This window comes from Amblyomma americanum, chromosome 7 (genome assembly GCF_052857255.1).
Source record: "Amblyomma americanum isolate KBUSLIRL-KWMA chromosome 7, ASM5285725v1, whole genome shotgun sequence".
NCBI classification, from domain to species: domain Eukaryota; kingdom Metazoa; phylum Arthropoda; class Arachnida; order Ixodida; family Ixodidae; genus Amblyomma; species Amblyomma americanum.
In genome coordinates this window covers 86,476,207-86,547,517 of record NC_135503.1, presented here as the reverse complement: position 1 = coordinate 86,547,517, position 71,311 = coordinate 86,476,207, and the positions used below count along the sequence as shown (strand labels likewise).

The 71,311-nt window shown below is 47.1% G+C and overlaps 3 protein-coding genes across 5 annotated transcripts in view; 1 reads left to right on the top strand and 2 right to left on the bottom strand.

Moving 5' to 3' along the window:
• LOC144097310 (uncharacterized) overlaps positions 1-11,525 on the bottom strand; it is a 29,158-nt gene extending 17,633 nt beyond the window's left edge. The window contains exons 1-5 of the mRNA XM_077630052.1: positions 11,440-11,525; positions 10,133-10,264; positions 6,747-6,899; positions 3,086-3,327; positions 191-306 (exon numbers count right to left, since the gene is read on the bottom strand). Of these exons, the coding sequence (XP_077486178.1) occupies positions 191-306; positions 3,086-3,327; positions 6,747-6,899; positions 10,133-10,250 (629 nt within the window). The 5' untranslated portion in view covers positions 10,251-10,264; positions 11,440-11,525. The remainder of the gene's footprint in view (positions 1-190; positions 307-3,085; positions 3,328-6,746; positions 6,900-10,132; positions 10,265-11,439) is intronic.
• A 14,638-nt stretch (positions 11,526-26,163) lies between these two features.
• Positions 26,164-46,815, bottom strand: LOC144099377 (galactosylgalactosylxylosylprotein 3-beta-glucuronosyltransferase S-like). Of its 3 annotated transcripts, none has more exons than XM_077632619.1 (6): positions 45,984-46,811; positions 39,159-39,248; positions 36,207-36,430; positions 33,358-33,561; positions 31,252-31,545; positions 26,164-26,324 (listed from the first exon to the last, which is right to left on the bottom strand). In XM_077632619.1, exons 2-6 carry the CDS (start codon positions 39,244-39,246, stop codon positions 26,202-26,204), a joined length of 933 nt encoding a protein of 310 aa, XP_077488745.1. In that variant the 5' UTR covers positions 39,247-39,248; positions 45,984-46,811; the 3' UTR covers positions 26,164-26,201. The 3 variants fall into 3 exon arrangements, with proteins under 3 accessions (XP_077488745.1, XP_077488747.1, XP_077488746.1); XM_077632620.1 differs by lacking the exon at positions 26,164-26,324 and adding an exon at positions 28,419-28,600 and having other exon boundaries at positions 45,984-46,815; XM_077632621.1 differs by lacking the exon at positions 39,159-39,248 and having other exon boundaries at positions 45,984-46,812.
• Positions 46,816-60,185: 13,370 nt separating this feature from the next.
• Positions 60,186-71,311, top strand: part of LOC144097905 (neprilysin-1-like) — an 11,243-nt gene continuing 117 nt past the window's right edge. Inside the window, exons 1-4 of the mRNA XM_077630509.1 lie at positions 60,186-60,404; positions 61,268-61,421; positions 64,663-64,951; positions 67,385-71,311. The exon at positions 67,385-71,311 is cut by the window's right edge and continues 117 nt beyond it. Of these exons, the coding sequence (XP_077486635.1) occupies positions 60,186-60,404; positions 61,268-61,421; positions 64,663-64,951; positions 67,385-69,071 (2,349 nt within the window). The 3' untranslated portion in view covers positions 69,072-71,311. The remainder of the gene's footprint in view (positions 60,405-61,267; positions 61,422-64,662; positions 64,952-67,384) is intronic.

The following is a 71,311-nucleotide window of genomic DNA, read 5'->3' as shown; positions in this document are numbered from 1 at the left end:
GCCCTCTTTGCTCCTATTTGGGCTCCTATCCGTGTTTAGACTACGTACTTCCGTAGCCGATGATAGCGGGGCGCCTTCCTGTCCTGCATTCAATCTGCTATGTCGTGTGCCAGCAGGCGCTGCGACAAGAGGTCATCAGTCCACGAATGGCGACAACAGGCAGCCCATCATAAATAAATGCGGCGCTTGCCTGGACACGGCCTGGACCAGCTCGTTGAGGCGGTCCTGGCGCTTCTCCGGGTCGATGACGAAGCGGATGCCCATGAAGACGACCAGCTCTTCGTTTTCCTGGATGTGCCGCAGCTTCTGAAAACCAGAGCCACAGGTATTCGTGCTCAGAGTTATGTTCAGTACGCATGTCAGAGATTCTTTTAGGGCATGATTTAAAATTTGCATTTCTTTGCACTTTTAAAACCTGATACATGATTCATCCAGCAGTTATTGCGCTTTCATGCACGTAAGATGAGGTCGGCTGTGACGTGAGCTCGACGCTTCAGAGAGCCTCAAAGACGATAAGCGAGGCGCCTGGCCACTCTGACTGACCTGAGAGTAAACGTATGAAAACGTGAGAATAGCGCCGGTCACCTGGCAGCAGAACTGTTCAACTTCGCAGGCATTGTTCCTCTCTTAGCAAAACAAGTAAAACTACCGAATTGAAATGGCGTGACCTGAAGACACATTCTCTTATCATTACTTTCCTGTCTAATTTTTCCGCCTCTTTGTTTTCAGTGAGCCCCACCGCTAGAGCCTGAGTCTTACAGGAGCGGACATAAGTTAACGGGTCACGCTATTTCTGTCGAAGTGCAATCCCGCCTTCCCTATCTGAAATAAAGAAACGTTGTTCGTCCATGAGAAAGCGCAGCAGCATCCACTACCAGCATGCGCATACCACAGCTGGCAAAATAATTAAGTAAAGCATGAAAAATGCTCAAAGGCAACAACGTTGCACTTTTGACCGAACCTGAACATCTCTGAGTAAAGCCGTTAAGTCATTGGCGAAAGCGACCAATCATGAAGCAGGGGACTAATTCCCCTGAAAGGGAAACGTCACAACATGTGCCTCCCGGTACTATTGTTTTCTTGCAGCAAACATCTCTACGTTCATTGCAGGAAGTATCAGCATGTTGTTATGTTTGGAAAAGATTAAATTGGTCTAAGAGACGAAAATACTCCTAGCTATAAGCACTCTTGTGAAGCGATTGTGCAATACGGCAGCCTTCGGCATCCACTGCGTTGCGTGATAGCGTGAAAAGTACCATACTAAGCAGATGCAGTTTCCGCTCGTAGAAGTAAGAACACGTGCCCAGAGTCGCGTGCTACAAGCCATCTCCTCCGCTTTTACACGCTTCACAGCGTATCAACTCACCATTATCACCACTTCACCATTATCAACTCATTTTCCAACCGTGGTCAGCCAGTTCGCTACTAAGCCCTCTACAGTTGCAGCAAAACTCTTTCAATCACGTGTAACCACTGATGCTTGCTGTTCCTAACCATGTGTGCATGATTGCTTTCAGCTGTTCGAGCTAAACACTAACGAAAGGCACTGTGTGTTCTAGAATCAAGACATGCGTATATGTGGCTTTAACGTGACGTCACCGGCGCCATAATCATGGGCTATACACAGCTTCCACAGTGCACAGTGGAGCAGGCCGCGATTAACGAATAAGACGAGAATGCAGAAACAGGAGCCGCCTAAACCAAGTTAAGTTTTCGCAATGCTCTCGGGTAGCCCGAAATGAATAGTGACGTCGGGGCTACTGGAAATGAAGTACCTGTCCACTCAAGAGCCGGAAGATTTTTAGCTGTGTCTTCATCAAGCAGACTGTGGAAAATGCTGTCCTTTGGACACAGTCAGTGTGCGAGATGTTTGGACTCAAAGAAAATAAAATAAGCTGTACAGGAAGCCCATCGTACAAACACGAGAGGGAATGTGCTCCAATAAGAAAAGAGATAGAAAGAAGGTGGCGTCCTTTGAAAAGGAAGCAATGAAAATGAATGAAAAGGAAGCAAGCTGTTCTCTAGTGCACTCCATTTAAGGGGCGGGGTATGCTGCCTTAGCCCTAGGTTACATTTCTATCACTATAAATATGGAATCCATACGGTTGTCAAAGGAAACAAATTCTCTGTTTAAAACGTGTGAAGTTCGAACATTTTCGAAGATTTTAAGCGAGACTTCAGTCTCCTCTGTTTTCTAACAACAAGACCTCCTGTACCGCCTTTAAAAGCCTCCTCCCATCGCTAATTGAATCAAGTTTCTATGCTTTTCAGTGGTAATATACCGCCGTCACCAGGAGTAAGCGTTCCGTAAAGTTAATGATCGAAATCTACTCAGGAACTTGCACAGAATACCATACCCTTAGAAAGGAGTGCGCCATAGGACAGCTTACTCCCTTTTTACTCCCATATAGGTGTATACATGTTTGGAGAGTAATCTATATATAGCGCCACACTAGCCATCTGCTGTTTTTACTTTTCTTTATCCGACGCATATTTCACAACTCCACATTCTCTTTCGAAAGCGGTGCAACTTGCACGATCTTCTATTTCAGCCGTGTGTTAACCCAGCCGTGAGTGTCCCGTCAGTTCATTCTTGTATAGGTTAGTCTCAACTGTCACTAGAGAACACTGTCGCCTCGGAAAAAAACAATGGCTCTGGTGGTGTGGAGTATAAAATGGTTTTCAGTACCGGCGTAGCACATTCCACAGGCTGAGCCTTGTTACAAGGCAAGGTGTCATCTCGGCTAAAAACGGTCATCCGTAGGCAGCGTCGCTAAGGCGGAAAAGTGCAGTGCTCTCACTGTTTAAAACAGGTTCTGCGCCGCGCCCAACGATGGCACTATTGCTCGGCACGAGACCACGCGTATAGTGCCCAGTTTATTCTAGGCAATATACCACGGGTGCGCGGATAGCGCAGCCCGTGCGGCGCTCTCGGTGATGGTTATACGGGAGCCAAACGGCGCAACCGTAACCCTAAACGTGTTCATCGAAGTAACCGAGCTCGCATGTCGCTAGGACAGCGACAGTACGGCCTTAACGACTCGCATTGTTTCAGCTTCGGATGCACTCCGTTTTTGTGACGCACCGCGAGCAGCGCGTGGAGTTTCTTCAGCTGCTTCCGGTCGGCGTCCGCGTCCCGGACGACGTAGCGCGCGAAGCCGTAGCCTCGAATGTGCCCCGAGCGGTAGCGTTCCAGGAGCCTTGCGGCATGGCCCTCGTTCTCCATCTGATCTGCGAAGTATTCGCTGTCCCGCTCGAGAACCGACAGCAGGAAGTGGGTGGCCGAGCTCTTCGAGGCAGCCTTCAGGAAGTGCTGGAACGCACCTTCTGCGTGCGCCACGATCGAACAAGCCAATAAGCACTCGGATAACTCCCTAAAAAGTACTTATGGCTGACGGTTGAGCTGTCAAGCTGTGCTCACTTCCCTCACTCCTCCTGTAAAGTGTTAATGATAGAAGTTATGCTTCGTAGATTAATTAGCGGGTTCAAATTGTAACGATCCTATTTTCTCTAAGAAAGGAACTTTTATGACCTTAAAATTTTATTCATAAAATGAAAAATGATTAAAAAGCCTGCCGAAGAAACATCAGTAAAGCCAGAAAGAGTCGTAGAATCGATTTTTACTCAATCGAAAAATGCATGGACTTGTCATCGAACTCCCTGTGAAGTTTTCTGTCTCTCTTACCCACATAATGGTGGGCGAAAGCCGTTAATTCGCTTGGCAGCATTTGATTCTTGCCCTGCAACCTTTCATTCAGGTAACCCGGTTATCGAATACGTCTTTTTCTAAACGTAATCAAACAAAGCGGTTTGTTTCTTTGCGGCATAGCGGAGCACTTCATGCACTCCTTAAGCTCTAAATATGTGTAGGTTGAGGAGAGCTGTTGTCCTCCCGTTTAGAGACGTTTTGTTCTTCAGGCATGCTATACGCCTGACAACCAAATTCCACTTTTTCGTCACATTTGGCAAAGACTGTAGAAATCCGTGGGCATACTGCATCCTACTAAGATTCATCTGTGCATTTATATTTCTTTTTCATCCTCAAAACCATACGCGTTTACACAGGAAAGTGAGGCACAGCGTGAGGAGGATCTACAAGTAGCAATAATAACAGTAATACCCAGTTAGGAAGCAGACAGGAAACAGCCGAGAAGGACAGTTGCTAGTCACGAACGCGAATCTTCAGCGTTAGCTGACGCAAGGGAAGGAAAGAATTCCAGAGAGAAAATAAACAACGAGGTACAGTTTTGGGAGGCTTATCTTCAAGGCGATGTACTGCAAGGGTACGGCACGGGGTGGGGCCATTCTTGCTAGGATGGCTTGGTTTCGTTTACGGGGGTTTAACGTCACAAAGTGACTCAGGCTATGAGGCACGCCGTACAGAAGGTCTCCAGAAATTTCGGCCACTTGGTGTTCTTTGACAATCGTCTACAGACATCGCACAGTAGACGGGCCTCTGGAATTTTGCCTCCATCGAAATTAGGCTGCCGCAGCCGGGACCGAACCCGCGTATTTTGGGTCAGCAGCCGAGCGGTTTAACCACTGAGCCCCCACGGCGGTTTTGTAGCAAGAATGGAGCGGTATGTTTATCTGCGGACGACCTACACCGTAAAGCAGGGATGAGAGCTTATAATAGCTGAAGTTAAAAGAACTGTTGATTGCATTTCGGAATGAGATGACAGCTTCCAGTTCCACACTGTCATGTTCGCAGCGTCTGATTTCATCTAAACTTTAATAGTTGCGGGCTTGACGCAGAAGGTCCGATAAATGGACTAGCTGTGGTAAGGTTAGCCACGTGAGGTCAGATATCTCGTTCCTATTGTAGATTGTGCACTTAGCGGTCGTCAGTTTACGCAAAAGCGAAAAGAAAGTGTAGAAGGCATTTACTCTGCCAGTTTTTTTTTTACGCATGTTTGCAAAGGTACTGCTCAGAAGGCCATGAAATTAAAAATTGGATACCAGAGAATATTTCTTGTTACTCCATGTTTGTACATTACATCTTTTATCCCCATCTTTTTTATCTCCGTGTCTTTTGAAGCGTAATCTTTGTTGTAGGCTATAAGCGTTCTCCATTGCTATCAAGGCGCACTGTGGAGGAGGTTGCGAAGGCCTTTACCATTTTGGAGCAGTTCTGTTTCGACAGTCCCGGCTGTGTGCGCTCAGTAGAGAATTTAACAGAACAGCGAAAAATCATCATTGCGCGCAGTTTGCAGCAAAGGGGAAGCCTCCTCAAAGTGGAGCCTCTTCACAAGTTACGTCGTCGCAAGCAGCGCTAACCGCGAACAGCACGATACGAGCGCGCAATATCAGCGCACTGAAACACGGGAGTAACCAGGCGAACGCAAGCCTTTAAGAAAAATATATGGAAGGCCAGTAGCGCCCCAACGCCCTAGCCAGCTTTATTATGTACCCAAGAATTTTCCTTACAATACTCTATAGCGCCTGGTTCGGCTCAATCACCGATGCGCGACCGATAGCCGCCATGCCGCGGGCATGCGCGAAGCTCAGGGAATCCTTATCGTGAGTGACGCATGTGCCATGCATGGCGCGACCGTTCGTCATGCTTGCCTAGGTTAAGAAATGCGCCTTGTTTGCCACGCCCCCCTTCAGCTATAAAAGCGCATGCTCTCTGCAATAAACGTCTCTTGTTCACTGACCGGTCTCGACTGCTAAAGAGTCGAAACCGAAACTATGCGGCGTGTTTTTTTAACGACGGGACCCGCCAATAGTCGTCACGCCTGCCGTTGTGCGTAGGTTATCATAGTTTCCAGGGAAACACTGCACCTCATAAATCAGGCTACAGAACGGTTATCTGGACGATCACTTGCTATGCCGGTCGCACCTTGACACGTCCTCCTGTAATCAATACCTGCCCTCGTTTCGCGACGGGGATTAGGTGTCGAGAGAGGAAGTTGGTGTGGCGCTAAGCGCGGTCTAATAATAATAATTGGTTTTGGGGGGAAAGGAAATGGCGCAGTATCTGTCTCATATATCGTTGGACACCTGAACCGCGCCGTAAGGGAAGGGATAAAGGATGGAGTGAAAGAAGAAAGGAAGATAGAGGTGCCGTGGTGGACGGCTCCGGAATAATTTCGACCACCTGGGGTTCTTTAACGTGCACTGACATCGCACAGCACACGGGCTCCTTAGCGTTTTTCCTCCATAAAAACGCAGCCGCCGCGGTCGGGTTCGAACCCGGGAACTCCGGATCAGTAGTCGAGCGCCCTAACCACTGAGCCACCGCGGCGGGGCAAGCGCGGTCTGATCAAGCTGTGGTTTGACATACCCCGTGCGCATACGTTGAGCTGGTACTAAAATGAAGTGGTGCAACCCGATTGTGATGTTGGCAGCCAAATTCATATCGGACAGTACGCAACATCAAAAATGCAATTTCCCGCCGTTCAAAAGTTGCAAATATGGGTCCTGTGCCGATCACCTGGCAAACCTCGCTTTCAACTCAAGCCGGCGTCAAAACCAGCCGAATCCGCTTCGCTCTGGAGTGGTACGAGCGGGCCTCAAAACAGGAAAACTAACCGTAGTCTGGCAGGTGTTCGTCCTTTTGAGGGTTAAAATGTTGATAGCAGCCGATATGATAGAAGAAAAAAAAACGGACTGCATTTATTTTGGTTCATAAAATATTTTCTCTTTGTTTAACAACAGATGCAAGTCAACGCAACCCTGTCCTAGCTTACGTCTGATCAGCGAATTACGATCAAACGTTTTCTGCTAATTCGCGCCGCGCGTACCGTTGGAGCCTGCGGACACGAAGTGGTTGTTGGACTCGTCCAAGGTCACGTGTGCGAAGATCAAGAAATCGCACACGCCATCCGGAGGCACCGCGACGTCATTGGTGTTCTCACCAGTCACGCACACCACAGGCATCAAGTCGACGCTGCCGGCTGCGAGAAATTCAATTCACACGTACTTCTCGCATATGGTACCTTTAATCCGCCACCCAATAGCAATGTTCCATACAGGCACGGCTTTCATTACCTGAAGTCTATTCAGTATTACTGACATCATTCTTATTTTGTACGGCACTCTTTCGTTTGAAATGATGCCATGGGTGACACAGTGTCAAACAAAGTTGCCTGCATGAATTTATCTTTCCCATGCTTCGGTTTCGCTTTCAACCGCCGAACGTGTCTATGACGCCAAGCTTAAGTTCAGGTCGGAAGAGCAAACGAAGCTCTAGGATACAATCCTCCCTTGTCTCTTTAATTCGCTACAAATCTTATGTTAACTTGTCTCAAGCATAAGGATGACACAAGGAGAGTAAAAGCAGGTATAAAATTGCTTTTTGTGTGTCGCATCAGCTGAACTACACTCTGACCTCAAAGCCACCGTTTAGCATAGCACTCCAAATCTAAACAACATGAACACGACAACAAAAGCTCGACTGCATTTTTTTTTTTTACTCCGTGCAGCCGTATTCAACTATTTATGACTGCCAATGTCTTGCCCTTTATTACAAAAAGTGAACAAGCGACCAAAATTTGGCCTCTGTACTCCTTTAAACCTCGCGTACACAAGAGTCAAAACAATGTCCAATAATGTGAACGCTACTAACATGAAACAGAATCAGAAAAATATTGTGTAGAACCATCTGGAGCCAGGCGTGATTAACAACCCCGAAAAATTGTTTTAAAACGGATATTTGGGCGCTTTTCGGCAGCTATGGCATGGCCCAGGTCACTCTTTTTACTTGCTTCTTTTGCAAGCATGAGCATTAAAATTGCTAAAATGCGTGCTTATTTGCTTCCGTAACGCTTGCTGAAGAGGGGAGTGGGTCAAAGGAAGTATAATTGAGCCCCTGAAAGCACTATTGAGCCATCATGTGTACACGTAAGCTCCCGGCAGAGATTACATAATTCATCATTGGGAAGGATGAATATTTCCTCTAAAAAATATTCGCGCGCTGGTTATAAAAATATGACACATCTGAAATTTTATACCACTGAATAATAATTAAAGCTTGAAAGGGATGTTTGCAGCAAACGGTTAACAATGCATGATAATACTCACGAGTCCAGAGATGTTAAATTGTTCACTGTCTGATATAAACAGTATTATCACGTGACGAATATAGTGGAAACGCATGATTTCAGTCGCCTTGACTATTTTACATTTTTTTGCATGTAATACCACTAAGAGCGAGAAGCATTCACCCTCTAAAACAAAACTATCAAACCTTGCTTGACGCAAAGTGAGCGTGAGCTTATTATAGGAAGAAAAAATCCGGAAGAACTAGCTGATTCCGCAAAGAGCTCCATGGCACCTGTGAGAAGCCTTTTACATTGCTACACCGAACCAAAGTTCGAGACGAAGATCCCATGTACACGAATTGAACATTCGTACGATCAAGTCAGAAGAAACCATATCCGGGATGCCAGGAGTCCCATGAGATGTCGAGTTATTTCCCCGCCAAGCCGTTTTTCTTTCTGTTCTTATGAGCGTGCTATGTGGAAATAAAGAAGCAAGTTGTGTGTGTGTGTGTGTGTGTGTGTGTGTGTGTGTGTGTGTGTGTGTGTGTGTGTGTGTGTGTGTGTGTGTGTGTGTGTGTGTGTGTGTGTGTGTGTGTGTGTGTGTGTGTGTGTGTGTGTGTGTGTGTGTGTGTGTGTGTGTGTGTGTGTGTGTGTGCGTGCGTGCGTGCGTGCGTGCGTGCGTGCGTGCGTGCGTGCGTGTGTGTGTGTGTGTGTGTGTGTGTGTGTGTGTGTGTGTGTGTGTGTGTGTGTGTGTGTGTGTGTGTGTGTGTGTGTGTGTGTGTGTGTGTGTGTGTGTGTGTGTGTGTGTGTGTGTGTGTGTGTGTGTGTGTGTGTGTGTGTGTGTGTGTGTGTGTGTGTGTGTGTGTGTGTGTGTGTGTGTGTGTGTGTGTGTGTGTGTGTGTGTGTGTGTGTGTGTGAGAGAGAGAGAGAGAGAGAGAGAGAGGGAGAGAGAGAAGGATGAGTTACAAGAAAAAGGTTTCTAAACAACAGCTCTTCTTGTGAAAGCCTCGACACCATAGGCACCGCTTCAAATAGCGAAACAGAAAAATGGCTGGCGGTTTAGCTCTGCTAAGCGCGAAATATTGTGGTGAAGCACGATTTCTTGCAGGTGCACATCAGCGCCTGTGTTGTACGTTTTTCTCTTCGTCCTGTGTTTTCGCAGTTCCCTTTTAAGGAACGCTAGAGGTGTCCACTGACCCAGAGAGCCAGTTATGCGCCTTCTATTTCCTTAAAATCAACGGAGCCTAAGACGTTGTCAACGCCACTGAATCCAATGAACGCCTGTGGCCTATAGCTCCATTTCTGCCACAACGTCGTCTGGAAATATTTTTTATTTATGCTATGCTTTGGCACAAGCCCACAGACATCGCAAGGTCTTGCTCGCGGTTTACCCATCGGAATAATGTTTTCGCACTAAAACATTTGCGGGACCGAGGCTGCACTCATTTAAGTAGACCACAAAAGGTGCGTTCTGTTTGCGGACAAAATTAAAGCGTCTTAGCATTCCTGGTGTCGCGTACACAGTTACCGTATACCTGACAACGGTAACAGCGTTATTGGTAGCGCTACGCTAAAAGGATGTACTATTTCGAACCTCTGAAACCACAAGTTCGCAATTTTTTTTGTTTTACTGGAAAAAACTACCTGAGCAAGTGTTTCCGAGCTCGTGTCTTGCTTGAGGATTGACTGAGGTTGCTGGGCTCACTTAATTCTCAAGCCTTCAAGTGACCACGTGAAAAGGCCCACACACTGGAGTGCACTTCATGGTGCACCATCTGCGTTTTCCTCTATTTATTCACGATTAAAGGCTAAAAACGCCATCTCCATCATTTCCTACGGCCAAATCTACAAATCTAACCGTATGAGAATTACACTTATGATCAGGTAACATGGTTCAACCAGGTGATTGTTGTCTTACTACGGGCCATTTGGAGCGTGGGCGAGTTGCAAATTTCCGTTTCACTTTTCACGTTACTTATTGCGTTCAAGAGAAGGGCAAATGGTCATAATTGGTTACGAGAAACCAAAATGTTGCATCAGAGTCTACAACATTTCATATGTCGATTAGCCCTACTACTTGTTGCTGTTACTACTTAAATCACGGCTTTTATCACTTCTGGTGCGCTCTAAACAAGGCTACCGCTTACCTTGCTTGCGATTCGCCTTTGCAGGGGTGGTCTCAGCGGCCGGTCCCGGCTTCGGCTCAGGCTCCTGAGCCACCCCGGCCTGCGGCTTGGGCCCCTCGTGTTTTTCGTCAAACACCATGTTGCTCAGCCAAGCTGCGTTCAAGACAATGGACTGAGTGCGCTTTCAGAAGCACTCGGGCATCACCAGCAGTACGCCGTCCAGGCAGTGCTTTCATCGACCGACTGGAGACGGAATTTTTCTTTTGTTACTTTGTGGTCATTGCCTCTTTGTTATGAAACTGCTCACAATAAGTCATAAGAAGTTTCTTTTAACGTCCACGAAAATTTAACTCGGGCTGACCTGTATCATAGTCCAAGAAGCCGTGCTGTTTCCAACATATCGCTTACTATGCAAAGAGTGTTACGAACTGTGGGTGTCATATTTCCACAGAGAATTAATTTAATTTCGAAATTCTATTGCTTATATCTTCGGGTTACTCATAGTCATTATATCTTAAGGCTACAGATTGCTTTCATACTTGCGTGAAAACGGAAAGGCACCAACGTAGGATGCAACTGCAGAATCGTTGTTCCTTTTTCGCCATCTTTTCTCTTTAGGCGACGCACTCATAAGCGCGTTCTTAAGCCCTCGATTACTAGGCAGCTGGCCACTGGGAGAGTTTTACTTTTACTGGTGCCCCCCCCCCCCCCTAATGAAAACGCCAGGTTAGCTTATTTATTCATGGTGCCCTGTGTGAAGCATTGTGATAGCAGGGTTCAGAAATATGCTAACAAAGAAATAGTAGGAAGGAAAAGAAAGACTGCAAGTTTACATCATAATGTATATCAACAACAAATTTCAACGAAACGAGAAAATAACAGATCACAAAGACTATGAAAAAATTAAGACTTCGTGATTGAGAACGCGCAGAGCAGGATTAATTGCTATCAGCAGGAATGACGTTCGCGTCGAACACGAAGATGGGAGATGCTGATGAATAGAGAGAAATGAAGATGAGGTTCAGGAACAGTGCTTACACAGCAAACAAAGTACATTTGAAAACAGCGCTGAAATATACAGAAAAAAACTCCATGAACCAAGAAGACATCGCAGAAATTGAACGCAATCAATTAACCATAAATGCAATGTCATGGAAGCTATAGAAATTTCTGAATAAATAAAACTATAACACTGAAAGCGCAACCATGCACGGGCCGTTCGGGGACCTAATAAAATGCAATGCCAGGCTCGTCGCATAGAGCGCATGCACCACGACAGGTTGCAGGACGGGCTAACACTCGAGCACGCGGTTCACCTGTCATCTCACCTTTATTGGAGCCAACGGCCAGGAAGAGGATCACGCAGGTCAGCACCGCCAGCAGGAAGACCGCGCAAAACGCGTAGTGCTTGACGTTTGACCTGCGCCACGTTTTGACGCATCGCTCTCTGCCCCGTGCTTTGTAATGCACGCTTCTTCAAACTACCAAATCCAGATTCTGCTGTGCTTGAGCTAGCACTTGTTGGTCTTACTCAGCGTAAGAAGCCGAGGTTCTCGAAGTGGTGCCGCGAAAGCATGTTAATATCACTTTTTAAGAGGATTGTTTCACTTATTTTCCTACCAGCTGCTGCATGATGCAAGCAACTAAAAAAATGCAATGGTAGTACACCTTCATCTGTGAGTTACCGCTTTAGGCAGCTTCGCTGCGGAACGACGAATGCAAAACGCGTGGGTCCATTGGCCTACAACCCTGCAACGCGACATGGGGAGAGTATGTCCTGTCCTGAGAATGTAAGTTCTGGACACTTTTCTTTTTTACTTGGAGAACACGCAGTTCTGACGAATGGAAAGCTCAGTCATTGAGCTGTTTGTAGCCATTTGAAAAAAGAAAACTCTTTGAGCAGCAGTACATTCTTTCCGATTCACGATTTTGTCACAAAAAACAATTCTTTACTTTCGCCGCTTCCACATATTCGCATTTACATGCTTTAAGGACATGTGTACAACGAGGCATCAAGAGGCCGCCGCCTTTTGTGTCTGTGAGAGATCAACATTAACCAAAATTCAGTGGAAGAGTCCAGTCTGTTTTCTGTACGGTTAGTAAGTGCAGAAGCGCGGCTTTTCCACCTCGAGTCCCATGGAGCGCAATGCTTACAGACGCACTGGCTAGGATAATAATAATAATAATAATAATAATAATAATAATAATAATAATAATAATAATAATAATAATAATAATAATAATAATAATAATAATAATAATTGGTTTTGGGGAAAGTAAATGGCGTAGTATCTCTCTCATTATCGGTGTACACCTGAACCGCGCCGTAAGGGAAGGGGTAAAGGAGGGAGTGAAGGAAGAAAGGAAGAAAGAAGTGCCATAGTGGAGGGCTCCGGAATAATTTCGACCACCTGGGGATCTTTAACGTGCACTGACATCGCACAGTATACGGGCGCCTTTGCGTTTTCGCCTCCATCGAAACGCGGCCGCCGCGGTCGGGTTCCAACCCGGGAACTCCGGATCAGTAGCCGAGCGCCCTAACCACTGAGCCACCACGTACGGCGGGTGCACTGGCTAGGAGCTGTCTCAATTTCTGGTAAAGACAGCAATGAGATTCACGTCGCAAGTGTATCATACATGCCTATCAAAATGCTGCGTGAGGTTTGCTAGGTTGTCTTTACGCGAATGAGCGATCTGCCTTTTGACTACTTTGTCATTTTGGTGAAAGGAAGAGAGCCCTATGTGGACGTCCCCTCGATATCCTGTCTCTTATCTCTCCTCCAAAGCTCTTCTGTGTATTCTGCACGGACGCGTATTCTGAATTCTTTTTCCTCTGATCCTCGAACATAAATTAAGCTGTAAGAAGTGCGATTTAAATTCCTATTAGAAAGATTGAAGCACTCACTAAAGCGTTGTGTCAAAGCTGTAGCCGCCCACCCCTGACGGCATGCCCCAGAAGGGACATTTAATGTATCAATAAAAAATAAATCGACTTCAGAACTGAAGGAAGCATGGAGAGAAGATTTACTTACGCCACTGCTGCAAGAGAAAGAGAAAAGACGCAATATTTGTTAGTTCTTGGCCTTGCAAACACTTGCTGCGCTATGGAACATAACGCATACCCAATAGCCCGAACCATAATCTTGTTGAGTGAAGTTTATAGACAAATCGGCGCCTGCGGAACGTGCGTAGATATCTGTGAGCCGAAACGGAGACTAGCGGATGACAGCAACGCCTGTGAAAAATATTACTCGCTATCTACTTCAGTGCGGGGGTTGAAGACAAAAGGTGCAAGGGAAAAGCTGTTGAAATGCTGAATTTTTCTTCGCTTGGCTTGCCCAAAAAGGTCCGGCTGTTTTTCTGACAGTACAAAAGTACACCGTCTGATATAGAAACGGAACGGCTGCAGCAGAACCACTCGAGAAAAAAATTCATGGAGGCACTTAAGTCTCCTTATGTGCGGTAATGCGAAAGCATTTGCGCTTGCATTATGGCGCCATCTGCTGGGCTAGCGTCGTACATTGGGAGGGGCTTTTCCGTGGGTGCCGCATGATGGCGCTATGACACGCCATGCAAGAAGTAAATTCACCGGAAACGAACTTTTGTACTCGGTAAATTGCGACATGTGCAATTTATATGCTCATTGTTACTCGTGTTCACTTCTAAGATTGGCTTGTTAGATTATGGTTTGGCTTGTTAGATGGCTATGGATTGGATTGTGATTTGGCTATCGATTGGTGAAAGCGTAACACACCCTGTCCACGCCACTCATGAGCATAGAAGGCTTTCGCCTTAAAAATTGCTGAACGTATGCCCTACCTTCTGAATTAGCGCTGGCTGACAGCGACGTTGTCTCCGCTTCCTGTATGAGGCTAGAAAATGACTGCATGCTGTCAGCGTCTGAAAAGGAGCCAAACGTCATGCGTTCATCAATGATAAAAAAGCGAAAAAGAAGGAATGTAGGGTAACTCTATTACTCTTGACAAGGAAAGGTAAGACAGCCTCAACTCGCCAAAATAATTATTCAACCCAAACGCACTGATGTAAACCTGGAGCGTTAATATAATATTGACAATTATACCAGGAAAATCGTAAAGTCTACCGCGGCGCTTTTTGAGCATGCCTGTTCGATCCAACGTAAGTCTTCCAGCAAAACGGTAAAAGCGTTACTTTATCGCTTCGCGTCGCTTCTAAAGTTTTATTTATTTTTTGTTGAAAGCACATCAGCAGTAATCTTGGAACATTATTTCTGCTTTAGCACGAGGTGAAGCTTCCAGGCGATTCGGTGAAAAATTGCATTGTGCCTGGCAGCACTGGACACCTAGGCTAAAGCTATTCTAGAGCTTCTAGAGCCCTTCTAGAGCCCTCGCGGTCCACATGTTCATTAATTCGTTAATTCTAACTAGACGTTTTTGAGAACTGAAGTTCCGAGCCCGTCAGCACAGAATGTATTAAAGAGGCTCCACTTCATTTCAACCGCTCATAATTCGAAGAAATTATTGGTTCACCCCAGAGTCCACTTACTACAAACATAATTCTTTTTTTCTTAGTTTCTGCCGTGCCACTCTAAGGATGTAGCGGCTCCCTGTCAGCGCGTCATGACTGACAATGACTGCGCTGCACAGCAGTGCACACTGTCAAGCCTTTGCGAGAGTTTAGGCGCTCGTACGCGTTCGCATCTGCTCCAGATGGTGCTCTTGACACACGTACCTTGGTAGCGTTGGTTCCGCCTGAACATTCCCGTCGACAGGTTTGCTGTGACGATTAGCCCGCAGGCAACGGATTACGCTTCCTCTTCCTCTTCCGCTTCCTGTTCTGTGGCGCGTGCACACAAAGGCGCCAGCAGCCGCACATTGAATGATTACCTTCTTTTTGCTTTGGATGGGTTAGTTTACGGCGGCTTTACAGTGCTATACCTTTCATTAGTGCAAAATCCGCACGGAAGTTCGTAAGGCGGAGAGCACGCGTACAGTGCTGCCGTCGTCGAAGCACCGGCTGACTTCGCACTGCTTGCATGTCTTTTTAGTTTATAATCGGGAAATAAAGAAGAAAAGGAAGAAGACGGCGAATTGCAGAGTAGATAGACCTTCCTTCCTTCCTAGATAGAAAACATTCCTCTGTTTCTTTCTCTTGCTTTCTTTCTTTTACTCACTCCCTCGCATAAATTTAAGCTTGTTGGACCCCTTACCCCCATCAACAACCTCTGCCACGGAAACCGACTTGCCCAAATTTTTTAGACCGTCCCATGTTTGCCGAATGCAGTTTGCAATACAGACTTAGTCACCGCCTGGTTATGGCCAATCCCCGTTGTGGATATGCTCCATTTTTTTTAGGCCAACAACAAGAACAGCGCGGGATTCGAGGGAAGAAATCTGGATGATTCACCCTCCTTTCAACGAGAAAGGAGTACCTCAGGCGCCGCACATGTGCTCTCATCCCTCCGTGTGCGGTAACCCCCCTTGTTCTTAACCGTGCAGAGGAGGTTGCGCTTCGGAGAATCCGGGTCGGAGTTCCCCTCACTCCTGCCGGGACTGGAAAGTGACCTCAATTTCGAGACTGATATCCCCGCCCCGTGTGCCCAGTGTGAAAATCCCGGAATGCCAAAGCCGAAAGCTACCACCTGCGGTAGGTTCGCCTTGCGCTGAAGCCGACGAAAGTCAGGCACCTGGTGGCAAGTGGTCTTACACCCAATAGTTCTTCATAATATACCTCTTCTTCGCAGGGACCGTATTACCGCTCACTCCTCGACATCATTCGATCGTCCAACCTTTTCCCACTCTTTTAACCATCTTTTTCTTTCAACCGTCATTACATGCACTGTAATGAAGCTTGCTTTTGGGCTAGTTTGTGCATAACTTAGGTGGGAAACAGCGCACAAAAAACGACCACGGCAAGTGGCACCTTCTTCCCCTCCTCGTTTTTTGTGCGCTATTCCCCCCTAAATCATTACATGCTCTATTTATGCCCTGAGACAAAAACATTGCTAAAAAAAACTTCCCCATGAATGAGACGGCGAACGGCTCGTCTCTCTTTAATGATCCCGCTTTGAATTTTCGTCTGTTTTTTTCCTTCTTAACAGGCATCTACTTCAGAACGTTGCTAGAGCTGATGAACGCCATGTCTTTCACCATTACGCCTGTGTGAATGAATCAATGAATGAATTAGCGGTTTATTTGGAAAGGGAGGCTCAAGGCTGTTTGTTGGGGAATTGGGTTCTTAAGGAAGGGAAAAGTAGGGGTCTATTGATACATGAAGAGACGGCAAGGGCAAGCCTGGGTTTGTCGCCTCATGGATATTACCTCTGAATCCCAGTAGGCTTCACTGTTGCGAATTCGGTGAAGAGGAATCCTTAGGCTCTGAAGGGTGCCGCAGTCCCAGCTTATGCCACCAAAATGGCTTGGCGTTGCTCCCGAATGACCCAACCAAATCCCTTTGGATTTATCTAAAGAGCCGCACCGGATACCTCACAAAACTGTTCAGTCAAATGTAACGCCTAAAGCACAATCTTTTTGTCAGGCGAAAAGAGGGCGACATCATCTGCATAGGCTAAAATCTTAATTTCACACTGCGCCAGAGAGAAACCACGGATAGTTGCGCTGTTAATAATACTGAGGCAAAGAGGTTCAATGTATAAGGCAAACAACAAAGGCGATAATTGACAGCCTTGGCGAACAGATAATTTAAATGGAATAGGTTGGTTAGCTCTTGCTTAAAAATTAGCTTTGTATAGGACTCCTTATAGCACATTCTTATGCCCCTTAGCAAAACATCTCCAATATTAGCATGCTCTAAGACCGCGAACAAGTAATCGTGACGAACGTTATCAAATGCCTTGGCAAGGTCAATCTTAATTTGAGCTACTTGTCCGGTCCCATCTGATATTGTCTCCAATACTGAACGTACTGCAGCTGGAGCGTGCTGTAGTAGAGGGGCCTATGACTTTGGACGAAATTAAATCTGCCATTTCTGACCTGACAGCTCAGAAATCTCCGGGGCCAGATGGTATTACTAGCGAGTTCCATAAAACATTTCCCAGTTGCCTAACACCTGTCTTGATTGAGGTTTTCCGGGCTTCTTACGATGTTGGTTTTTTGCCCCCCACTTTCTATTCTGGGCATACTATATTAATTCCAAAAAGCACAGATACAAATCGGTTGAAAACAGTGGAGAGATATGGTCCAATTTCCCTCTGCAATGTAGATTACAAACTTTTTGCAAAGGTTCTTTGCAATCGTCTGCAGCTAGTTGTCGCTCACTTAATAGGCACACACCAGGTCTGCGGTGTAAGAGGCCGCAGCATCCAAATCCGCCGCAACACTTCGAGGTTTGAAGCCGAATAAAGGCGCGTTTGGGTAATGCACCGTTCTTAAAAACGTATTTTCGAGATATGTACAGGGGCTTACGTGATTAATTATAAGCATGTTAATTACACAAATCCCAATGAAGGGAGTAAGAAATTTCCTCCGTTTCCGGTAAATTTCCTCTGTGCTTGGCGTGCAGTCGTAGTGTCATCATGCGGCACCCACTGAAAACCTCATCGCAATATACGGTGCTGGCCCAGCAGATGGCGAAGGTGGCGGCAAGCACACAGCTTTCGCATTTCCGCACGTAAGGAGACTTAAGTGCACTTTATAATTTTTTCAGTGCTCAGACGAGAATCTCGACCAATGCTTCTTGTACAGTGATGCAGGAAGCGACTTGCCTCCTATGCCCGAGGGTGAGCTATATGATGCGGATGACAAACGGCCTGTTTCGATGATACAGTTTCAAGACTCCTACACACATGCAATTATATTTTTCTTGTCTATCTTCCAGATGTGCCCTTGTGCGGTTCTCAAGTAAGCTCGAAGAACTAACCTACCTCTGGCATAAATTGAGATAGTGCTTCTAGTACCAAGACAAGCGCATTGTTGCTATTTTTTCGTGTGATGGTGCAGCATATCAGCTACGAGTAACACTCACGTCCCAGCCGCACCGTATAAGTAAGAGAAGGCCTGTGTGCAAGATACAGGTCAGGAGGTACTGTAAGTGCATACTTCACTTTAGTCTTATTTTATCATATACTCTGCACAGGAACAAACGTCACTTTATGAAGGTAAGCCATAAAGGGAAAATGTTCAGAACTAGACTTGCTTTAAATGCAGTGCATTTGGCACTGCGCTCGACTCACTTCATGGCTCACTGTGTTTATGCAGTCTGAGTTTTTCTCAAGGCCAGAAACTTTGGCGAGTCGGTAACGGTGATCCATGGTAGCGCCTGTGTTGCGCAGGTCTTTCTTTGTCCCTTGTCCCGTTTTGCGCTACACTAACATACCATGAGTTTTTCTATTGTTAACTTTCGGGAGTTATTTATTGTTTCTATCCTAAACGAATTTTCTTCAGCTTTAAGAATATATGCAGGCCTAAATACCGCCAAATCTTTAGTTTTCCAGCAGCACACACTAATCATTAGTTTTTTGGTCACAAACAATTTTTTTGCGAACTGTCAGAACATTAGAAAATTGTAAAATTAAAACAAATGATTTCTTAAATTATCGCCCTAGAGATCAGAGTGATTCTCATTCTTAAGGGTGCATGTGGCGCTAGAAATTATAAAATATTCTATTTCAGTACTGGTGGAAACATCTTGGCGCAAGAAAATGGCGGATAACATGCTCTAGCACCCCTTTTTTTAGCAATACTATTCGCTTGTTAGCCAGCTGGTATCAAAAGGTATTCTATTTGCAGTATGATGGATGCTAAATTCGCCTGAAACAAACATAAGAGTGTTACGTAGAGTACACTCTTAGAAACAGCTGCATGTTCGTAATACACACAATTGTGTACAAAAAAGAGCAGGGTGCCAAGTTCGGGTGGCTCCTTGAGTTTACTGGCAACGATTGCACTGTCCGCAGATAGCACTAACAATGAAATCATATACATCGATAATTTATTCTCGTATCTTTAGCCTGCGCAGGACGGCGAAAACTTTTTGCGCGCATGTCGCCTCCTGACGCAAGTCTCACTTGCTTCTGACTCCCATAGGAAGCCATTCCAGGCGCATCTGAGAGTGTGTTTGGTTCACTTCACATTTTGTGATTCTGCAGTCTGGTGAACAGTCTGGTGAATAATTTTTTTCTTTCAACATGAAACAACTCGCCCAAACTAGAGTTTTACTTGACCATAATTTCCACATATTACCTCCTCTGGTTGGTGCCTTCCTTGCAGAACTTGATTTTGGGAGCGCCCGTCGGGTTGTGCTGTTTGCCGTCTACTTCAGAGCAAATTGCTTCAGAGCAAATTTAAATGATTACTTTGAAGTAACACTAAGGACAACTTCATTCAATTTTGGATCTCAGTAAATATTAATTTTCTGGCTCGTTCTGGGTACGTTAACGTTCGTCCGCCAGCAAAAGACACCTTTATGTCTGATAAAAATGTTTCGCCACTCCATTCAGTCTACACCAAATTGGCCAGTTCGCCTTCGCTCGGAAGTGAATAGCGGTGTGAAACCGTGTTTTGACGCATGCATTTTACCCGCGAAGTCGGCCGGTGATTGTGACGCTCGTATTTCGTTCTTTAACTTTTCCAGCTGATAAAAGCTCTGTGTTCGGGTGGAGTGTGGTCTCATCGTAGTAAGAACAGGGGACCTTATCGATACAGGCCTGCTGCAGTTCATCTTCAGTGTCCTTTTAATGGCAGCCAACATTCAAGAGGATTAACCGGTTGTCCTCTTAAGCTGCCATAATGCCTGGACAAGATTCATACTCCCCGTCCTAACACCTTCCTCCTCTCATCGGGCCTTCCTCCTCGGAGTGAAGGCCCTACTTAAAAGCCACCAATGAGGAACACCTTGCCCAGACACAGACAAGCCCTCGTGTCTAAACGATGGTAAGCACCCTGAGACTTTCCGCACTTTTGTTTACTTTGTTTGTGCCAAACAAAACATCTGCTTATCCTCTCTCTACCATGCATACCATACCATGCCACACTACACCATATCATACAATACCATACTGTGCTGTACCGCACCGTACCGTACCATACCATACCATACCATATCATACCATGCCATATCTCACCATACAATACCTTACCTTAACCCATCACACCGCACCGTAATATGCCACACCATACTGTACCTTAACTTACCACGCCATAACATAGCATACTATACATTGACAGCGCTAAAAGTAGTTCGTTTGGCACGGTAGCCTCCGCAGTGCCTCGGTGGTTATCGTGCTAGGCTGCTGACGCGAAAGGCGCGGTTCGATCCCAGTCGCGGCGGTCGCATTTCGATGAAGGCGAATGCTAGAAAATGCGTTTGGGAAGAAATGGGCTTGTGCAAGGCATGTAATGTGAACGCAAGGCAACCGCTGGTCCTTAAGGGTAACGGAGTGGGTTCCAAGAAAAGGCAAGCGTAGAAGGGGGCGGCAGAAGATTAGGTGGGCGGATGAGATGAGGAAGTTTTCAGGCATAGGGTGGGAGCAGCTGGCAAAGGAGAGTGTTAATTGGAGAGACATGGGAGAGGCCTTTGCCCCCCAGTGGGTACAGTCAGGATGATGATGATGATGATGACGATGATGAATGCTAGAGGCCCGTGTACTGTGCAATGTCAGTGCACCTTAGAACTCCAAGTGGTTGAAATTATTCTGAGCCCTCTACTACAGCGTCTCTTATAATTGCCTATGTCGCTTTGAGACGTTAAATTCAATAAAATCAAACTAAACCAATCATTTCGCTCTTCCAAGTCCTACGGGTGAGTTTATCGCTGCGGTTTTTCAGCCACTAGACAGAGTCATTAGGAGGTTTCTTTTCAGCATCAAATGAGAGAAAAGATGTGTGTTCCATACTTTACGCTTAGATTCTTCACAGTGCGGAACGCTGTGTAAGCTCAAGCTACGCTTGGAAAAATTGCATCAAGAGCCACTCGCCGCCATCTCACGGTGCATAATCTTGTCGAGCATTCAGATCATATATTCGTCGTTGAAAGAAAGCGTCGTTGAAAGACACCCCACAGGTACTGCGGTGCTGCTTACCCAGTAATATTAAAAGCGGATAAAACGCATTTCAACTAAAAAGGGAGGCGTGTGAAACAGTAAATGCTCCTATCTTGCATTTGAGTTTTTACAGCCTGTTCGTCGAATTTCACTATCTTACTTTTCCAACAACATTAACTCTGATGGTTTTTTGCGCGGTAGAACATCCCCGCCAAGAAATTTGGATTTTGTAACTGTTTCACCAGTAATAACATATAACCGATCTTGGCAGCAAGAAATGGGTACTGACTTTGGCGCCTGTAGTTAACAAAATGTACCGCCAAGAAACAAGCGGCCTACTATCTATGAAAATGGAGAGGTGTCAGGTAAGAAAATGTGCCAAAAGTAAAAAAAAAAAACAACGACTATACAAGTCCCGTCTCAGAAAAAGATACGAAGGATTCCTCTCTCATTGTACAAATAATTACACTTCACAGAAGGTTTCTTATTTATTATGTCAATCCTCTGAAGGCGATGAACAGTATCGAGTCACAAAAACATCGAGCAAGGAGAATCCATAATCGGACTGCCTAATCTGCATAATCTGACACCAGGCGCGTCATCAGCCTATCCCACCAGTGGCTGCATCACTCTAAGCAAAGCCTCACTCTACAGTTTTTTCGTCTGTAATAGTGTCCTCCGTTCGCTATAACTGCCATGAGCTTGTACGATTTCACCTTTTCCTTTTAAATTGGCGCAGATGACTAGCGGCTGCTTGGCGTTCTGGACGCGCCAAAAATATCAAGCAGCATTCCGCCTCTTCTACCAAGCGTTCGATCCACCTGAAGGTTCAAGATGGCCGGGATGTCGATGTTCAGGCCTGTACCGCCGATGCCCCTGGACAGCTTGAGGTTGAATTTTTCCGGTATCTTAATGTCCACATCTCGTCTGGACCGCAGTGTGAACGCTGCTCCCTTTGCCAGTCCCTCGTTGTCCTCCAGGACAGGAGCCGCCAGAAGGGTTTCCAAGGCGAGCAGCAAAATACTCACGTAGACCCAGACCATCCTCGTCGAGGACATTTCGGCTGACGTTTTATGAACAGCACTGTTTCCTCACAAACACAAAACTGACAGCACACGACGCACCTGGAAGTTTTAGTATAGGAGCAGGGTGTAATCGACAGCGCAGGGGTGCTTCTGCGATGTATGGAATTCCGGAGAACAGTTCAAGGCAGATATGACGTGATGACAGGTGACCTTGCAGCGTGCCTGAGTTCCTCCTTGTGATATATTCGAAAGGTGCCCAAGATCTGGATCGAGGCTAAAACTTCAGCCACACTCAGTCCTGTCAAGGCCTGGTGCTGTGGATGCTTGGACGCTTCTTCACTTTTTCGAACGCGATTATTACCGATGTGGTGGCGTGGCCACGAATTTGGTCCTTACTGCGCAGCTGAGTTTCTTCGGCCGCCTTTTATACATGTCACAATGCCGTGAGGCGAAGCGAGGCTGTCCTTTTCAAGGGCCGGTAGTTATTTCTACTTCCTCGACAGATGCGCATCCGGGCGTAGCTGATGCTGTCGGGGCGGTAGACTTCCTCGAAATTGATTGCGCATAGTTTCACCACGCGCGGTTGGGGACGCGGCGCGTGGAAAGAACCAGTGATGCGGCTCGAAAACCATATGCGTGATTTCGTCATTCAACGTGCTGAAAGGCGTTTCCACATGAGCAGGACTGATTGCGCGCCATTTACTCTTTTTTGAATCATCTGCGCCAGCCGGGTGAGCAGATTACTGTCTTCTGAATGTAGGAAATGTCCACGCAATATCCTCATCTCAGCCTTTCCGTACCCCTCATGGGTACCACACAACAGAGACGCAATAGCGCTCATTTAATCGGCTGTGCCGGAGTGAGAAGAGACGCATAATAATGAATACACTTATAGCTTTAAGGTGGCCCATAGGCAAGCTTACGCCACTGATTTCAAGGTGTTACGACATGCCCACAACTGGTATATCACCAAGGTATGTTTGATATCGTGAAGCACATAACCAATAAAATGGAAGACTGGATGAACATGACATAAACAATAGAAAAATAATGTGTTAATCATGCATTTTTCATAGCCGAAGTAGTAGTCATCAGCATCATATGGCCCGTGAACGTGAACTTTGTCCGTGATCGTGATCAGGTTTGGTAAGTAGGAACGGGGTTTCGACTGCTTTGAGACCGTATTCAGATTGAGAGCGCTCCATAATTTGGCTCGAGGACAACAAAACGCAAACACGAAAATAATTTCGGCTTGAGAGGATTCACGGGCGGCTTCAGTAACCCTTGTGTAGTCCACTACCTCCGTCACATGTCTTTTGCGCTTTTCCGTCCCTATTATGAGTTTCCAACTCTCCTCCAGATGTGTACTTTCCTTCTGAAGATTGGTGTTCACGCGCTGAAAGTGAAAATCAACTGCTCTGGTACTCAGTTTCCTTCAGCTCAATTCTTCTTACTTTGCTATTCACGTTTCGATAGCGCTTCGTTTGACGAACACAGCAGAAAGGATAAATATACCTCGATAAATATGTTTTTAGCATATGAAGCTTTGCAATGCTCCTAGGTGTCCGCTCTGCCATTTTTATAGATCACCAGTCACCGTATATGCTTTCTACGTATTCTACTTAATTATACTAAAGCCTACTAAAAGGGTACACATCTAACATGAAGACATTTTAAAAATAAAATATTTGAAGGCGTAATTTAGTAGCTTGAACTGATACTGCTTTGTCGTTGACTACAGTTCAATTAAAGTCAGTCAATCGCATCCTATAAGCGATGACCTCAGAAGAATGATAGATTATCGGATAGGGCAACGTGTAGCAGACATTGGCTCGTGATCCCTTTGTAAACATCTAGATGCTCAGATGTGCTCAGACATGCTTAGATGGTTCTCAGATGCTGAACACAAGGTCGGTGGTTCGATTCCGGCCGGGGCGACTGCATTTCAATGTACGCAAAATGTGACGTCACCCGCGTAGTGATATTCTAATGCGCTTTAACCCATGCGTGCTTACTGCCCTACGTATATAACACCGCTTTCAGTGAAATAAGCCTAAAAGTTTATTGTATAAAAGCTTGCGCCCACTAGCGTAGGTTCCAGAGCCTCTAAACCTTTGCTGTGCAAACGTTTAGTTGGGCTTGTTCAGTTTGTGCATCGTTTGTGCAAACGCAGCCACCGTGGTCGGCTGCTTTTTTATGGAGGCAAAGCGCTAAGGCGCCCGTGTGCTGTGCGATGTCAGTGCACTTTAAAGATTCCCAGGTGGTCGAAACTATTCCGGAGCCCTCCACTACGGCACCCCTTTCTTCCTTTCTTCTTTCACTCCCTCCTTTATCCCTCCCTTACGGCGCGGTTCAGGTGTCCAACGATATATGAGACAGTAACTGCGCCATTTCCTTACCCTAAAACCAATTATTATTGTTACGCCTGTCTTCTGGGGTTGTTCTAGCCCTTGGTTGGTGGTGGTGGTAAACTTTAATAAATATTGAGCCATATTTTAAACTATTCTTGGGTTGGCCCTTGGTCGCGTGAAGTGGCCGGCAGTCGGTGACGTCCGGCGACTTCCACAGCCCAGCCCACCCGCTGCTTCTGGACAGCTGGGTCGTAGCTGGACACCGCGACCTCCCATCGCTCGAGGTCAGTGAGTTGCCACTCTGATGGCGGCTGGAACTCACAGCATATGTATAGTATGTGATGTAAATCAGCTTCAGGGCAGATGCAGCTGCTAGAGGTGAAAGATTGTGGCCAATTGCGGACTTAGACATACCACATGCTCGGACATACCACTGGGAATGTTTGACATGCCGTTCAAAACTTTCTTCTGGAAAGCTTTCGTAATGCCCCTTTTGCCCATTATTTTAGTATTTCCTTTTTGGTATTCTTATATGCATTTTTACTTTTTTGTAGCGGAAGCTACATTGGCCACGAACTCGCAGTTTCGCCATGCTCGCGCTCCCACCGTACCATGTGACAAACCACGTGACTGGTCACATGAACCGCGTGACGAACCTAGTGACCAGCCACGGCGCCGCGCCGCCGGCAGCTGCTCGGCACCACGTGACCGACCATGTGACCAACCACGTAGTCGGTAGCGGGAGCCACTGAAACCCCCGCACACTCTCTGAATAAAAAAAAAACCTTGTCTCGGGGCTGGGAATCGAGCCAGGGCCTTCGGCGTTTCAGGCGGAGCCACTACCACTCCGCCACGACGGCTCAAAGTATAATCGCGAATAAAGGAGCACCGAGTGAATGCACGGGCTTGATATATTAACTCTTCCGAACCAGATGTCGCCGCGCTTTCGCTACGTATATCCTCGCCTAACAGAGCTAGGCCATCATCAATTTTGTTCTTTTACTAACTATACTTCTCTCAAATTTAAGCGTATTTGGCCCCCATACCGACCTCAACCACCTCAGTCACGGAAACTGAGTTGCTCAAATTTTTAAGATCATCCCATGTTTGCCGTATGCAACTTGCAATACACCTGGTTATGGCCAGTCACCCTTGTGGGTATGTGCCATTTTATGAGGCCAACAACAACACAAGTGAGGTGATGTTTACAACAGTCGGCGTATTCAAAATTCTTTATTTCAATACCGCAGGCTCGATCAGACCAGTGTAGTGATAACCTGGTGAGAACACTTGTTTTCTTCTTGTGGTCGTTCATGCAGCAGTAGTAGAAATATTAAGAGTAGTAGCAGTAGTACTTGTAGCAGTAGTTGCTGTTATAGCAGTATTAGATGCAGCAAACAGCGGCGTAGTCGTAGCGGTACTAGTAGCAATAATGGTTGTGTAAAAAGTAGTACTGGTAGTAGCATTACCAGTGGTGTTTGCTGTTCTAGCAGGAGAAGTAGTAGTAATATTACTTGTTGTATTACTAGTTCAGCGTCGCCACAGCGACTGAGCCCCAATGCATCGCGCACTACTGCTTACTGGGCGTATTTAAGTAGCAAAATTGGTGTTGGGCCCCATTCAATGTTTCCTCTGGAAGGAATGTTTTTACCTGAACACGTCGGCGATTTGAAAGAGATCACTCGAGATAAGCATCAGTTGTCCTGCTCATGCTTATGGGTTCTTGCCTTATTTGTTTACACGCCTAAGGCGCTCTTGTACAACTTCGGTATGTTGGTGTTCACCAATTCCTTCTTGTCTCGAATTGATTTCATAGAAGGAAAAATCCCATTGACAGTCTTCGTGTGCCAGACGAGAACCTGTGAAAGAAAGTGGACATTGTGGCTATTAGAGAGGTGCTAGTGACGACTTCGCAGTCATTCACCACAGCGAGCCTGAAATATCAACTGACAGTAATAATCAGTTTTCAGTGCCTGATCGCGGCTCCAAGCACTGTCTGTATCATGAAGGCATGCACTTAACGTCCCTATACCGCTCAGGGAAGTCCGAAGGTCACTCGCGAAAAATGTCGCCCCGATGATACGAAAAACAATATGGGATATCATCGCGAAGTGGTGACTGCGGTCCGGAAAGCAGAAAGCCTTCGAAAATAGTGTCTAAACAGAGCTCTTTATTTGGGCTGACATGCGCCCGCAGTGCACTGAATCATTCGGCGGCGGCGTAGCAACAAGCGTGCTCGGCGGTCGTGGAACAGAATGCCCGCCGCTGTCGGCCGTGCTCAATTTAAAGCTGATTGCGAACTTTCGAGATAAAGCGCGCAAAGTTACTAGAACACTCTGGAACAACGTACAATCAGCTCTGCCTGGATGCGATCAATCGAGATAAATCTGGTCGCGTCTCTCGTCGCAAACAAAGCGATAAAGAGGCGTACCGGCAGCTTTGGAGTATGAACAAACACTGCAGAGATTCGCGGCAATATAAAAAATTGGCACATAAAACAGCATGTAAGAAGTTTCCAACTGTATGCGTTTCGAGGATACACCCACAGAATTTAGAGACCTATGGGGAGCTTGCGCTGAAGCTTGCGGTGCCGATTGCAGCGCCATAGCTCACTGCCTAGCGAGAAGAGCAAAGCAGTTTTGGGTAGTACTATTAGTACTTTTCCGCGCCACCTTAAGGCGCTTAGTGGTGGTTAAACAACGCAACAGCGCACACAGACCAAGTAGGAGACGAGACACACTTAGGCGCTTATTGGCGTGAGCCTCCGCGCTCTGACGAAGGCGCACGTGTCGTGCGTCAGCTATCTGGCCTACGCCGAGAGCAGCTAGGCAATGTATGCTGTCAGCCAAACGCGGGTATCTAATAGCGCAGAATGTGTTCTCGCGTTTGCAGCGGCCCAAGCGGCTGACAAAAGCAGTTTTGAGTCACCGAATGGAACAATTGCAGTGCCACCTTGGCAGCGCTGGTTCCCCATGGGTCACTGAAACTCCCGTATACGCTTGACTATGGCCCTCTGTTTCCAGTTACGCGCTACACCAAATACAGGTAAAATAACACTGCAGATGGCGAAACAGTCGCTGTTTCGCGCTTCGTGCTCGCATCAAGTTTCGTCGCTTCGTCGGGCTTTGGCGCTGCCGTCCGTGGACGCCCGCAGTTGTATTACGAAGCAGCTCCCTGCATCGGAACGATAGCTGGCATGCGATGCGCTGATGACGTCACTGTTCAGACGGTTATATAAGCCTCCTTTTCGTACTCTGGCCTCGAGTATCTCTTGTATGGTCTCCAGGTGGCCGGCAGAATGAGGCGAGAGCGAGCGAGGACGACCGAGGCAGAGAAGTTGGCGCGGAAACGAAGGTCAAATTGTTTCATCAAACAGTGAAACTCATGACGCGTGTTCTTGGTGAATCAGCTGAGCAGAGGGCACTTGCGAAAATGAAAAGAGCGCTGCAGGCAGTACGGAAAGAGCTCGCTACCGGAACACCCTGAAGACTGCCAGGCCCTATAGAACTGCTCCACAAGTGACTGACCTAAGTTATTGTCTGAGCGTCCCATGAATAAAGCGATTTGCGGCAGCATTATGCGATGTTATTCTCACCTGTAGCTCGTAACAAGTTAAACCTCACAGCCCGACAAGTCGGACCGCAGCCAGCCGATTGCCAGCCGATGTGCGCGGTAGTCGCCAACCGTTAAATGCGCACATGCATTGTTCCTGGCCGTCGATATATCGGCAGTGAGTGCAGCTCTTCCTTTTAATGGCCCGTTTGCTCACATGACTACCCCCCTTCCTCCTCCGCCCCTCCCCTGTACTGTCCACGTCACGCTTGTGTAGATCGCTCGAGCGGCACACTCATCTGCGTAAAAACCGACAGTTGTTGCAGTTTTTACAGTTTCTAGGCAAAGCTTACGCTCAAGTAAAGCCCCGTACACTTTCAAGCAAGGTGATCACGACCATAAAGAGAGAGAAAACAACTTTATTGCCATAGAATGTCGAGATTTAGGGCAGGTGAGCTTGATGTGGCCCTCAGGTGGGGCAACTTCCTGAGCCCACGAAGCGAGTGCCAGTTAGATGGTCTTGTTCGGCCTTCTGAGGAGTTGGTTCCATGTATCTTTGGAGGGAGCTGGCAGTATTCCCCGTCTGCGATGAGTAATAGCCTAGAATGGCTAAAGATCGATTGTGCCTGCAGCCTGCGGAGCATATTTGGAAAAAACAGCACACCGTAACACAAGGACTGAGAAAGATAGAACGACACAGTGCTCTGTCGTCCTATCGTTCTCAGTCCTTGTCTTAGGATGCGCTGTTTTTTTTTTTTTCAAATATGAATTACCAACTAGCCCGTACGACAACCCTGCGGAGCATGGCGGCTTGCGTTCGATTTAAGTCGGTGTGGGGAGGCGCGAATTGGCGTCTCGCCTGTCTGTAGAGGTTGGTAATTTCGGCAAAGACCTTGGGAGCCTCGGCAAGATTGTTTGGGTCAGTGGGGCCGGCCGCCCGGTTGGTTAGGCCTCGTGCTAGTTGGTCGACCTCTTCGTATCCAGATATCCCGCGTGGCCGGGTACCCAGAGTGGGTTGATCTTATGGTCGGGAGTGCAGCCACGGATGATGCGCGCAGCGGGTGGGAGGAGGATAATTTTGTATAACTCCTTCGGAGTCGTTTACGGCTGTGCGCGTACGTGAGTCAGCGATGGCCAACGGGATGGCAGTTTTTTCCGCCGCGGTGGGGAAGCAGGCTGGTACTGTGGCGGTGGTGACGAGAGTGGATCGTGACGTGGTTGCAAAAGCCACGTATGTGGTTGCATTTTGCTGAGCCGCGTCCACGGATATTGCATGCTCGTCGGCAAGGTATGTGTCATCCAGTGGTTGGGCTTTGAGCTGGCGGCGCGCATCATGGCGGCCAGGTAGCTTGTTTTGAGGGATTGGTTTGATGACAAGACGTCTACGGACCCCTATCGGAATGGGGGCCCATGGGGTGGACGTCGCCTACGGGGTTGACGTCGAAACGGTCAAGTATGAGCCGGCCGTGTTTGGTACGGGAGAGGCGGTGGATTTGAGCGGTCCTGTGTGCCTCTATGACCAGTTTGCTCGGAAACCATGGACTGCGTTCTAAATTTAAGTTTGACTGCGTGGAGCACACTACTCGAGCGCTCTACATCAGGTTTCACGTGCGTAGCATAACCTTTGTCGTCGTCGGCTTTTACTCGCGCTAACCCCTTACCTCCTGACTACGCGCTGCTTTCTCGCTCCGATCGTGTCATAAGAGCGTACACGCAGTCCGTACCACACTCATCGTGCAACCATCGTCGTCGTCCTGTGGGGTCCGCGATAGTAAAAAGCTTCAACATTCCTCTCGGACGCTCTGTGAGCGTCTGTGCGGGAGTCATAAAGGTTATAAGGGAAGGCCGGGCAGTAGCCATACACATTGTGGACGCCTGGACCGTCTCATGCAGGGACTAAGGAAGAGTTGGAAGAGGCACGGTTAAGACACTTGGTAATGCGCAGTTAGAGCGCGCCTGTTTTGACCTCACAGGACTATTACAATTTATAGGTAAACGCGACCTTAAACGTGTCGCCTCCGCAGAAGCGTAGCGCTGACGCCGTTAAGATCCGGCTGTATAAGAGTGGATTTTAAGCGCACTTACCAAACTTGTTCTAACAAACCGAGACCTCTCTTTCAAGCGATAGAATCACAACAGCGGTGGGAGACTGCTCTACGCAGCTCACAGCCGGAGCTGCAGCTTCGCACCGTGGGCTGGACTTTGAAGCCTGCCGCGGCCCAACAGTACCTGGTCATCTAGAGCGGCCCGATGGTCCTTCGCCGTTCTGCTCAACCCCCTCCCCCTTCATCCACCCTCACCTGATGCACAGAAGTGGCTTAAATAAAGTTGGTACCGACCAACCAGAAGTGCAGCGCCGATGTTGGCAGTATCCAGCTTTAACAGCCGATTTATTACTTTAGCTTAATTGAAATCATATTAGGGGTAGTCTGTAAGTGAATTACATATCTGCTTGCAATTCTGATTAACTCAGTTGGTAAAGCTACTGTATTGGACACGCTGTGGTCTCGGGCTTGGTTCCGGACCGGGAAGAATTTTTCGTCAACTGCTAATCTTCTGAGAAATCTGTATAGATTTCGTCTGTAGCTGTCAGCCTACGTTTATGTTCATGCTACTTAGTAACTACTCCTCAGCTGAATACTTAAACTTGCACAAAAAAACATAAATAACAGCAGAACTGCAATCAAACGCAGAAATCACCCAGGGCAAGTGCATTGTGATAAAGCATTACCGTGCATCGTAATCGTGCCGAGAGTTTTTCTTAATCAGTCGCTGCTGGATTTAAATGTGTCTGCATGTTTTGAAGAAAGCACGCACCTCTGTACACTGTACACAGGCAGTATGTGTACGTCCTGCTGTCAAAGATAAGGTGTCATCACGAGCCAATTTCTCGTACAATACGCAACATAGTAACCTGGCTGAGCCCAGCCCAGAATAGACATCTGCACCGCGTCAACTGCAGCATGTCAGCTGTTACAAGTTTGAATACACTTGACATTAGTGCCCACATTATTTGCAATGCCTTATTGTGTCTTTCCGAGAAACAAAGTTCACAGCTCTCGTTGCGCGAAGGCAGTGGAAAGTCGTAAAGCACGGCCCGTGTCAGACGCGCTTCTGATGCAGCCGTAAGCATCGCCAGCAGTGTTTAAAGATGAGCATTTAAGATGTCGCTCCGTGAAGGCAATTGCATAAACCATGGAATAACGATCAGCATGGGGCGCAAGGGAATCGTACCTCAGTGCAGTTGCTGGCGAGCGGCTCAAGTTCATCGCGATCCACGCCGAGGCTGGTGAGAAAGTCGCTCTCCAGCATGCCCTGCTTGTGGGGCATCCGGAGATCATCAGCTGCCAGCACGAGCTGAATGTTGACGGCGAACCCGGCCATGTCCACGGGAAAGCGGCGACGGGTCGGGAGGTAAGCGTCGTGGAATGCAACCACACGACCTTCAGGCGACACCACGGGGGAGCTGATACCAAAGGCGCTTATCAATCCCACCGGAAACACACCCACGGCTTGAACCCGCGCCATCTGCAGCAGAAAGCGTTTCCTGCACGTGTTAGAGCGCTCGGACAGTTGGATTCGGGCGCGTGGACTGTTCCTAATTCTCACAACTAAACATAAAGCCTTACTAAGCGTAGGTGGCAGGTCTCTAGTCAGGGACCGGCTACATGTTTTCACGTTTCCAGGGGAAGAAACGCGCCCAAAAAGTGGCTGGGGTTCAACGTGGCACCCGCCGCGGTGGCTCGGTGGTTAGGGCGCTCGACTACTGATCCGGAGTTCCCGGGTTCGAACCCGACCGCGGCGGCTGCGTTTTTATGGGGGAAAAACGCTAAGGCGCCAGTGTGCTGTGCGATGTCAGTGCACGTTAAAGATCCCCAGGTGGTCGAAATTATTCCGGAGCCCTCCACTACGGCACCTATCACTTCCTTTCTTCTTTCACTCCCTCTATTCCTTCTCTTACGGCGCGGTTCAGGTGTCCAACGATACATGAGACAGATACTGCGCCATTTACTTTCCCCAAAAACCAATCATTATTATTATTATTCAACGTGGCTTGAACATAGTTATACGAGCAAAAGCACTGTTAACCATGGTCTCCACTGTCTGAAATCAAATGTCAAGGGTCAATGTCAAGGTCAAAGGTCAGGTACCCAACGGACATAGCCTTATGATCACGTGGTCATACTACCATAGCTTGGGCCATCTCATCACGCAGTTAAATTCGGTTTGACCTTGTGAGAGGCACTGAAGGTCATTAGGTCATTGTCTCATCCACTTCGAAATCGGAAGTTTTACTCCGAGGAGTAGAGCTCTTGCTGTAAAAAGAGTGGATGCCACGGACGCCGGGGGATGAAAGGCGGTCATGAAAGGAAATTTGGCGACGGTGCATGAAAGTTCAAAATTTTAAAGCCTTTAAATATTTATCGTTGTTGAACCAGCGCAAAAAGACAACGAACAAGCAGAAGAAGAAAAACGTGGAGGGAAGCGCTGAAGTAACAACTATTATTTCGGAGGAAACGGGAACAACACATTTATACAGATTCCAGTCTAGTAGGAAGCTAGGCAAAAACGATTTTGGTCTTGAAAACATCGTGCTTCTGCTACTTGTCCGTTATCTTTCTGCGCCGGTTCATTAAAGGTCATGGAAGACCAATTAGGCCTACATCATGCGTTAAAAATTGTCTTCTCTTAACGCTATCCTTTTCTGGAAGGTCACGGACACCGCGTCCTGAATCATCTATCCTTTTCCTCTGCCTATTTATCTTTCACGCTCGAAATATGATCCAGAAAGTTTTACATCTTGCATATTGTACACATACCGTGCTGGAAAATAATCGAAGAGATTACGTTATTCTGCCACACTGCAGCCTTATAAACAACATGTCACTGAGAGGTAATCGGTACCCGCAAGGTAGGTCGCGTGGACTAAATATGGATAAGGACATCTTTCATGCAAGAGCTTAGCATAACATTGCCGCGAATGGTATGCGTACACATCACCCCGGTCAGAAATCAATGAACTGGTGTATTTGATGGATTTCGAAAGACACCAACCGACGGGCAGGCAACACGATTGTTGAAAAGAAAACATTGAAATATGTAGCATGCCGTTTTTGTTCACAACGAAAGCCATAAACGAAAACCCGCAACTCCCTTGGAATCGGGCCGCAGTGCGCGGAAAACTTCAGCACACGTCATCTCTCCATTCAGCGAAAGAACCGGAGCCATCAGGTAGTCGCAGGCGTGCTTTTCCGGGCCGCTGTCCTTACCGTTAAGAGCCCGAGACACACGCTACAAGCGAGGCAACAGAATGTGGCGGATGTTCAGCTGTAAGCTCACCTGGGAGAATATGCTGTGGTCATAGGCATTATCGTCGTCGGCGAAGTACACAACCCCGGGGAGCGTGGCGTTGGCACGCAGCCAGGCAAGCGCCTTCATCCGCTGGGTGACACCCCGGCCTTTGTGGTGTAACCGATACTCGGCTGGAGTTCTCGCCACGAGTTGGACGCCGGGCAAGCCAGTGCGGCGCATTATGCCACGAACCTGCAAGTTACGTTCGCATATTCGCCTGCAGTTCGTGCGCGCGTTCCTGTTTCTTTTTTAGTAGAAAATTTCAATATTAGAATATTGTAAGGTATTTTTATGGATGTATTGAAGGTAATGGATCATTCTTCCGATGTGCAGCAAAATCTTCCTTTTAGAGCGTTTCTATAACTCGCATCGAGCAGTTAAGGCTGGCATAGAAAACCAATGGGGAACGCTTTTGACGACAGCAAGAACGTTATTAGCGCAAAAATACAAGGCTACTGAGGGGAGATCTGAGGATATATTTATGGTTTTAGTGAAATCTTACAATATCTGAAAAAAATAACGTTCATAAACTGGTTCCTGTTTAAAAATGCTTTTGTCCAGCATTGCTGCGTATGACTGTGCAAGGGAACCCAATGATGCGAATACAGGATGGGAATGCTAAACACAGAGGCAGTTCAATTTATTTTTTTATTTATTCATTTATTTATTCAACTATTTTTGTTTGTTTGTTTGTTTCTTTGTTTTTGTTTGTTTACTCACTTGATCGAGAGCACCCGACCGCACCACTCCCCGCTAACCAGAGCGATTTCGTGAAAATCGTTCGCAAGAACAGGTGTCATTACATAGTATTGTCACTTCACTCCTTTTTTTTTGTGACCTAATGACTCATTCTCTTCACGCATACAGCGTTCACTCGCCGCTGTGACACAGTGGCTTCGTCGTTCTGCCGCTGATCCCAAAGTCGCGGGTTCGATTCCAGGCGTGGCAGCCGTATTTCTTTGAGACGAAGAGCAAAAACTCCTGCGTGCTGTGCGATGTCAGCGCGCGTTAAGAACACCAGGTGGTCTGAATTAACGCGAAGCCCTTCACAGCGGCGTACCCCATAGTATATGGTTTACTTCGCGACGTTAAGCATGACAAGTTTTTTTTTTTTTTGCATACAGATTCCTCTGAAAATTTTGTCACGTCACATGAGCGACCCAAAAAATTTGAAATGTAAATAATTTTAAGCCCACTGAGAGCTTTTTATTCAAGACTGCAGCGTAGCCCTATCTTTCACATTAATACACAAGAAATGTCTCTAGGATTCTAAAAGGCAAAATCAGTAGCAGAGAGGCACCTATGAAGTGAAAAAAAAAGTTTACGCAGATAATTAAGAAAATCAATTGCACAAATCAGGGCAATGATAAAAGAACCAAAATTTGATTTTTCGGTGGTTGAAAAATATAAAATTACACAATATGTCACAAAATCTGCCAAGCCACGTGAGTTCCCATCATCTGGCAAGTCGTTTGATTTCCGTATTTATCCAATAGATAATGGCTATTCAAGTTTGCTATTGTTAAAAAACACACAGTGACGTGTTTCATAAATGTGCATTCAGTTATATGTCTTGTAATTTATTCTTGTAATGCGGAAACCTGGAAATGACACCCATCTGTTACCGTCGGTCTTAAGCGTGTTATTGAGATGACGGAAGAGAAACCTGAGGCTTCCTACTATGCAATCATTGCTGGCTCTCGGCGTATTTCATAATATTGCTGCAGGACCCAAGGTATAGTATTTATTAAAAATAAACCAGGCATTTGTCATCGGCTGTCTGACAAAATATTTATCTATTGCTTTGCACACGCCATCAAGGAGGTTATGCTATATACATTTTAAAAGTACGACAATCGTCGACGTGTTGCCAAGAAGTATAAGTTTAAGTGTAGCGGATCCCATGTTTCATTTTAATACGAATGACGAAAGTTTAGATGACGTCTATATTACAGATTAGCAAAATCTGAGATGCAACGACAATTCCTAATACTTCACTCGGAGACTCTAGTTAGCCCTGAGGAGATAATTTCATCAGAGAAGAATTTCATATTGGTCTTTTTTGTCAGAACCGTGCATACCTCCTTATGTCAGCTTCACTGACATTTTATACTCCCCACATTAGTCCCCTATTTTTCTCAGCGTGTTGCCTAGGGCATTGACAAGGCGTTTTTCAAAGTATACATAGGCGTTACAATTGCCGAGGCCTGGAATCAGCTGTCAACAATACCTCTAAACAGTGGCTAATAAGTGGTAATGATAGCTCTTTAATGCGCTTACAAAGGCAAAAACTTTTCTTTCTAACGAAGTTTCATTGGAAGCTGTATAGCTTTCCTTTCTAGCCATATGGCTGCGCTCGGGTTGATGTCATTGAGTAATTGCTCCCTTATTACGATTGTACACCTTGGGGGATTCCCCTGAAAACATTTGACCAATGATAGTGCTGCTTCCTCTTTCCTCGTTTCCTCATGAGGACGTGAAGCCTGGGAACTAGTTATTCATTCTTGTGCAACCTGGACGTGAAATATTTGTTCGTTTGAACACGTTGCGTCACATCGAAGAAGGTGTCGATACAACGACAGTTCCATTGCGATACCCCTTCAGCCCACCCCATGAGAGAGCCCACTCCAATACAGAATAGCCTATTAAGACCACATACTCCAGACAAGGACAGGAGAGGCGAAGCGAGGGACCCCTTATGCTGCGTATAAAATAATCTAACATCTGAATGCCACTTTTCCCCTTATTCGCCCGACAGGACAGGGTTCGCTTCCTGCGGTACCAGGGCCACTGGGGCTCATCCATGTCTGTGGTATCTCCGCTGAGCGGACTCGCACCAGTGCTGACGGCTGGTCGGCGTCCTCGACGATGACCCAGAAGATGCGCGCCTGGGCCAACAGGAGCGCCTGCGACAACCGCACCAGGTCGGGGGCCTGAGTGGCCCGGCGATAGGTGGGCGTTACCACGTACAGAGTCGGGCCCCCTCTCCTCATTGGTCCGCCACCATTGTCGTCAAGAAAACCTGCCAGACTCCACGCTGGCGGGAAAGGTGCACGAAATCCTGCAAATTACAGGACTTCTCAATGAAATAGCAAAAGTTTCCGGTATCCGCCTTATCGCGGTCAATGTGAGATTGGCACTAACAGCTGTATCACCTTCGTGCGCTGTGGATACTGCCCCTGCAACGTCCATCGCGCTCTGAGACAATTAATGTGGCGGTAGTGCAAGAGCAACGACCTTCCTTTCAAAAAGTACTGGGTGGGGATTAAGCACTGCGTCCCACCGGAATCCCAGTAGCGATGGGAAGGCTCGGGAGAAGAAAAAGTTTTTTTGTCATTTTCGCAAGGCATGGAAAGTTCGAAAATGAACCGGGCACCGTTTGCTGCCCGAAACAAATATAACCCACAATTATTTCAGTCAGCATTTAACGTGTAATAGACGGCTGTGTCAAAAAACGCCAAACAAGTGTTTTTAATTTGGTATTATGGTTCAGTTACAATGTAATTCAGAGCTTAGAATCGATATCAGAGGACACTTCTTTGCATTTCAAAGAAACATAATTTACGCGGATGTTTCTTATTGCACTTGCTCACACATTACGACGCCTTAACTTCTTGAAGCAGTATTACTAATAATAACTAGAATTTGAGAAGAAAGCAAGTTTGGCACCCTGGGGCAACAACCCAGCTTTCAGACGTGGCGTATAGTTGGCGCACGATCTCCGCTGTGTAGCTTTCATGTTGCACGCATTGTCTTCAAGCGTATGGTAAACTCCGTCTCATTGCCAATCTCTCCAGCAAGTTTTGAAATCTGTGTAGATAGCATCTCTGTGAACACAAAGTTTCATGGCAGTGTATAACATTTGCCCCTACACGGCCACATGAAAATTCATCACTCTCGCCACGTGCACGTTTGTCCAGCAGCAATTAGTCAATAAGAAAATATACCCAAAGCGCAAAGCTGCCTTTTTTCTTCGTGCCTCATCATCATGCTGTATTGAACCTCTAATAGTCACCTGCCTTGCCAGTGCGTTGACAACGACACAAATTCAAGCCTTCTAGCTTGAAAACTTCCAGATGGCATTGTCCCTAAACAACGAAGCCGCCCCATTGCTCCGTTGTATTTGAGACAGCACGCCATCAAACCTGGTCTGGATCTATGGTGCATTTAGACCAACAGATCTTTTCAAAGAAGTAAGCGTGTGTGTGTGCGTGTGTGTTATGCCTTTTTCCACTTCTCTCTTCCTCCTTTTAGGCCCCTAATTCCTTTTCCCTAGTGCAGGGTAGCCAACCGGAATCCCTTTCTGGTTAACATCCCTGCCTTTCCCTCCTCCTCTTTATCTATCTATCTAAGCTGGTAGGTTTGTTTGTCAGCTTCGTTCTTATCGTTGATGCTGTCAACTTTCGACGGTACACTCCCGGTTCTCGCAGGCTCATTGATATCGCGCCTGGAGAGGCTGCAACAACACGTGGTCCTTGCGATGATGCCTTGTACTGGCTAAGCAGATGACCTCATATGTGGTAGGCACTTCTCGCACAATACAGTGTTGCTAAGTAGTTGCATTCTTTGCCTCACCACTTCTATGAGTGCAGACAAATGTATCCTCCGCCAATACCACATAGCAGCAAACAGCAGTCCTTGAAAGCTACGGGGGTACCTGTCAGTTAATTATGCGCATTATGTTGTTTCGAATATTTTCTCAACATTTCTGAAGAATGTAGTCTCCTGCTCAGTTTTATCCACTAACAGAATTTCTGGAAATTTTACGGCACTACTAATTTTGACCATGGTTATTGATCAAAATGAAAAAGTGACTGCTATGTGGTTTTGCGAATCGCTCCACCAGAAAAAAAAATGGTTTGCCTGAAACCCTCCACTACAATCCCGGCGATTTAAAAACCAGGTATAGGACCACAGCGGTGGCCCCAGTGGTTGAGCATCCGCCTCGCATGCGGGAGGTGCGGGGTTCGATCCCCAGTGCCGCCGGGTACCCACCGGTGATACAATGGGTACAAGCTTTCCCCTGGTCTGGTGCTCGGCTTATTTAGGGTGAAATGCTTGGGAAAATGGGTCTTTGACGCCACCTTGAGAAATCGAAAAATACCCTGTGCCATGGCGCTCTTTGGCCTCAGATGCCCTTGCGCCATAAAAATTCATCATTATCATCATCATCAAAAACCAGGTATAGGCTCTTGAGGTATAGCCGGCCCAAAGGTACGGGGAATCTTTAAAGTGATGCTAAACTGTTGAATCCTGAAATCTTGTTTATTGCGTCGCTCATGACAGCCAGTGGCGCAGAACGGGACAATAGAGCTGGTGATAAATTCTGATTAGCCAGCACGTGAACGCTCAGGCTACCCGACAGTTCGGAAAAATTAAGCTCCGAAGGCAAATGAGGACCAGAGCAAATGGCGTCGCTTGGGAGAGTGTTGCGTAGCATCGAATCCCTCAACTATTTTTGTTGTTCAAAACGTTTCTTGGCCTAGCTCCTGCTTACATGGCAAGCGCCAGGAAAAACTTTTCTAACTCAAAATGGTGCAAAGGTGGGCTAGTTGTGGCTAAATGATGTTTTTGCACAGAAGACCTGAAGAAAAGAAGGCAAGCTGTAGCAAAGCCACTTTTAATTTTGTGTGCCTTTTATCCCGGCTTTCGCTCTGCCATGTGTTTCTTGATTCATTTCACGGTGAATCATAGAAACCTCGCCAACTCTTTTGCTCCAACTGCGCTATGCTTTACCCGCGTCACACAAACCATTTCAATGGAACCACTGGACACACACATTCACTTACTGCAAAGCAGCACTGAGACGAGAAGAGCAGCTGCCAAGCATGCGCAGACAGCCACCCGCAGAGTACACCGGAAGCGCCACCATGGCATGTCTGCGAAGGAAGATGGCGAAGCGAAAACTGTGACATGTGTGAGAGCGTTGCTCGCCACTTGGGGCAATCATAACATGACTGGTCACAGAGTTCTTCGTGCATGTCCACGGAGAACAGAAGCAAGAAATGGTAGTTCTCCAAGTGGGACAAGAAGCGACAGCGGGAGGTATACGGCTTCATGTTTCTTCAACCAAAAGAAACTTAATACCAGAATACTCGCATCCCTACTGAAACGTTCCAATGAACGGCGTGCACGCAATAGTGGGGTTACGGACTCCATACGAAATTAAAAATATGCCGAAATCCGTATGCTTTAAACATAATTTCAACACGTTTTCTATCTTCTCTGTATATTTCTATATGATCTCCGTATGATGTGCATGACGTCGTACAGAGTATGTAGGAATTTTTACTTCTCCGAATGCATTGTCCTTATATATTCCTTATGTCCCACATTGTGCGTGTAACAGGCACACGAACAACATGCAGATTTATGGAAATTATCATGTGCAACGTTTCACGAGCGGTCACCCAGTTCCGCCTGGAAGACATGGTAACAAAGGGCATAGCTTCACGTGCGCCCACGATTACCTTACATAGATTCTTGTTCTCAATTGTGTATGAGATGAGAGCCGTAGTCGTCGGTTTCTACGTGCCACGACGCAGGCAAAGTCTACGTCGATGCAAATCCTCTGTCAATCTGTCCTTGTAAAAGGCTAGGCACTAAGTGACGACCTTTAGGCTGGTCATAAAATGATTTTTCAAGCAATATAGCTGCGTTTTTAGTGCTTCTTGTTTAACACAGTTATAGGCAATGCAATTCTACATATTTTTTCAAGCTGATGCCGGCAGGAGTGTACTGACCGCAGTGTTGCCATAAATAATAACGTCTGAGAAAAAGATTATTGTTTCGGTCAGTGTTACTTATCGTTCGCGCAAAGTACCAAAGAATTCAGAAAGTACCGATCGTACACTTTATGTGAAGCATATATCTCCATCTTATCGAGTGTGCGAGGTATCCGAAAACTTATCTAAGGTATGTTTATTAGATTAATAATTTGGGCACTTATGCCAATAAATGTTGTTTTGAAGTAACTGGCGATAAAAGAATGGCCACCTTCTGGGGCTCTCGCCTCGCGAGGTTGACATCACATCGAATTGACCTCAACATGACAGCGTGACGTGTGGTTGAGGTAAGGTCACACTGTCATACTGATGTGAGGTCGGTAACTCCTTAATGTAACGTGAGTGAAGTCAGTGATTTTGAACCTCAGCGTCATTGTGCTGGAGGCTGTTTTCAAATAAGCGAAGAGCAAATCATAGAAGTCAAAGCTCCCCTCCTTGCAAGCGTACTTTGACTCGCCCTCTTGTTTTCTTCAGCAGAGGTTTAACGGCAATATAATTGATGTTGAAAGCTCTAAACCCTTAGTGTTTTCGACGGGTATTGAACTCTGACCACTTCGATAAAGTGTGGGTCCGAAACTTAACGTTCTGCAACAACAAATGCACAGAAGCGCCGAAGAACCCAGCTTCATGACGGTTTCATACCTGAGGCTCCTAGAACGCTTGCTTTCAAGACATGGCATCCAACTTTTTACATCCAACTGTACGCTACAATGAGGGGTGCTCCGACCAACGACAGCGTATGTAGAAACATCGTCATCTCACTACTGAACTTCAATGACTTCTTTCTTTGTATTCTATTTAACCTGCTTTCAGAGCGGACGAATGAATCGACTAAAGCGACAGCGGACTATGGGGCCGAGCCGGAGCCACGAAACTTAACAAGTACTTCGTCGCCCTTTTCTCTCCGCCTACAGTCCTGAATGGGCTGCTTGAGACATTCAGTGTTACTTTCATGAAGAAGGCATTGCTGTGAAGTCTATACACAACATTAAACATATAGATCATGATGACCACTTTGAACAAAACCTGGAAGCACCTGAAAGCTGTAAAGCAATCATCTGCGCAAAAATCTATAGAGCGTTAGGAATATTCGCGGCAGTGCGACACGCCACCGGCGGAATTCGAACACGACAGTTGCTTTTAAAGCCCCGGAACTCTTCAGAGCAAGAGTGAAATTCTCAAGCTAGAAAACAACGTGCTTAATGGAGCTATTAACGGCTGGCTTTCCTCAGTACGAAGCATCAGCACACACTAAAGGAGATACACCTAAAGGTGCCAAATGTAAGCAAGAACTACCATACCGGAAAAGAACACGGTATCCGCGATTTTCTTCCTTCTGATGAGAACGACCTGATCACCGCTCACCTTCTAATAGAGTGGTATGTGGAAAATAACTTGCCTTGAATAACCATATCCTTCCTTGGCCTCGAGTGAGAATCATTATATCAGCTGACAATGCACACTCACTTCGGCGTATTTAGGATGAAGCAACGACGGATGTAAGAAGCTTTGAAGTCGAATGTGTGAAGCAACAGGGATACATTGCACTGCGCACGATGGCTGTTGAGAATTATTTGCTCTGATAACTGATAATTTGTTACTGAGAAAAGAAAACCCAGGCTAAGACACGTGTGTAGCATTCTTAGACTTTTTGAAAGAAACGCTTCATGCGAAGAAGAGCGTAGAATAAATTACCGATAAGGTATTGAACCGAATGAGGTCACACCGAAGTTATTAAACAATGCCAATACTCACAATAAGAAGCGTTTCTTGTTATCCCGTCAGGAAAAATTTGAGCAGCCTGTTTTTTTTTTTCTGTGCCTTTCTGTAGATTACATTTCTAGAAATATGATAGCTTAATAGCGCACTGAGAGGACAAATAAGTCTCTAATGGTAGTGGCCCATACTTTCAGCGCTGCCCGATAATATCACCGAAGACTACTGCAATAAAAAAAAAACTATTGTGCTGTGGAACCTGTCAGCGGAAGACAGTTAGGTTTCCTGTGCGGCGTTGAGATGAATGCAAATGAGAAGGTCTCAACCATCAGAGCACCCAACAGTTCAAGCATCAGGCGTTATTCCAAAATATTCAGCGCTGCTCTCTCGCAAAGAGCTACGGTCAAGTGCAGCCTTATGCATGGTCTCATGAGAGCTTGCAGTCAGTGCAATTTGTCACGAAGTGCGTCTCTGCAAACTTCGTTCCAACCTTCTTGAAGAAGAAAAACTGACATTGTCAGCCTTCGCCCACCCGTGTTCGGCAGAGCAAATGTTATGACCGATAAGACACTCATAAGAAAATAATTTAATCCATAAAAGACCCAGGAATTGCACTTAACTACCTTTAATCTTTCTTGTACCGTTTCCTTTTCGAAACAGACATGTGGGCCTCTCGGCTTGCAGGCAACGCCGACGAAAAAAAAACTCAGAAACAGAGTTCATGCCTTCGTACACATGCAGATTACAGCTGGTAAATTGCCGCGGGCAAAACCAGACACAGGCAAAAACGTTAACAGCTTGAAAGGCTGATCAGTTGGTCACTGCAAGACCCTTCGCAAAAAGCAAGCAACATCAGCGGCACGTTAAATATAACAGTAATGAAGGCGTGCTTGCAGTGTGACAACTATGACACAGGAAGTTTGTCTCAACGACTTCTAGTGCTTTAAGTATGCACGGGAGTCATCTAAGCGACGATAAGAAAAGGATACCTTGGAAAGCACGCATTCTTTAGAGATTTCAAAACGACTGAGCAAAAAGGACAAAATGGATATAATTATGATTGCGTTTTCTTTGAAGTGAGACGCAGTTTAACTGGCATCCAATTGTCCAGAAGAGTATGTTCGCCTTGCGAAGTTGACCCGACGATTTCTCTTGGAAAAAGGGTCACTATTATGTGCTGTTGTGATAAGTCAATATGCAAACAGCAATTTCAGGGCACACGTGCCTGTGCCCGAAGCTGCAGGCTGCGTCTACATTTTACCGCACAAAGCCCTCGCCAAAAACAAAAGATAAACGACGAATCGCGCACAATCTTCGCTGCCTCTTTCAGGACGCCCAGCAGGCTACCTGTAAACATTTTCTTGCACTCTGGATTGAACTTAAATCCATAACCACTTGCTTTATTCCGTAAGTTAAGTTACGATGGTTGCCGTAACCACCAGTATCAATTAAAAATTTATTGAAATTTCCCCCTCCATGGTATACCGAGACATATACTGATGCCTATGACAGGAATTGTCGACGTTTGGGCAAAGCTTGCTTTAACAAGCGACTTGGACGATCAGCACACGTACGACAGCGATTGCCCAAGGGCTTGACATCCGCGTTGCATGCGGAAGGTGCATTGTTCGATTTCCTGTACCGCCGGGAACCCACCGGTAATACAAAGGGTAAAACATTCCCCTTGCCTTATGCTCGGCTTCTCCGAAGGGAAATGCTTGGAAATGGATGTTTGACCCCACCTTGTGTAACGAAAATACCTTGTGCGATAGCGCTGTTTGGGCAACGCTGCCCTTGGAGCACTGAAATCTAAGATCATCGTCATCATCAGTCAACACGCGTACCCGCCGGCCAAGAGGAAGCGCATTACTCTCAAGCGGTATGCGTCACCATCATTTCAGAGTTCCCCGCAGTGAACGCCACTTACCGGGAAGAAGAAGCTTTAGTTTTACTTTGACCACGTGGTGAGATACGCTGAGACACCGGAGGTGGAACTAACGATTGGCAACAGAGCCGCTAACGTCAGAAATTGGGCAGGGGCGCACCTCTATAGAACTGGAAAACAAATAAGGCAGCAGCGCTCATGACATTCATTGCTGTTAGCGATAACTTTAAGCCCAACTTACAGTCCCCTACTCCGGCGTCAAAGATAGCCTCGGGAGTAATCTTGCGCCCTCCAGCTGACATGTTTGGCTTTGACACATCTGAAATATTGCAACTAGTGGCGTTCGGAGTACAAATAAAAAAGCATACTGAAATCGGCAGTTTAAGAACGCCGCCACGATGGTCGAAAGACTATCTCAATGTGGAATGCGAAACAAAGCTACAAAGAAAGACTTCCCAACAGACTAGAACGACAATGGGAGACATGGTGTGAATGTCTTCGTCGTCTTAACGCCGCGCAAATTCTATTTTTCATACGTTTAACGCATGATCTAGGCAAGAAAATAGGCCATGCCTTTTGCGACGCCGTCACATCCCCGATATAGAACTGGTGTCTAGTGCTGTCTGCGTGCAGTACAACGTGAAGACCACATTCGAAGCGGGAACCGAGAAACGAGATCCTAGTTGAAGGAGACACTAAAACCGCACTTGACTTTCACTTCGATGTCGCGAAGTCCGCTGCGGAAGTGGACCACGGCTGTATTTTCTCCTGCGCTATTATTATTAATGTGATAGCTTAGAAGCCTTTTGGGGCCAAAATGCGTCGTAGGTCATGAAATTTGTGCATTGGCTCGATACAAGTGACGTAACCAGACCAGTGCATTGTCATTGGCTGGCGAAAACTGACGTCACCAGAGGCATTACCGTTGACTGGAGGGAAGAAGTGACGGAACTTCCGGTGAAGACATCAACAGCTGTCAATGTTGTCGTACCGCCCACACAGAAAGGAATACGGTTTCCCAGTAGAATTTTTCTCTAATTTTGTTTGCGCGTTTTGATTATCCCGTTCTTGTGTTGCCACGAGCTGCGCCCGTGAAGACTCTATCGCTTCCAAGGCTATACCTTCTGTAGGCATTAGCAGCGGCCTCACTGATGCATGCAGTTAAAAGAGAGATTTCTACCGCGTATGAAGTCGCCGATTCATTTGTTGCCCTACAATTAATTAGATTGCTACCGGCGACTGGAAAAATAAGAAAATTTAGTTGAAAGTGGAATTTCCAACTTAAGAAGGAAAAACAGCGCAGAAACACGGGACGAGAAAGAACACAGCGCCCAACGCTCCGTAACGCTGAATTTCCAGCATTCAGATTTTAGAGCTGCATTGGAAATACTTCCCAGCGAATTCAGGTCGTGGATAATATTGCGAGAAGGATTTCGGGACATATGATTGAAGAAAGTGTGATTTCTTGGGAAGGACCTTGAAGGTTGTCTGTTAGTGAGCTATTCTGGCGAGAGAATGCAAACGAACACGTTTCCTCGACATCGTTTTGTACAGCAACGTGAATCAGCCTGAATGAAGATGGTCACACGAACCACAGAGAAAATGGACCAACTGCTGAACGGAAGACAAAAACCAGCTGCATGGCGATTGTCTTCGGCTTGGCATGTCGAAGGGCAGAGCATGTTTTGCCTGTATCATAGCACTACGGTCATGATTAGCGCCGCATCAGACACGAAGCGTAGAGGGGAGGGTTGTGCCCGTGAATGTGTGTTCACGGATGTGCGCGTTTGTGTACGTGCGCATGTGCTCGTGTTCACTGGTGCGTGTTTGCGTATGTGCGCGCTTGCGTGAAAGGGTGATTTTGGTTTTCATTAGGAGTGTGCAAAACAACCGCGATAGGCACACTAAACACCTGCTTTGACCTGCACATCCGCGATTCAGGACTAAGCGCATTCACTGTAGGACAATCAAGTCATAGGTTTTACTTCGTTGCTGTCATACGTAAGCTGCGCTAGATTTATTTTAGCAACAGCCGAGGGAAACCGTTATGTAGCCATTCGCCGACCTCTGCTCGTGACTCAATTCCTCTGAAATGACGAGTACGACATGGGCCATTTCCGCGATGGATGTCCTTTTTTTCACAGCTCGTCTAACAACATCGGCCAGAAGACACAAACTCCTGCTATTTACATTAATAACAGACAGCTTCAAACCTTTCGTTAACTTACCTTAAAAATTCTAACCGCCGCTTTGGTCGCTTTGAAGATGCGTCCCGGTCCACCAACAAGTCCTGTTGACAGTGTTTCTCCTGGAGCTGCCCCACGTGAAAACGACTTTGTCGCGCTGTCAGCGTTAGCAAGGCCAAGTCCTTCCACAGGTGGCTTCACAGCTGGCCAGTTTGCAATTTTCTTGGGGTATCCAGCACCTCAGGCCGGCGCTTTCGTATACTGTACCCGCTTCTCCTACGGCGGCGATGTCAACTGAAGTCATTATTTGCATTAGCAGGCTACGATGCATACGATACCATCGACTTCGCTCTGCGCAGGGCAGCAGACGAGGCTTGCGCGGTGTGAATACCTCTGCATACTCACAGTCTAACTTGGGAAGGCACTGTACTCACTGAACAATAAATGTTCCCCTTCCAACAAACAATAGCGTTAGACGCTCACTCGGGCAAAAGTTCAGGGCGAAATATCCATTCAAGCAAAGCAGCGATGGGCTACGGAAAATCACTGGATGGGTGCCGTCAACGAGAAGGAACCTCGCCACCTGCCGGCAATGCAACCATAATACGTCGTCTGCACCGCAGTCAAGGGCATTCAGGACGCGCACATCTACTGTGCTCGGCGACTCTGAGTTGGGTGCAGACCAGCGAAAAGCAAAGACTTACAGAGCTCGCTCGAACTTTCAGCCGTTCCTTTCGGGGAAGAATCATGTCGGTTCGCATCTCGGTTCCTTGGCGTGAACAGAATCTGCAAGCACCAGGGGTAGCGTGGGCTGAAGGCTTTAACAAACACCCTCTGTCTGCACGCTATTTTCTATTTCCGCGCAAGCACCAGTGGCACGCAGCGGCGGGTATCAGTGTCACCCGTAATTGCCGCGAGGCGGCGTCCTTCCAGTACATTTCCCGTTGTTGCGATATCCTGACTTCCGCTCCATTATTGTGCGAGTGCACAGCATTAATCAGCCTCCGCTCGCTCTTCCGCGCTGGTGGTGGCGTGCACAAATACATAATCTCAGGGTGTTCATTCAAAACTACACAACCCTCTTATTACAGGCCATGGTCCGCGCAACCTCCGAAGACTTGTGGGGCGTTGTCATTATTCTTTCAGTCTTCAGTGTGAATAACTTGCGAATGAAAACAAGCTGCAAGCCCTACTCAACCTGTTCCCTCTCATTACGAGCTCTTCTGCACAATCCCTAGTACTAGACAGGATAAAGGAATTCTTGAGGGGAGGTTATCATGCATCTTGCTAGGATTTATGCCACTTACATCTTGGACATCTTTATTAGGTCATGTGGCGCAACCCCTCAAACTGTTTGCACCGCGGGCTTAGGAAGTACAGATATATTGAATCATCGATCAACTTCCCGCAAAAATATCAGGTCTAGCATATCTACACCACCACATATATGGCATGTTTTTATCTTTACACAATCTTTTATCTTTTTATATTTTTTGCAAAATATGAGATGCGCCAGTACGCTCTGTTGAGCTTAAATGCACAGCCAGGCGGGCACTATTCCCCTTATAGATAAATAATTTAACAACAAACAATTGAAAATGAAAAAAATAGCACTCGTTGGTTCGAAACCCACCGCCGGCAACCCACCAGTAAACATGGGCACAAGCGTCCCCGGCCCGGCGCCCGGCTTCCTCAGGGGTGTTCGCTTGGAAAAAGCTCCACAGACCTCACTGCGCCCTCCGAGGCAAAAACCACTTCCCATCACCATCAGCCTGCAAAGGTGGTTCGTGATTCAGTTGACAGGTTCAACGGAGTGTCGAGAATTCGATGAGGATTAAATGAGTTCGCTCTGCGCGAGTTCAGCAGATGAGTCTCAGTCTTCGAAGAGTGTTTGGCCCTGCGCCAACAGGAAAAAAAAGGCCACAAGTTGGGCTTTTTTTTTTTCTGATGGCGCAGCATGCCGAACTCTCTTCGAATACTGGGACTCATTCTCATCTTCTGAAATCCCGTAGAAAGACCTCATTTAAACTTCACCGAATTGGCGAAACCTGAAGACCAACTGAATCTCTCATCTGAATCATGAACCACCTTTGCAGGCTGAGTGTTCGAAACTGGTTTTGCCCACTGTAGGGTGCAGCGGGGTTTGCGGAGCCTCTTCCAAGCACACACCCCTGAGGAAGCCGGGCGCCTAGCCGGGGGACGCTTGTACCCATTTTTACCGGTGGGTAGCCGGCGGTGGGTTTCGAACCAACCACCTTCCGCAGCCGAGGTGGATGCCCAAGCCCCTAGACCACGACTATATGCCGTTCTGAACGGCTGTGTGTTGAAATGCTTCTGGCTGGAAACAGCGCATCGGCCATTGGACGAGGTAACCCGACACCTGAAGTTGCCACGGACTCGTACAAAGTTGTCCTCCCCCGACTACCTACCGGTAATGTTGTCCTCAACACCGCCTTTCTGCATGCTGACCTCCAGGGTCGCCATACAGTGCTCCCGACTTCCGAGACGCGCTCGAGCAGATTGTGGACCTCCGTGAGATTCTGTGTATTGGCCAGTACCAAATGAGCCACGTTTGGATGGTTATCTGCGAGAGCAGTTCTTCAAAACAAAAACTTATTGACAAAGCAGAGTTCCACGTCAAAGGTCTAAAATGTATCGTGTTTGACCCGGACACCAAAAACGTGAAGCTTAAACTTCTTTGGCTGCCGCGCTATATGGAGCTTTGGAGCCTTTTGGAACTGTACAAACTATCGAGCGTGAGAAGTGGCGGTGCCTTGGAATGGAGAACATGGAAACAGCCAACCATGAAATCTCGCTCACGCTCAAGGACGGAGTGTCAGCAAGTACAATTCCTCACACGCTCAACGTTTTCGGGGTACAAGCTTTAGTTGTGATCCCAGGGAGGCCTCCGCTGTGTCTTCATTGTAAACGTGTGGAACATGTACGGCCTCAGTGTCGCACCCCTCGATGCACCCAGTTCCGACGATTTGGGCACACAGTAGACAACTGTGTTATGAGTAATGCTGACATGTTACGCCAGGGAAACTGGGCACATGAGGATAAAGTGACGTCAGAGCACATTATGGATGTTTCGGATGTTGTGGAAGCGTCGTGTGAACTGAGTCATGAGCTCCCAACAGAAGATGGACCAAAGGCTTCTGTACCGAATAACGGCAAGGGTCCGCCTGCAAGTACGGACAAACAGGAATCCCCGTCTCATGACCCAAAGCAACCGTACCCGGGCGTGCCCGGGTCCTTTGAGTCCGGTGCTTGCTTCTCAGGAGCCACCTGTCACCCAGCGATCACGAGAGCATAACACCCCTGCTGTAGAGTCAGTGGAGGCGCTTCAGCCAGTGAATGTGCGACATGCCTTCTGCGTGTCAGCTTCTAGCATGTTCGGCGCCCCGTCGGCTGTCAGAGTGGTTGCGAGCAACGTGGTCCACTCGGCTTCATGGGCAGAAGCCTTGGCTATCTCAGAAGAGGCGATGTACAACAGCGCACCTTTGAAGCGTCCTGCAGATGAGGTGTGTGTCAATGCCGATGAGGAGAAGGAACCTGGTGTGGTGGCATTGGGAAGGGTCACAACAAAGCGAAGGGGGATGTCTACCCTACAGGCCGCCGATTTGCAGGCCGGCCACCCCAGTACAGGGGATGGCATTCAATAAGACAAGCACCAAAAATGGCGGGCTTCACAGCATTTCAGGTCGCTACCCTTAACATTAGGGGTTTGCGTAATTGTCCAAGGCACCATCAGTTACGGCATCTTTTAAACAAATGGGGTGTGAGTGTGGCAGCCATCCAGGAAACCAAGCTGTTTTCTGATGAGGAAACTGAAGCTGCTGTCGAGCCTTTTTTGTCAGAATTCAATGTTATAGTTAGTCACTCGATCGAGAGGCTTATCAGGTGGGTGCATGCTATTCCTGGCCAGCACACTGGGGATTACTGCCGTGTCGTATAGCACAGATGATGACGGGCGACTTATCTGCGGTGACCTCGCAATTTCGGGTGTACAGCGGCAAATTGTGTTTATGCTCCAGTACAGCAGCGTGATACAAGGCTATTTTTCCTGTCACTTGTCCTCGGATCGTAAAATTATGCTATTGGGTGATTTCAATTGTGTTTGTAGTAATGAAGACCGAGCAGTGTTAAGTAAGCGTAATGACCCTAGTGCTGCTTTACTTACTGATTTGGCATGCGAATACAACCTGGTGGATGTTCGGCAACATAAGAGACATTACATTCATTTCACTCATTTTCAGTGCTCCTGTAATGCTTGGCTTGACAGGATTTACGTTTCAGCAGACATGTTAATTATCCAGTGTTTTTGGTTACTGAGTGTGGCCCATATTCTTCAGGTATCACTGTATGGTGTCTCTTCAGATATGGAGGTACTGTCGGCGCATACTCCATCCTCGATTGGAGCTGTGGAAGCTGAATAGCTGCCTGCTCTCAGATGAACCCTTCAAACGTTCTGTATCTACTTGCTTGAAGGACACGTGGTCACGCGGTGATCTCTCAGTTTTGCAAAAATGGGTCTTATTCAAACAAAAAACATTGCTAGTGAAGCCTCAGCAAGAATCGCGTTTTTGAAGAGACATCACCTTCGAGAGCTCGGCAGAACTTTTGGTTGAGCTACATGAGTTAGAGAGGATTAGCCCAAGTGCCTATGTAGAAGATATCACTGCCATAAAAGCAGAGCTTCACCAGTTTGAAACCGAAAGATACAAAGGGGCCTTGATAAGATCTAGGACCCGTAGGTTTCTGGATGAGCAACCATCTCCTCTGGCCCTGAGTGTTGAAAGGCAGATTGCTCTACCTAAAGAAATATTAGAAATTCAGTATTGTGGTCGCACATGCAGCGATGGTTCTGGTATTACTGAGGCTTTTTTTTACTCTTATCGGAAGCTGTTTGGTAATTGGTGTTGTTTGGTAATGAGCAGCGTGCTCTAGTGGAGGGGCCAATCACTTTGGACGAAATTAAATCTGCCATTTCTCACCTGACGGCTCAGAAATCTCCTGGGCCAGATGGCATTACTAGCGAGTTCTATAAAACATTTCCACTTGCCTAGCGCCTTTCTTGGTGGAGGTTTTCCAGGCTGCTTACGATATTGGTTTTAAAGCGAGAGCTTTATTGGCCGCAAACTCGTGATTTCGCCGTGGCGGTACTCCATCGAGGCACGTGACGTCACAACGCGCTCCTCGCCGCGGAAGGATACTGTGCTTCGCGCGCTCACCACGCCATCTGGCATGACGTCACACCGCGCCACTCGCCGCCGTTTGGTAGGACGTGACACCGCGTTCCTCGTTGCGCTCGCCTCCGCTCCCTTCGACAGCTGCGTCGCATGCGTGATAAGATGTCACAGGATTGAAAAGGAGAGCTGGCATGCGCCACAACCACAGTTAAGGCGACAGTATGGACGGCGACAATTCTGATAAGCTGGAGGAGGCCTGGAATCAACAGCGGAACGAGATGAAGAGAAAGCGAATCGCCCAGGAAACAGACGAACAGCGCGCCGAACGACTGGCTAAACGCCGCCGTGAATATGCCGCCGCGATCGAGACAGGCACGTTTAACGTCCGGCGTCTCGACCGCTAGCAGCAGCGACAGCAGCCGGAGGAGAGACCTGAGTCCTGCTTCACTGAAGACGGCCCGTGATGAACGATGGAATGCGACCAAGAGACTTAAGCGGAAGGCTCAAGAAACCGAAGGACAACGTGCCGTTAGCCTGGAGAATAGGCGTAAGAGTGACGCGACCCCTTCAATCCTTGGATAGCCTCGGTACTGACATCAAACATGGACCTACAGGTCATACTGGACGTTTATGTCTGTGCTTCATAAGTTGTGGAATATGTGAACAAGGCCAACCGGGGAGTTTCACACTTGCTTTCGCTACATATATCCTGGCATAGCCGAGCTAAGCCACTGCCATTTTTTTGCCCCCCCCCCCCTTTCTATTCTCGGCATACTATATTAATTCCAAACGCACAGATTCAAATCAGCTGAAAACAGATGAGGGATTTCGTCCAATTTCCCTCTGTAATGTTGATTACAAACTTTTTGCAAAGGCTCTTTGCAATTGTCTGCAGCTAGTTGTCGCTCACTTAATAGGCACGCATCAGGCCGGCGGTATCAGAGGCCGCAGTATCCAAACCCATATTCATATTGCACGTTCAGTATTGGAGACAGTATCAGATGAGATCGGACAAGCAGCTCTAATTCAGATTGACCTTGCCAAAGCCTTTAATAAAGTTTGTCGCGATTTCTTGTTTGCGGTCTTAGAGCATGCAAATATTTGAGTTGTTTTGCTTAGGGGCCTAAAACTGCGCTATAAAGAGTCCTATACAAGGTTAATTGTTAACCAAGAGCTAACCAAACCTATTCCATTGAAATTATCTGTTCGTCAAGGCTGTCCCTTATCGCCTTTGTTGTTTTCCCTATATCTCGAGCCCCTTTGCCTCAGTATTATTAACTGCACATATATCCGCGGTTTCTCCCTGGCTCAATGTGAAATTTAAATTTTAGCCTGTGCAGATGATGTCGCCCTCTTTTGTTCTGACAAAAAGAGTGTGCTTGAGACATTACATTTGATTGAACAGTTTTGTGAGGTATCAGGTGCGGCTCTTCATCTAGATAAATCTAAGGGGTTTTGGTTGGGCCACTGGGGTACAACAACGCCAAGTCATTACACTGGCATAAGCTGGGACAGCGGGACCCTTCACTACCTAGGGGTTCCTCTTTACCAAATTCGCAACAGTGGCGCCTACTGGGATACACACATAGTCTCCATGAGGCGACAAACCCCGGCTTGGATGGGTAGGGAACTGTCAGTGTTTGCTCGGGCTCAAGTCTGGAACAGTTTTTTATTTGCGAAACTTGCCTATGTGCCGCAGGTTCTCCACTTCCACTGTGCGAGGAAGAAAGTGCAAGTGATGCACAGAATATTTGCTACATTCGTATGGCGTTCACAATGGGAACCTGTGCGTCGCGATAACCTATTTCTTTCTCTAGAGTCTGGTGAAATCGGCCTTGTTCACTTATTCGTGCATCAGCTTGTTCCGCGTTTTTTTTTTTCAAATCGTCAAACCACCCTTTTTAGTAGCTGTGCTTATTAGGCGTCTCAGTGCTCATTTGCCTTTCCTATTCGCACCGACTGGGCACACTCGTGAGGGGCCTTTATGGGGATTCCTTAAGGAAGTTGCTTACACGTTCAATTTCCTCACTGTGCTTTGCTTTAGGCTACTTCTATAGCCTCTCCAGAAGGCAGATAACTCAGGCACTTACAGAGTATTTGTTCCCTGTACAATTGTATCGGCAAACTTTTCTGGAGTTCCTTGACACCAGTGTTTTAAAACGTGTTAGCCGAATGCGTATTTCTTCTGCTGCAAAAACATTCTTTTTTAAGCTGTACACATCTAGGCTGCCTGTGAAGGCATGGCTTTATGCTAAAGAGAGGCTTGCGTCATGTCGGTGAACTGCCGCCTGTACAGAACACCAGAGACAATTGGCCATTATTTTATTCTGTGCATTGGTGCTGCGTTCTTTTGGGATATTTCACAACGAACAATTAAGAAGGACATTGATATCACACCCTGCAGTATCAGTTTTTTGCCTGTGGAGAAAAACTGTGTTGTGCCATATGATTTATTTATGTTGCTGGGACTATTTAGTCTCTCGAAGAGCCGCATGATGGACCGCCACGCCGAATTACCACGGTTGTCGAAATCTATGTTTCGGGAGCATTGCGCCTTGGTGCGGGGAGTGTATGCTGCCTTGGAAGAGCCGCCTAGCTGGCTCCCCTATCTGGATGCATGTGTGCCTCCCAGTCTTTTGATGTTTTGGAAGGAGGGGTCATGCAGGGGTAAGGTGGCCTGGTGTTTCGTGGCGTAAGCGTGCTTAGACTTTTCTTTTCGGCACAGTTTGCATGCAATAAAGAAAAAATATGTGAAGCAGAGCTTCGTTAGCCTTGGTTAATCTTGATTGCAAGTCCAGTTAGTCTGGTTGTCTGGCTAGTTGCTGTCACGTGGTTCGTCCCGCGGTTGGTCATGCGACCAGTCACGTGGTTGGTCCCGTGGTGCGGTGCGACCACGGTGGGAATGCGAGCACGGCGAAAGTGCGAGTTCGTGGCCAATAGTGGTTTCGCACTAAAACTGCAAAGAATGTTTACTACATTCGAATAAGTGCTAAAGCCCGAACTTTTGCTACGTAGAAGACAACGATGAGCGGGCAGTACAGCGAGACGGAGCGCAAGCGCTAGGCCGGCTACGGTCACGTAAGAGACGATTTTGCTGGGGTCACAACCACCGAATTATTGCCACGCAGAAGACGACGAAAAGCGACCAGTATTAATTCAACTGTCGCCTGCCTCCCGGAGAAGGCAAGCGTAGGAAGGGGCGGCTGAAGGTTAGGTGGGTGGATGAGATTAGGAAGTTAGCGGGCATACGGTGGGCACAGCTGGCAATGGACAGGGTCATTGGAGAGATATGGGAGACGCCTCTGCCTTTCAATGGGCGTAGTCAGGCTGATGAGGATGATGATGCCTCCCATTGGCTGCGCCTGGCGTGAGGTTCCTCTGAACTTATCCGAGCATCTTCCCATTGGCTGCAGCTTGCGCGGCTCTTCTCTGAACTTACCCAAGCTTCCTCCCCCCATTGGCTGCAGCTGGCGCGACGCTCCTCTTAACTTACCCGAGCAAACTCGGGTGAGTTCGGGTTAGTTCGGAGCACAAGGCAATGCAATATGACAAGACTCTTGCTCGGAGTTCGTACATCTTGGTTAGTTTTCGCACTACTAAAGACTGCGACCGGACTACTCTCCGCTCACGAATGCATCACCCGGCCTGGCTGTTTACTTCTTTTTGGCCGCTCGCTCACCCGCCGCGGCACGGCACGCTGCCGTCCCCTGCCGGCCGAGCGCCGCGTCTCCTTCGCCGGCTTTGCCTACGAACGTCGTTGCTATTTTGGGTGAGGCAGGGGCAGCCCCTCACGAGTGACGTCACGCGGACCACACGACGTTATGTGGGCGGATCCGAGCCGGAGACCGGCACCGGACGTCGCCGTGATCCGCGCGAGAGGATGAGAATTTTATTTAATTATTTGTAAACTATCGGCTGTCTTTTCAAGACTTGTATTATGCGTGAGCATTCACTGGCATTTACTCTTCATAATGCGCGGATTTTATAGCCAGTTTCTGAAAGGTTTCTTGGACCTTTTAAAGGAACACTTATGGGATACACTGTGGCCTCCTTTATACAATGCCATGCTGAAAGAAGAGACAGTGAAGGACGCTTAACAGCAAACTGACAACTCATGTAGATGTATAAAAACAAACTGTACCAAAGCAATCTGAACAGTAATAACAGAGTACAGTCGAATGCACGTTTTCACAAAGCGTTTGACGACCGTTTTGATGCGTCAGTGATGTTTCATACCATGACCAAACATTCTCTCACTAAAACATAAAAATCCCTTATCAGGCAATTTTTCCCGCGGTAGTTTTGAAAACCCCTACATACATCTCCGTACATAATTTTGTAGCATTTTTTTAGTAATCCTTGTTATTCAACTAGAATAACGAAGGCCAAAGGGCAAGAATTTTGCAGTAGTATTTGTTCCTTGTGTTCGTGGTTTGTTTTCTGCGCTCCGTTCAAGCAGGGCCAATCAGTGAGAAAAACTGACCGTTGTGAACCCTAATGCTACGTGGTCAAAAATAAGGGTAGTATCAGTTTTTCAGTTATATTTAATCTGTGTACAGTTCTTATTGGAGAAAAAAGTAACCAGCGCGTAAAAGACTTGCATGAACTCTGATACCGCGCATGATTTTGCAACTTCGGCCAGTGTCAGCTCAACATGAATTTCGTATTTACTCCCGATTTGGTCGGTCTGTTGTACAGGGTCACACTCTAACTTCGGGAACTGGAAAAAACGTAAACAATATTTCATATGCTGCGCGAGAGAACAATGAGAAAGCCAAGATGCGCGATCAGGAAACCATCAGAAAGGTTTCAAGCGACACCGAACGTTTCTAGAGCATACCGCGACAGCCAGCAACTGAATTTGAAACGAATTCAAGCCAAAGAGCAGACATATAGCCTAACAAGAATAACGCGAAAGTGACGACAAGCGTGAAAAGATAGTTTCTAAACTAAACTAATTAACTTTGTTTTTCAAAACTCTCATTCCTGTTGTACATTCGACTGTGTTCTATTATCATTGTTCAGAGTGCTTTGGTAACATTTGTTTTGATAGGTCTACACGAGTGGTCAGTTTGCTTTTAAATGTATTTTACCACTTCATTTCTTGCTCAACTCTCCCCCTCCCCTTTTTTTCTTATTGCTTTGGTAATTTGTTTGTTTTTATAGGTTTACACTAACCGTCAATTTGCTTTTAAAGTACCACTTTTATTTCTTGCTCAACTCTCCCCCCTTTCATATTGCTTTGCTAATGTCTTTATTTTTACAGTCTGCACTAGTCGTCAGTTTGCTTTTAAAGCTACTTTGTCACCTCTATTTCTTGCTGATCCGTCCCTTCCACTTCATGTTGCTTTGGTAACGTTTGTTTTTATAGGTCTGCACGACTCGTCACTTTGCTTTGAAAGGTACTTTATCACCTTTGTTTTTCGCTGAACCCTGGCGCTCTCCCTCTTACACCTGTCTCGACATCTGTCTCGTTCTGCCTGTTGCCGCACATTACAAGATGTACTCTGCTAACGTGCTTGTTTCTCTTTTCTCCTCAGGCTCTTTGCTTTCGCTCACAAACACGGCCTTTACATTTGTCATAAATTGGTAGTTTTCACTGAAAATTTTAAATTTGGAAATTTGAGATTAGTTTTCATTGACTGCACGCAGGACCACAGTGGTGAGTACTAGATGCGCCTGATGTCGCTTAAAATCTTCTTATGGTTTGCGCATCGAGTTTCCACTTTCCTTTGTCCTAGCTAGCTGTATGTGACAGAGCGTTCTTGCACACGGAGGGACAACATTGGCCATGAATATCCGCTCACGTAGATAAATAAGAGGAGTCTGTAATTAGTTCCCTTCTCACGGTTTTTCTTGGCCTTTCAGCGTTGCTTCTTAAAGACCATAAACAGCGAGCAACACCTGCTCCTAAGCACGTAAAAACAACCACACCTTATTATTCCTGAACCAAGAAAGTAACTCTCTCGACTTCGCTTGTTTATTTTGGCGGGCAAAAGTGTTTCTAGGCAGTGCTGTGGGAGGTCAGAGCAGGCACAATGTCGCTGTCACGAATTTTCTAGCCGGTGACAACGTACTGGCAACAATAAATCCCGAGGCCTTGTACTAGCCGCGTAGAGCGCCCACAAGAACACAGTAGTATTCAAATAGGCCAGAGGTCATAAATAAATGTGTCACAAATGTGCACTTATGCCTGAGTTCTCCTCATGACAGCGCAGTTACCGCACTGGCTTTGGACACCTGCATGAAATAATCTCAGACGCCATGTTCTCACTGGAGAGCACTTTAGTGCAGAATGCATTCAAGGGCATCCGCTCGAGGCTTCTTGATGGCAGGTATTGAGCAAACAAACATTTCAAAAATCGCCAAACCTCTTGTCTCTTGAAGCTCCCATACTAAAGCCAAAAGTGCACCCAGGAATCGCATTTAATATATCTGTAAAGTTTCAATATCTCACCATGTTACGATGTAGTTCGTATACACCTGATTACAGTTCCATTACTGCTGCAGGGTTCTAAACATTAGGAGGTAACAGTAAAATATCTCCTTTCGAAATATCTCCTTTCTCCTTAAAATAGATCCTATATTATTCCCTTTTTTACTCCTGATTGAGTTATGGAATATTAGTTTGGGGCACTACCACAATCTATAACTATAATAAGTTAATTGTTACTCGAAAAAGATACTACGCTTGTGTGAGAATTATAAAGGCGATAGACGTAACCTGCGAACCGGGCCTCTTTTCATTAAATACAGTATGCTAAAAGCAATCCAGATCTATTACTTCAAATTACTTTAATGGATCTACCCAAATAAACTGCATGTCCCTCCGATAGAACATATGAGCACATACCGGATCCGCGATCATAAAAGGAGAGCGCCAAAGATACGAAACAATTACGGTAGGCAAACGATAACTTTTCAGTCCACTAAACTGTTAAATTGCTCTGAAATAGACGTCAACAAATCCTTTGCTATTTTTAAAAGTGAATGTAGAAGCATGTTGGTTAACTCCGGAATTTCATACACGGCTCAATGACTTGCTTTAACGGTTGAATAACCATATTCTAGATTTTTTTCAGGGTGTGTACATGAAAATTGTATTGCCACTGCACATGCATTGCGTTTTACATTTTTCCAAAACCATATTATTTTAAGATTCTGTTTTTTTACATTTCGTGGTGTATATGGTTCTGACGTTTTATTGCGGGTTTCGCATTTGATGCATAATGTTGCCTTTGCTTTTTGTACCGACTTGCGAGCGTAACCAGAAGTCCTGTTTTGTACTGCATGATTGAATTGTTTCGGACTGATGTACAGGGTGGTACATTGTTTTTTCTGCCTTTTGAAAACGCATTTTTTTTATCGTTATCGCTGTACTGACCCAAGTGCATCTGCGAGATTTGTTCATCGATTCAACCGCATGTACAAGGAGCCAAGGCCTCTTCAGGCTCTTAGCCTTTAGCCTTGGCCTCCTCTTATGCACTGTCTTAGAAAAAATAAAGGAAAAAAAATAATTACTTTCATCTTTATGATCAACCGTGCTGCTGGCTCGACACCTACACTGCTCCAGGCGTTGCGTGAGGCCGTTGTTGTTCTCCAAGCGTTTAGTGCTTTAACCGTGGCTGCCATGTCATGCCACGCTTGCTTTCTCTTCTACTTCTCCCCTCATGTCCTCTTCTCGTTCTCTCCTCTGTCAGTAGCTCGTAGAGCACCGTTCCAGGGCAGATATTCAACGTACAATAAGTTGAACCCCGTCCTTTCTAATTAATGGAATCATCGGCATCTAACCATGCCCCTGACGACTAATAGCACAACTCTATAGTGCAAAAGCTAAGAACAACGGTTTCTTCCGAACCAACAGAATGCGATAAAATGTGCCATGCAGCTAATGTAGTATGATATGTGGAAAATGCTTTGAGGTATAGTTGGTTGTATCTCGCTCGGCGCTAGTCCTTTGGCGCTAGTGCTGTCTTCTGTGTTTGTCCTCGTTTCCTCGTTCCAGTTTGAATTACTGGAGATATTTTTCGGTGTGTGGGTCTGCCCGCTGTCATCTTTGAAGAACGAACCGAGCTAGCTGATTCGGAAATGTCGGGTTTCCAATTAAAATCCTTGTTCCAGACAATGCCCTCTTAAACGAGCTGGAATCCACGGACAGATTTCTCCAAGAACCTTTGAGGCCAGGAAAGTTCTGAGAACAGCGAGAACTGGCATCCTTCCTGCTCGATGATGGGCTTGTATGGAACTATTCGAAATTTTCAGCGACTCGCACGGAAGTTGCGTGCAGTGTGGAGCCGGAGACTTCAGCTGTTCTTGGCTCCGGCAGTTGGTAAACAGCCCAGTTCTCCTTCACTAGAGCACCATTTTTCTCGGTCTTTGACTCAGCCAGCCGGGACGTACCTGCGTCCATCACTGGAAGCCCGTAGAAGACCTGCAGTAGAAGGCTAGTGTCGCTCCTGGATACCACTTAATCTTCAGCTCCAGTCAGTGGCAGTGAAAACACTAATAATTTTGCAGCGCACTCATATGCGAGCTGTTTTTTCTTGATTCTCGCGAAATACTTTACTGTCTGTACTTTGTTCCTTTTGGTATATTTATGTCATGAAATTGTTCCCTATCTGCCAGGTGCTGCCACTCGAGCGCTTTGAGGCTTTGGTTGGCCTGATTCATTATTTATGTCAGTTAACATAAGTAAATGTGCTATCTGTCAATCTAAATAAACTAATATACAGCCACACCCGCCCACAGCGCCGCCAGCTTGCACGAGTCACGAGAACAGCTCAGGACATGTGGTGAAAAATGAATTACAAAGACCGATGGGAACGAAAGGCGAGCGCTCAGTCATGCATTGTGATGTCTTTTCAAAAGGCGAACTTGTAAAATTTAAAAGAAAGAATTGCTCTCGACAGCTACCTCCCTATTCCGCAGAAAAGTGTAGAGTCTGGGACATGTTTTTCCCACTTTTGTTTTTGAAGTGGCACACGATCGACGCCAAAGAAGAAGAAGGAGGAGTACGAATGTGTTCCAGGGCACAACGAGGCCAGCAACAGCGATGCCTAAGACGACGGCGACCCGCACAGCCGCCCGACATGAGCGACACAGGAAGCGCCACAGACACGATAGGAAACCGGATGAGGCCGATAACGAGGCCGCCGATGCGGACCACGAAGCAGTCGCTTCCGGGGAGAAAGAACGGTCCCCGAAAACCTCCAAGAAGACCCTGTCCACCGGGGCGACGGTCGCACCAGAGGCCTCCCTTACCGTTTCCCCTGTAAGTGATACTTACCGAAGGTGGTCCTTCGCGTAAAGTTGCTGAACTGAGTGAGCCCCTCTGTTCTCGTTTCCTTGTTTGTTACGCTTCGTCGCCATGGACAGAAAGGCCCATACTTCGTCATCGCATCTTGAAGTCACCATAGCGTAAGGGCCATTGAACGACACTGTCGACAAGCAACAGTGTGCCTTGCTAATAATGGTCGGGGACGGCACCCAAAGACATAAGAAACGTGACTTCCTGTGCGACGTTGCTGCACTGTGGTTGTCAAAGTGCGTTAATGTAGTCAGTTCTCCAACGCTAGGGTGGAAGCAATAAGCCCCCTTTGGAACATGCTTCTGGCACCTCTTCCTTAACGGCGCGTGACTGTCTGCTCCCGACCGAGCTTCTTTTTCTGCGTTGGCAATAGTTCTCGGGTTCCAGTTACCGTCACTATGACGCATTGTATCGCGGCACAGCTAAGTAGTGGACTCGCTGGAGTGGGAAGAAACACTGGCAGTGACTCGCTTGCCAGTTGCCACGTGGACCAGCGTCCGCGCTGGGGTATCATTGCGACGGAATGCGACTAACAACATTTACTGGTTTAAGGACCACCATCGGTGCGTCCTCACGACGAGACTAGAACACCTTTCGTAATGGAGTTCCTAGATTTTCGGCATTCATTGTTCAGCACACTGAATGGTGGCATCTGCTTTTTGTCTGCCTCGTACTACCTCCCTCTGTACTGCGCTAAACCGACTAATATTCGCTACCAAGAGCCCATTACATTGTTCTTAGCAGGATAGTAGGGGCCGTGTCATGGTTGCTTAAAGGCTGCAGTTCCATTTCATCAAAGCTGCTTTATAACCATCTGTTTCCTCCAGGAAGCGCAAGACCACGGTCCTCAGAGTGAGGATGCATTGGCACCTGCAAAACCGCAAGCCGAGTCAAGGAAAAAGCCGAAGCTTGCGACAAAAGGCAAAAGCAGGGCAGCGGCCTTTATACATCGGGGCTTCGTTGGTTTGGGCCATTTCAGAGGTATGGCAAAAGCACTGAGAAATACTCTTTGGGAAATGCTTGTATGCCGGAGGCAAGAGCCACAAGCATGCGGCGAGTTTTGAGGAAAAGACGAGCGTTCACAGTGGGCTATCCACAAACGTGCGGCTCTAAAATATGTGCTCAACTCCACCCCCAGGCGTTTCTCACTCCGTAAAGGTTCTTTCTAAACCTCCCGTAACACTCGACACCTTTAGCATACCGTGTTATCGTTACTGTTACCAGAACAGCGGGAGCCCGCCCACCGCCACTGGGCATGCGCTGATTAGTCCCGATGCAGTAGGCGCACGCGCACCTGCTGGGTACCTGGCGCCATCTGGCGCCCTCAAAGCGATCTCCGCATGGCCAATGACGACGCGCGGGCTGCCGGTACCCCAGCAACAGTAACGGTACCACGGTACACGGTATGACAAAGGTGTCTGTTAAGAAAATCGTCGTACCGTCATGCTTGGCGTCATCGCTGCGCTCTTCATTTTGAGAACCATATAGCGCTGATCAGTGGCGTAGCCATAAATATTTTTCGGGGTTGTAATACGCCACCGGTAAAAAATAAAGAAAGCCTGCACCCAAACATTATCTTAGTCATTTTTCTGCTTAATAAAGCAGAAGAGTTACTTGTTTAGTTCACTGTATTGTCTACGTATTACGAGTGCACACAGGACTCGAGGGCTTGATTCGTAAAGAACATTTATTTTCTCACAAAAAAAAACACTGGTACGAGAAATCGCGGATATTTACAATATTTTCACATTATATACAACACAAAAGCTTCTGCTCTACAACAAAGTCAGCAGCTGCAAACGTATGAAATTTGTAAAAACTTCTACCCCATGCATGTGAACCTGCGCTCGGAGACAGAGGCGGTTTTAAAAAAATGCAGTTTTTAATTTTCGCGATAGTATATGATCATTTGAGGACAACCCAAATAATGAAAAAGTAGGCTGACGTGAAAAGGTATCTTCTATTGGGTGAACTGAGCCTACAGTTACGAGGAATGCCATAAGTCGTGTGATGGCAATGAAGATTGGCAATTTTCTACAATAACTTCCGCTTGCTTTCAGAACAGGAACTATTTTGTCAACAAACCGACACACTTTTTTGTTTTTTACATTTTAATATATCGATGCGGTGTGAATAGCACAGGTAAAAAAAGGCCGAAAGGATGGGGAGAGGAAATGCAATAATAATAATAATAATGATAATAATAATAATAATAATTGGTTTTTGGTGGAAAGGAAATGGCGCAGTATCTGTCTCATATATCGTTGGACACCTGAACCGCGCCGTAAGGAAAGGGATAAAGGAGGGAGTGAAAGAAGAGAGGAACAAATAGGTCCGTAGTGGAGGGTTCCGGAATAATTTCGACCACCTGGGGATCTTTAACGTGCACTGACATCGCACAGCACACGGGCGCCTTCGCGTTTTTCCTCCATAAAAACGCAGCCGCCGCGGTCGGGTTCGAACCCGGGAACTCCGGATCAGTAGTCGAGCGCCCTAACCACTGAGCCACCGCGGCGGGGCATCGATCTGAAAATTTCGGGGGTGATCCAACACCGAACCCCCCGCCCCTGGATACTCCCGCGGCGCTGATCGCTCACCATGCTGTACTGTTAAGGAGCAGTCTCTTTTTTTTTCTTGAACTCGGATAGGCAGAAGGAACGGCGGTAAACCCCTTATTGAGAAATCTGAGCTTATCTGCCGACTAGCACATAGATGACAATCTATATAACTACATCTTTTTTTCATCTTTTTTTTGTTTTTTGCAAGTAGGTGTCGGCTTGAATAGAATGGCAAGGCTGACGTAGAATATTCAAACCGAATACCTCTCCCATAGGTGCGACATAAATTGTGCGATAAAGGCTCACGCTTACGTTATATATACACTACCGTTGCTCGCGCGTCACAGCATGAGCCATGGGTTAAGGCAAGTTTCGGCCTACCGCTCTAGTTTTGCCGGCTCCATGAAGCTCGAAAAGGAGATTGTCGAGGCACCACTTTTTTACCGTTTAAAAAGCGGCTTAAATAAGTCAAATTAACCTGAACGACTCTCGCAGTCTTAGAAACCCTACATCTTTACGTTCCTTCATTTTTGATTAATTATTAAGGTCTTTTAATCACTGTCTTCTAGAATGACGAGTGGTTTGTTGTTTGTTGTACGGGGTCTAGAATGACGAGTGGTTTGTTGTTTGTTGTACGGGGTTTAACGTCCCAAAGCAACTTAGTCTATGAGGGACGCCGTAGTGGAGGGCTCCGCATAAGTTCGACCACCTGGGGCTCTTTGACGTGCAGTGACATCGCACAGTACATGGGTCTCTTCCCCTCCATCGATATGCGACCTCCGCGGCCGGGATTCGAACCCGCGTCTTTAGGGTCAGCAGCCGAGCATCTCAACCACTGACGTACCGCTGCGCCAAAATTACGAGAGGCAAAGCATCAAAGTTTCGTAGCGCATCACACACTGCGCAATTCTTCGGTTGGCATTCGCCATATGACGCGATGATGGGCGCCAAATTTCTTTAGCCTTCCATTTGAATTTTACGACAGGTTAATCAAAGCTGTTTCAGGACAAGGCAGCATTTCTGACGTGGCTGTCCTTAATCACCTCCATCGTTTTTTTCTGCATTGCGACGGACATTCTCGCTGTCATTAAGCAACAAAAAAAAAGGCAGATGTCTTCTGGGGAAGACAACTGGGAGGTAAATTACACGCTTTAATTTTGTTTCCTGGCCATTAATTAAAAGTCACTATCGCCTTCCAACAATAATAATAATAATATTTCGTTTTTGGAGAAAGGAAATGTCGCGGTATCTGTCTCATATATCGGCTGACACCTGAACCGCGCCGTAAGAGAAGGTATAAAGGAGGGAGTGAAAGAAGGAAGGAAGAAAGAGGTGCCGTAGTGGAGGGCTCCGGAATAATTTCGACCACCTGGGGACCTTTAACGTGCATTGACAACGCACAGCACACGGGCGCCTTAGCGTTTTGCCTCCATAAAAACGCAGCTGCCGCAGTCGGGTTCGAGCCCGGGAACTGCGGATCAGTAGCCGAGCGCCTTAAACACTGAGCCACCGCGGCGGGTAACAAACTCTGCATTCTTACGGTACGATTTAACATCGCATACCTTTGTAACCAACACCAGTCGTGACTTACCACTCAAAGATATGGTAACAATCTGGGTGAAAATGGCCCTGCACCCTAACTGCCCTTTCTTCCGCTTGGACAGGCAAGCACGCCAGGCATCGGGAGCAGGAGGAGCAAGAGTACATCGAGCTTCCCGGCGTCAAGGGCGTGCCCGTGTCGTTCCTCGTCTTCGTCGTCGTCGTGTTGGTGGTCGTATTCGGCTTCTTCACCACCCTGGTCGTGAAGTTCTTCAAGGACGCCATGCTCGCGAAGAAGGCGCAGGCGCACAACTGCTCGTCGGGTTACTGCCTCACGTACGGTCGCTTCCTCGTCGAGGGTGTCCGCGACGACGTCCACCCGTGCGACGACTTCTACCAGCACGTCTGCGGCAAGTGAGTCACCTCCCCGGGCTGGACACCAACGCCTGAAATTTTCGCCTCTTTCCCGGGGTTACTAGAAACAGCGATTGCTTGAGTACCTGCTCCCCCCCCCCCTTTTTTTTTACCGATACGTCCCCGTTATGCGCATCCGAACTTAATCAGGAAGGGTGCAACCCCGAATCCTACTCTCCGCGCCGCAAGTACAGTCGAACCTCGTTATAAGGAAACGGTTTATAACGAAATAATATATATAACGAAGGAATGACGATCCCCTTTGGAAGCTCGGTCAACACGGGCTATAACGAAGTAATCGCCGGGCCCCTTCAACTTCATTATAACGAGGTTCAAATGTACTTCAGATCAGCTAAGTCCCACTGGAAGCATTTTCTTAGTCCATAGGTGGGAGGAAAAGAAAATTTTCTGTAGCTGATGCCGAAGAGATGCGATTTATATCGCAGAAGGCCCTTCATGGGCCTGCCACTTTAAAAGCTCCGAGACTGGTACGCCTATCTGAGGCGAACATAAGTGTGGTGGCTACAGCAAACAGCCAGGACCATTCGCCAATTTGTTCTATGGCGGGTCCGCTGGTTTCACTTGGATAACTTTCTTACGGCCCGAGAAGTCAACGCCGGAATACTGAGTTGCGACGTGCTATATGCAGACGCCAACACGATTTTCCTCGAAACACGTCTCTCGTCCATGCTTCGCCGCAAGCAGGCCAGCACACCTTCATTGAGGATGAGCACAAACAGCATAGAAAGCGAGGACGGTCCATTCTAGCTGGCCCCGCTACGACTCCCTTTTGCTGCCAATTGGCACCCATTAAGTAAATCTATGTGCGTCAGTCTTTGCTATTCAACAGCACAATCGGAGAAATTAGTTGTTAAACGTAGCGTTGCTTCATCATTTATGGACATTTAAGAAGTTTGATGTGAAACCTAGCACTGATTATAATTTTGCTGCCAGTTAGGAAATTTGCTATTAAACGTAGAGGTAGCCTGTTGCTGTGTGACACCGAGCACTGATTTCTACGCAATCTTTTTACGCAGTTTTATTATAATAAAACAAGGTGTACGCACTCTTGAATGCAGGTCCAGTTAATTGCTTACACATACTCTGACCTTCGTAGCGGTGGCCTGTTGCTGTGTGACACCGAGCACTGATTTTTACACCATCTTTTTACGCAGTTTTATTATAATAAAACAAGGTGTACGCTCTCTTGAATGCAGGTCCAGTTAATTGCTTACACATACTCTGACCTTCGTATGATAGGCATATGATTCAATCGCCAAGCGACTGCTATAGCCTGAGTCCTCAAAAACATCAAGGTAAAACGTTGGGTCTGTGTCGTTTTTTCTTAGTGTCCTGGTGCTTTTTGTGCGCTGTTTGACGACCTCAAAAAACACACATGGCTTCTGTCTAAATAGAACATGAACTGATGCTTAGCTAAGAACTGCTGGGCATAAACAGGTGCACAACGCCGACTTCCGAGAGCTTTGACCGCATGAGCAACTTTACGTCCACACAAAGCGTGTCTTTTAAACCATGTAGGCGACCGATTTTAGGCATGGCCTGAGCAGGCGTCGAACACAACGCATGACGTACACGCAAGAAATTTCGTTTGGAAAAATCCTTTCTGAAACTCCAACTGTACCATCAAAGAAAAAGCAATGGCGACGCATTTCGTGCGCGCAAAGAGCAAAAGACAACTAAATCATTTTAAAAAGGCTCCCAAATTTCCACATTTTGTCCGGAACAAATAACAGCATTACTTAAGCCCCTTAGCTCATGGAACGCCTATTCCACGGCTTACGAGGCATTACTGCCCTGAGCACACTTGGAATACCTGGCACGCACATGGAACATTATAGAAGGTGCCTATCTGAATGCACAAGTGTCCGTGCAACCGGTCCCCAAGTAGTCTGAAGTCCCAATACGCCACCGAGAATATTAAACGTCGTCATTTCTCTCAGTGGCTTAGCGGTTTATGTGCTCCCTATTCATGTCAGCGGTGGAGCCCAACAAGGTCGGTTTGTATGTCATGTAGAGATTGGTGTAGCAGAGATGTCATAGTTTTCCGGTGTTTCCGGTTGCGTCCCTGTCGTAGTGAAAGCATTATTTCTTTCGCACAACAAATCTTGTTCATGTCGCCATTCCTGCATCGCGTAATGACCATCTCATTAATTGCAGGACATCGCGCGTCGAGCTGCTGGTCAATAAAAACATCCGCCTGTGACCCTTTTATTCCCACCTCAGTGGTTAAATTATGTAATTTGTCCAGTAGCTATACTGACACTCGTACGTGAAGATAAGGATGATGGCTGGCGTTCGCGGTTTCCGCGCAATACATGAGCAAAGCTGTCGGTTCAGCGCATTAGAGCAGCTATCTCCGCTGCATGTGCATATCTGCCAGCTGAAACGCCTTGTTACATTGTCAATTCCCAGGTGGGAAGCCAACCGTGCAGTCAGCTTCGTGGAGTATGCACGGGAGCGATTCTCCCGTGCAGTGGTCCGAGCTGCACGCGCCACGGAGGTGCCTCGAACGGCACAGACGCCTGCGCAAAAGGCCGCCCAGTTCTTCAAGTCCTGCGACGACGTCCTGGAGCGAGACCAGATGGGCGAAGCGAAAAAGATTCTGAACGAAGGTGGGTTGTCATGGCCGCATCAGAGTAGCGACCCGGACGTACTCGCAGCCATCTTCTACGCGAGCACGACTTTGTACCTTCCAGCAGTCATTCATGTCGCAGTCGTGGAGGCGGGCGCACACCAACTGCATCTTCATTTGCGGCGTGCAGGCACGTTCGAAGCACTGGGCAAAAAGCAAGACAAGCTTGCGAAGCAGAGTAAGCTCGAAAGGTACATAGAAGTTTTCAACAATAACTTTGCTGACGGGAACAAATCCCTGCCGAACGTCCAAGACATCATTCACTGTGAGAAGATGATCACGCCGAACCTTCTGAGACATTCGAAAGGAGAAAAGCCATTGTCTGTCTCGGTGGGGCATCTTGAGTCTGTAACGAGAGGCACCTTGAAGCACTCTTGGCGTGAAGCTATCAGGACGTACATAACTAAAGCACGAAAGAGAGAGATCGCCAGCGTTACAATTTTTGACAAACCGTTTTTCGACGCCTTCTGCAACTTAACCCATAGTCACGGTGAGGTCATCATGCATCGATACGTCAGCTGGTACGCGGTGCAAGACATTGCCAAGTTCACGAACTTGGAACTGGCGATTAACCACTATGGTAGTGAAGAAACGGCGACCTCTTTGCATCCCGTTTATTGTGCTACCTTGACAGAAGAGCTCATGGGCGTGCCATTTATTGTCACCCACCTTCGAAAGTCCTTGTATCCTGAAGGTTATCGAAAAATTTCTGCAATGGCAGAAAAACTGGCGCTAATAACCAACGAGCGCCTAACCACGCAGCAGAAACAAGCGTGCAAGCTTTCTTTAGCCCCAACTGCGCCGCTGAACCGCACGAAGGAGCAATTCAAAGATAATGCGACTAATAATCTCTCTTTCCAGTATTCAAACGACAGCTTCGACGGCACTCCTGACATGTCAGAAACATTTCTGTCAAACTGGATTCTCGTAAACAAAGCACGAGACTCCAAGCAAATGAATGAAGTCACTCTCACCGTTCGCATTTATCTTAAGGCGCTCAGTCTGGTCGATTCGGTGTTCTACGCGACGAGTGTGTCCTTGCCAGCGTGGGTTTTGTTGCCGCCGGTGTTCGCGCCTGACAGGTCTAAGGGTTTCCAGTACGGCGGCCTCGGTGGTGAACTTGCTGCGGTGCTCATCGCCTGCACTGCCCATACTCCTCTGGACGAAAAGTTGCAGACACGCGCGGAATTAGCTGCCGACTCGACAAAAAGGACAGGTCATTCAGATTCAGCGCCGGCCCCTTTTTCCACCATCGACGCTCTGAGCGGAGCTCTTCAGAGTGAGCTTAGTGGAAACGCCTCCATTGACGACGATCTCAAGAGGATGTTTGTTCAGTGGTGTTATATGCGGTGTGGCAGCAAGCTCGACGCAAAAATGTGCAACCAGCCTCGAAGAGATAACTCCCTTTTCTCGCGGCTGTTCGGCTGTCGTGACAGGGGCCACATCAAGTCCCCAAGAATTGAGTGATCGCGGCAAACCATGCAGCGCCCTTTTGTGCACATACATGTTTCTGCTTCTTTCTTCTTTATTGTTATGAAAGACTGCTTTATTCACGGGCTTCACCAGGCAGGACAGCGATGTCGACGAAGCTTCAACATTCGTACGCATGCACTGATATAGTACTTAGTAAAAATGATGACATATGATAGCCATTCAAGTGCCTCTCTGGTCAACTAGTTCTCACACAATAGACAGGGCATGATTTCCGCTGCAAAGTGAATACGCGGCAGAACGCTCGCGGCTACAGAATGCTCCCCGCTCCCCATGGCTCCATTGGTATGGCAGGAATGTCTGCACGCACACGGCCCTTGCGTCAGAATGGAATTTCACCACGACTGCTACCCGTTCGGGCATCGTCAATGCGCACATGGCCGGAAGGGTCGTCTATGGGCCGACTGCCTAATCATTAAAATCGCATGAAGCTCAAATGTGGCGCCAATTTTCCGGCTCATGGTTTTCATAAAACCGTTGCTTTCAAAAGGAATCTGCTTCACGTCACGTCTCGGCGCCGGCGTACAGTGGCTGGAACGCACCCACAATGCTAGCGTATAACACGTGTCAAGACCGATGTGTTCAATGGTGGTGACACTATAGGGCCGGGCGGATCTATATTGAGTTGCTTTTATTAAGTCCCACCATGCTAAAAACAAAATTACAGATGTAGTTATGGGCAGAACATTGTGGAATATGGGTTCGCCGAAAGAAATCTCTGCAGTGACGCGAACGAGTTCACTTAAAAGTCTTTGAGCATACAGACATTACAGGCATGTCTGTAGTGTATATTTTCTGTAATGCAGACGACCTATACAAACAATATATGTCTGTGTAGGTCGGCCCTAGGAAGGATCAGCGTGAAACCATTCACTTCCAATATTGGGCAGATTACCTGGGCTGCTTGGGTTGGGGAAGGAATGATCACGTGGGGCCAGCTGTTGCCTGTATTTGCCTGTATATATAGCCTTTCTGAAATCCATGATCCCTCTGGACACACATACACAGGGAAGTCAAGGCTCGCGGGAGCGCACAGCACTGCACGTGACATCAGCGGCCGGTACGTCCGCCAGGTTATCTCTGGAATGTGGTGGTTTAATTGGTGCAACAACCCTCAGCCTGTTCATATGCCTCTGGGCAATATTTGCTGGTTGTACAGTAGTTTGCGGCCGAGCTCTTTAAAAACCTGCAGTCTAATTTGGCACCCCATAGCACCCTAATTATAATATTTCATAAGTCCGAGTCAGCGGGGCTCCAAGTCTCCTGCCACTGACGTGGGCTTCATCATAAGCACGCTCTATGTGCGTGTGAGCGCCTCAGTTGCGAAAGAACGGCAATTCTGCGAAGAACTATCACTGTAGAGGTTGAGCCGGGGCTGCCGTACAAACGACGTAGAATGTTCCTGTCTCTGTATATATCCTCATTTTCTTCCTTGAGGCTATTTAAGACTAGAAGGGAAAGAAATGCAGAATTGAAACGCGGTCCAGCTTCTTCAGTGTGCATGTGGTAGGTATTAGTCAAGAAAGAGGTGAATTGCGAGCCCCCACCCCCAGAAGGACAGGGCCACTCCACTGTGATGTTATAAGAACGAAAGGGACTCTGTGGTCACCGTTTGGAAGTGAATAGTAAGGCAGCCTAGGCTCAACGATCCGCGCAAACAATTTTCTAGAAGCGGCGTTATTTGCTTGTGAAAGCGGCCGATGGTGGATACACCTGTAGGTAATGTTTGGCTTTTTATGACTTAAAAGCTCCATTTTCAACGACAGTAGCGCCGTTGTAGTTAGAACGCGGAAATCTTTCCAAAGAGGCCAACTGCTATTTCTCCTTGGTGTTTCTTTAAGCCCTGCCGAGGAGACATACTATACCGCGAAGCGGCCAGAACGGACTCGTCGCAATTACGGGAACAAGGACTACGTAGCCCTATACAGAGTACGCAGTGCACACACTGAGTGTTCAGTGTACTATCGGGCACAAAGGTCTCCATAACGCGTGAACGGCAGTAAACGATAACAGCTGCGTTATTAACCATGGGCTTAACCGCGCTTGTCGAGACACATGTTCTGATGTTTGCTAGTCAAATGAGGTGATAGTTGGCATACATGGGTCATATATGCGTCTAAGTGCTTTCCGCACGCCCTGGGGGGTTTAACCGCGTGTAATATTCGGGACAAAAGTCCCCGATAATAGAAAGTACCAATGCATACCAGTACATGGGG

What these genes read in the sequence shown, in the direction of transcription:
- LOC144099377 (XM_077632619.1), bottom strand. Translation starts at nt 39,246, where the DNA reads ATGCCATGGTGGCGCTTCCGGTGTACTCTGCGGGTGGCTGTCTGCGCA. An exon ending in ACCACAGCATATTCTCCCAG is followed by an intron (nt 31,546 to 33,357) that starts GTGAGCTTACAG and finishes TTTCTGCTGCAG; the next exon opens with ATGGCGCGGGTTCAAGCCGT. An exon ending in TCGCCAGCAACTGCACTGAG is followed by an intron (nt 26,325 to 31,251) that starts GTACGATTCCCT and finishes TTTCTTTCACAG; the next exon opens with GTTCTCGTCTGGCACACGAA.